This window comes from Rhinatrema bivittatum, chromosome 10 (genome assembly GCF_901001135.1).
Source record: "Rhinatrema bivittatum chromosome 10, aRhiBiv1.1, whole genome shotgun sequence".
In the NCBI taxonomy this organism is placed as follows: domain Eukaryota; kingdom Metazoa; phylum Chordata; class Amphibia; order Gymnophiona; family Rhinatrematidae; genus Rhinatrema; species Rhinatrema bivittatum.
In genome coordinates, this window is record NC_042624.1 from 1,097,160 (window position 1) to 1,169,248 (window position 72,089).

The following is a 72,089-nucleotide window of genomic DNA, read 5'->3' on the forward strand; positions in this document are numbered from 1 at the left end:
GGATAGCCTAGGGATAGGATTAGGTAAGGTTTAGGGTTACAGTTCGCCTTAGCATTAGGGTTAGGATTAGGATTATGTTTAGGTTTAGGAATGTTGCGCGGGAGGTGGACCCTTGGGCTGAGGTGGGGTTGACGTTACCCGTAAGAGGGATCCTACAGGTTCCCACCATCGGTAGGCAGAGTGGGCTGGCTGATGGAAGCTGGCTGGAGCTTCGCCAATACCAGCCCTTGTTCCCCGCGGGTTGAGCGTTTGGGTACCGGGGCCGGCTGGAGTTAGGTGGGCCTCCATGTGTCATTGAAGAGGAGATGAAGAGATTGGCCCAGAGCAGCAACTATGGAACTGAAGAGTCTGTACTGGATGAAGCGGAGTCCCAGAGATCCGGGTGCCAATGGGAACCAAAGTCTGATAGGGGCTGCCCGAGCAAGAACAGGCCAAAGCCTGAGAGGCCCAGTCCACAACAAAGACAAGGGGTGCGTCATAGAACAAGTTGAAGTCAGGGCAGGCAGCAAGCAAAGAGCAGTGGCAAGGCAAGGCTGAAGTCAAGTGAGGAGAAAGGCAATAGCGTGGTCGGACAAAGCAGAGGTCTGGACTAGGAGATGATCAGTAGTGTGGTAAAGCGAAACAGAGGTCTGGACTAGGAGATGATCAGTAGTGTGGTAAAGCGAAACAGAGGTCTGGACTAGGAGATGATCAGTAGCATGGTCAGGCAAAGCAGAGGTCTAGACTAGGAGATGATCAGTAGCATGGTCAGGTGAAGCAGAGGTCTGGACTAGGGGATGATCAGTAGCGTAGTCAAGCAAGGCAGTGGTCGGGTCCAGGAGAAGATCAATAGCGTAGTCAGGCAAAGCAGTGGTCTGGTCCAGGAGATCAGTCCGTAAGGAAAGCCAAGTAACAGGAACACAGAAAGGAAGATGACAACCCAGGAACAGGAACTGGCAGGGATCAGGAACCAGGAACATGAAGGAAACACCAGTAGGCAACAAAGTACACGACCAGTGTGTAGATCTGTGCAAAGGCAACTAACAGGAGCTGAGCCTGGCCTTATATATCAGAGCTTCAGCAACGTCATCATCCGGGGCCATGGCCAAGTTCCCGCCGTGAGCTCTTTAAAGGAAGCAGAGATGCACACGCGCGGGCCTAGGGAGGGGCATGGTGCTGGATGGAAATTTCTCTCCGTGGACCATGCGGAGAGGTCCGCTGTGGAACACTGGAGTCAGTAGCAGAACCAGGAGCACCAGGGACAGCACCGGGATGGAGCTGGAGGCCTGCAGCCGCAAGAGGAGCCAGACGCTGGATTAGGCAGCAGAGGGGTAAGAGGGCCTGGCTGCGGGCCTGCCATGGCCGGCACATGCAACAAAGGATAGGTTTAAGATTAGGATTAGCATAGGGTTATGGTTAAGAAAAAGTTTAGCCTAAGTTTTGAGAAGGACAGTTTTAGGATTACGTTAGCCAAGGGTTAGGGTTAGCCTAGTGGTAGGGTTAGGTTTAGGCTTAGCCTAGCATTATGATTAGGGTTAGAGTTAGGATTAGCCTAGGTAGAGTTACAGTGAGAATTAGGGTTAGGGTTAGCCTATGGTAGGATAAGTGTTAGTGGTAGGTTGTAGCCTAAGATTAGGTTTAGGGTTAGCTTTAGTTTCAGGTTTAGGATTATTTTAGGGTTAGGGTGAGGCTAAAGTTAGGGCTAGCCTAGGGTTAGGTTAGCCTAGCATTAGGTTAAGGCTCGGATTAGAATTAGGGTTAGGATTAAGTTTAATCTCATAAGAACATAAGGCTTGCCATACTGGGTCAGATCAAGGGTCCATGAAGGCCAATATCCTGTTTCCAACAACGGCCAAACCAGGTCACAAGTACCTGGCATGATCCCAAGGGGTAGATAGATTCCAAGCTGCTTATCCAAATAATAAGCAGTGGATTTCTGCAACTCTCCCTTAATAATTGTTAATGGACTTTTCCTCCAGGAAATTTACAAAGCTTTTTTAATTGCACCTGTATTAACAGCTTTCACCACATCCTCTGGCAGAGAATTCCAGAGCTTAATTATGCACTGAGTAAATAAAACTTTTCTTTTAGTTTTAAATGTATTACCATGTATCTTCATTGTATGTCCCCTGGTCTTTGTACTTTTCTAAAGAGTAAACAACTGATTAACATTTACTTGTTTCATACCATTCATTATTTTATAGATCTCTATCATATCTCCCCTCAGCTGCCTTTTCTCCAAGCTAGACTCCTAACCTCTTTAGCCTTTCTTCATAGGAGAATTGTTCTTCCCCTTATTATCTTGGTGGCCCTTCTTTGTACCTTTTCTAATTCTGTTATATCTTTTTTGAGATGTGGTGACCAGAACCACACCACAAGACCAAATTCATACACTTAGAAAGGAAAAGCATGAATATTTCACAAACGCCAATATTTCTCAATAACACTCCAAAAATTGACTTAACTAAGAAAATTCACAATCTCGGAGTAATTATTGACAGTGAACTAAATCTGAAACAACACATAGCACTAAAGGTAAAGGAAGGATACGCAAAACTACTGACACTCAGAAAACTTAAACCATTACTATCCCTGCCAAACTTTCGCACTGTCCTTCAATCCCTGATATTTGCCAGCACAGACTACTGCAACACTACACTAAGACCACTTCAGATTTTACAAAATGCTGCAGCCAGAATTCTCACTGGAAAAAGCAAAAGAGATCACATATTCGATACCCTACATTGGCTACCCATAGAACAAAGAATTCAATTCAAAGCACTGTGCTTAATACACAAACTTATCCACGACGATAAAGCGAATGGCTGAACACAGCACTTAGAGTACATGTCCCACACAGAAATTTAAGGTCAGCAAACAGCACTCCTACCCATTCCATCTGTAAAAACAGCAAGACCCACCTAGGTGAGGGAACGTGCATTATCTCTGGCTGGTCCCACATTACGGAACTCCATGCCCCTTGACCTCAGACTTCAGAGAAATCATAACATTTTCAAAACACAACTCAAAACCTGGCTCTTCAAACAAGCCTTCAAGAAGGAGAGCGACACAGGCAATTAAAGAGAACAATTTAAGGTTAAGCGGCTCAAAGCACCCAGCGCCTTAATTCCAGCGCTCAATGGAATTAGTTTCAACTTATTTTTAACTGTAGTCAACTAGTAAGATGAATTTCTATCAAACAACCAACCACAATCAATGTCTCTTGATATAAACTCTTATATGTTACCAAATTCTACTGGCACCACCCATGTTATTTATGAACTATATTTTACTTTGTTATAGGTGCCCATCTGTAAACCGTTATGATGGTGAATTACTTAATGACGGTATATAAAAACTCTTAAATAGAATAAATAAAATAAACCTGCACTCAATACTCCCCTGAGAAGTGTGTTGGAGGAGATAGAGGTACAATTGTCTTGACCGTCACTTCTGGCGGTGTAACTTCTTTACCTGTGGTGGTCAGTGTATTCATCTGTGCGTGCAACTGGTGAAATGCGGCAGTCAAGTTATCCAGCGAGTTCTGTTGTTTGGAGATTCGCTGGGCCAGGCCTGGAATGGCCTGCAATGTGGTGAGCTGAGCCGAATCCATGGAGTTAGCAATCTGTTATGGTTTTGAGGTGTTTGAGTGGATTCTTAGGTACTGTGGAGATGACCACGCCCATGGGCAGGAGCCCCGTGAGGAACTACAGTACTAGGTTAGACTCGAATTGCACAAACACAGAGATTCGTCTTTTATTATACAGCTGAGGTATACCACCAGAGGTGGCAGTAGTGAGGTGATCCAGAGGTAGCAGTCCAGGGACCCTCGGCAGAGGGGACCCGAATCACAGAGATAGTATAGGGAGATCCGGATGCAGGTTTCCAGTCCAGCACAGCTGTAGATGAGACAGATCGATAATGTTAGATTACTCACTAAGTTGGTAGCTGTATAGATGGAGATCCCAGCAGGCAGAAGTAGTTGAATACCGGCACCGAGCCAGGGAGAGCAGGCCCTCGAGGAGCAAGTACCTGATCTCAGATAGGCACCTGAAAGAAAGCAAAGGGCCTCCGAGGAGCGGGTACCCAGGTTAGAGAAATACCCCGAAGGCCAAAGAGAGCTTCCAGTGGCAGCAAGGAAGGGACAGAGTAGCTCAAACCGAAGGCTTTTCATTCATTCACGATCCTTGCTAACTCGATTAGCTAGCAAACAAGGGCAGGCTAAATACCTGGATGGCATGACGTCACTCGAGGGGGACGCCCCCGAGGTTCCCACTAGAGATGTGAATCATGTGCCAGATCGTCTTAACGATCTGATTCGGCTGGGGGGGGGGGGGGGGGGGAAATCTGATCGTTAAGATATGTGAATTGGAATCGTTTCCGATTCCAAATCACATCGCTAATTATTTTTTTAGGGAGGCCCGCACCGCTAAAAAAAACAACCCACCTGACCCATTAAATCGACCCTCCCTCCCGACCCCCCCCAAAACCTTTTAAAATTACCTGGTGGTCCAGGGGGGCCTCGGGGAGAGAAGAGAGATCCAGGGGTCCCCGGGGAAAGATTTCCCGTTCCCAGGCATCAGCTGTTCTAAAAGAAAAAATGGCACCGATGCCCCTTTCCCTTACCATGTGACAGGGGCCATTGGCCGGCCCCTGTCACATGGTAGCAGCACTGGATGGCCGGCGCCATCTTTATTGTGAAAGTTAGGAATTATATTGTACCACTATTTCATAATTATACCTTAGAAGAAGAAGAAAATGTAACATAACATGTACCTTGTCAAGATAAGGAGTTCCTGTAGCTGCCGCATAAAAGCAAAAATAGGAAAATATTAGAGAGGTTGGCTTTAAATGCAGGAGTTCTGCTGAGCTGCCTAACAGTAAAAGTTATCAGAGAGAGATGTCAGAAACGTGCTTCCCAGATTTGTCTATCATTTTGCTTCTATAAATGTTAACATGATGTCAGCATTGGAAAGGCTGGTAGCTTCCTTCTCCTCTTGCAGGCCTGTAAAGTATGTATCTATGGTTAAAACTCAGTCACGGGGTTTGTGCAAAGCGTAATCGGCTGTCGAGCAGAGTTATCAGGAAGGGAGTAATTGAAGCCGTCCTCTGTGTCCTAGGTCCAGTGGTTTTGTCAGCAGAGGAGAATGCAGATACCATTGCCATTTCACTGCAAGCTTGTAGGTGCCACTGGCCACATCTGAAATGTTTTAAATGTGAGGCTCTTTTATTGTTGGGTTTGTTTTGGAGATTTTCCTTTCAAAATAAAATGTCATTAAAATGCTGCCACTGAACATAAATGAACTAATCAAATGAAGTTGCCCAATTAGAGGATGACCTTTCAAGTAGCTATTTCTTTTCCAGTTTACTATACCTCTCGCTCTCTCTCGTATAGTAAAGCAGTGCTTAATTGGTCCAAAAGCAGAGTATATTATTTACATGATTTCACTAATCTAAAAACCTGACGGCAACCTCACTTGTTTAGCATCTGCACACAGTAATTTAGAATATTGCACCTAAAGATGGATGTTTGACTAAGCTGTCCATCCGTTATTTTAAGATTTCCCAGAAACGGGAATGGTTGAATTGATGGAACTGCTGGGTCTGGCTGCAGATCTGTGCTCTGTGCTCTGCTTCCTGAAGCCACAGGCTGGAGAGGAGGATACTATATTATATTTACCTTAGGGCTAATCAGCAAGTGTGAATTCTACATCCTGGTGAAGTGCAGAGAGCAAGGTCGGGTTCAGTTTATTATTTCAGTTTGATTGCCATTTTAATTTGTTTCGGTTCTCAGTTTAATACATTTGTTATGTCAGTTCATTCGTTTCCTTTAAAGTCGCTGGGGGAGGCAATGCATTCTCTTTTGGGCTCCAATATTGGGGTTTTCTCTCTACGGTTAATGAAACCTGAAGGCAGGCATCAGCACGAGAGGGAACGGCTTTCCAAATCAACATGAATGGGGAGGTGTGGCACCACCAGTGGCATGAACAGCCCAAAGAGTCATGAGAGAGAGGAAAAGAAGCATAAAGAGAGGCAACAACGCTCCAGGAGCCATGAGAGAGGCAAGGCAGGGGTGGCAGAGCCGGGGTCGGAGAGGCAAAAACATCACAAACCGAGGCGAGAGCACTTCAAGGTACCGTGAGAGGGCAAAGTAGCACAACAGAGGGCTAAGCACCCCCGACTCGCCAAAGTGGCACGAACGCCCCAGAGCACTATGGGCCTGATTTTAAGAAGCACTTACACACTTAAAATTGGGTTTTACACATGTAAATGCACTTTACGCAAGTAAGCAGGCTTTGGGAAATTGCTGCGATAGTACGTTGCATTTGTGCATGCAACTGCTTTGAACATTTCCTTCTCTGAGAAGGGCAAAGCAGCACCGAGAGTGGGAGGAAACCCCCAAAGCACTGAGAGAGAGGCAAGGATTCTCCCACGGTAACTCGAAGGCAGAGGAAACGCTGGAGAAAGTCTGATATGCAAACTGGTCCTTGGGCCCGGGTGCAGTGGTGAAAGACTAATCAAAGTCTGTAGTATCTGATAGAGATGTGAATTGTGTGCCAGATCGTCTTAACGATCAGATTCGGCTGAGGGGGGGGGGGGGAAATCTGATCGTTACGAAATGTGAATTGGAATCGTTTCCAATTCCAATTCACATCGCAAATTTTTTTTTTAGGGAGGCCCGCACCGCTAAAAAAAACAACCCACCCGGCCCTTTAAATCGACTATACTATAGGGGCTGATGAGTAAAGATGGCCGGCGCCATCTTTAAAGATGGCGCCGGCCATCCAGTGCTCCTACCATGTGACAGGGGCCGGCCAATGGCACGGATACCCTGTCACATGGTAAGGGCAAAGGGGCATCGGCGCCATTTTTTTTTTAGAACAGCTGATACCTGGGAACGGGAAATCTCTCCCTGAGACCCCCCTGGATCTCTCCTCTCCCCGAGGCCCCCCGAGGCCCCCCTGGACCACCAGGTAATTTTAAAAGGTTTTGGGTGGGGTCAGGAGGGGGGGGTCGATTTAAAGGGTCGGGTGGGTTGTTTTTTTTAGTGATGCGGGCCTCCCTAAAAAAAAGGGTTGGGAGGGTGGGGGAGGCTAAGGGGGGTCGATTTAAAGGGTCGGGTGAGTTTTGTTTTGTTTTTTTATCAGGCCATCGGCGCCATTTTAATTAGTGGCAGCCAAAATGGCGCCGATGGCCCGAGAGCGGGAGATTGCACCGGGACCCCCCCCCCCACTGGACCACCAGGTAATTTAACATTTTGGGGGGGTTCGGGAGGGTGGGGGAGGGTAAGGAATTGGTTTTAAAGGATCGGGTGGGTTTAGGGGTTGTGTTGGTGTGCCGGTTTTCCCGCCCTCCCCCAAATAATTCCCATGCCCTATTTAATGATACAATACAAATGCCCCTGATGATAAATTGGGGGCATTTGTATTGTATCGTGCACTCTAACGATTTAGGACGATTTTAAAATTATCTGACGATAATTTTAATTGTTCAAAAATGATTCACATCCCTAGTATCTGACCCCTATTTATTTAACTGATTCATGGCCCGCTGATCCACCAATCTCAGCGAGCTACAACTTACATACAAAGCCAATATAACATACAAGTTGGACAAAGTGTAAGAAAACAATAGCACATAAGAAATAAAATCAAATCTAACAGTTATGCACCAAATTAATCTAAAACCAGTCATGTTATTATGCTCTCAGAAAGGGAAAGAAAAACTTAAAAAAATGGGCTTTAAATAAAGGAAATCCTGCTCTAATCTGAGCTCCTCAGGCAGTGCATTCCAGAGTGCTGGGCCAGCGAGGCCAAATATCCATTGGCTTGAAGCAGATTGGTGTCCAATTCTAAACCTCCAGTGCCTTGGGGTCTCCTGGAGGGCAATTACAAAGGTTTATGTATTGGAGCAAATGGCTGTTTATGGGAAGGTGTCTGGGTGGAGCGGGGGCATTAATGCATTATGGTGGCAGCTCCTCCCGTGTATTCCAAATCTATTTTTTTTTTAGAAGAATATCTGTTGAAGACAATGCTGTAGCTAGCCTACGTCAATAAGGCACAAGTAGCACTATTGGAGCATGCCAGCTGCGCTGCAGGGGCTGGGGGTGCAGGAGTGTGGCCGCTGCACTCACCACTTTTATGCCTGCTGGAAGTCACCAGAGCAGTCAATGCAGACTGTAAATAGCTGGGCTGCTGCTGTATCCACCTGCAGGAATGTGTCAGCATCCTCAGCTGGGATTCCCAGCAGAGGCCTAGCAGAGACATAAGGTAGGCTCCCTAGGTGGGATGCAGCCACAGGAATCTCTGCAGACGTTTGCACTGGTCCTGACATGTAATTCAGTTGTTGCGTCTGGAAGTACAGTTACTATCCTTTGGCAGGGCAAAGCCAGAGGAAATCTTTGGGAAAGGTCTGTAGAAGTCCTGACATGCAAAACTGGTCATCAGGCCTGGGTACAGGGGCAAAACCTAACTGAACCACCTGGTAGCTGAGAGATGGCAAACTTACTATCTCTGGGCAGGATGAAGTCAGAAAAAACATCTGCCGGAGGCTCCTAGCATTCCTGATGCAGTTTTCCTATGGCATTAACTGGAGAAAAGGCATTTTTCCGTTGCAATGCTTTTACTGATGCTGATTATTGAGGGGAGGATGGGAATAGCCACTAGGGATGTGAATCGTGTCCTCGATCGTCTTAACGATCGATTTCGGCTGGGAGGGGGAGGGAATCGTATTGTTGCCGTTTGGGGGGGTAAAATATCGTGAAAAATCGTGAAAAATCGTTAAAAAATCGAAAAATCGAAAAACCGGCACATTAAAACCCCCTAAAACCCACCCCCAACCCTTTAAATTAAATCCCCCACCCCCAAATAACTTAAATAACCTGCGGGTCCAGCGGCGGTCCGGAACGGCAGCGGTCCGGAACGGGCTCCTGCTCCTGCATCTTGTCGTCTTCGGCCGGCGCCATTTTCCAAAATGGCGCCGAAAAATGGCGGCGGCCATAGACGAAAAAGATTGGACGGCAGGAGGTCCTTCCGGACCCCCGCTGGACTTTTGGCAAGTCTCGTGGGGGTCAGGAGGCCCCCCACAAGCTGGCCAAAAGTTCCTGGAGGTCCAGCGGGGGTCAGGGAGCGATTTCCCGCCGCGAATCGTTTTCGTACGGAAAATGGCGCCGGCCATACGCGTATGGCCGGCGCCATTTTCCGTACGGAAAATGGCGCCGGCAGGAGATCGACTGCAGGAGGTCGTTCAGCGAGGCGCCGGAACCCTCGCTGAACGACCTCCTGCAGTCGATCTCCTGCCGGCGCCATTTTCCGTACGGAAAATGGCGCCGGCCATACGCGTATGGCCGGCGCCATTTTCCGTACGAAAACGATTCGCGGCGGGAAATCGCTCCCTGACCCCCGCTGGACCTCCAGGAACTTTTGGCCAGCTTGTGGGGGGCCTCCTGACCCCCACGAGACTTGCCAAAAGTCCAGCGGGGGTCCGGAAGGACCTCCTGCCGTCCAATCTTTTTCGTCTATGGCCGCCGCCATTTTTCGGCGCCATTTTGGAAAATGGCGCCGGCCGAAGACGACAAGATGCAGGAGCAGGAGCCCGTTCCGGACCGCTGCCGTTCCGGACCGCCGCTGGACCCGCAGGTTATTTAAGTTATTTGGGGGGGGTTCGGGAGGGTGGGGGATTTAATTTAAAGGGTCGGGGGTGGGTTTTAGTGTGCCGGCTCACGATTCTAACGATTTATAACGATAAATCGTTAGAATCTGTATTGTATTGTGTTCCATAACGGTTTAAGACGATATTAAAATTATCGGACGATAATTTTAATCGTCCTAAAACGATTCACATCCCTAATAGCCACTGCTTATTACTGGCATCAGTAGCATGGGATCTTCTTAGTGTTTGGGTACTTGCCAGGTTCTTGTGGCCTGGTTTGGCCTCTGTTGGAAACAAGATGCTGGGCTTGATGGATCCTCAGTCTGACCCAGCATGGCGACTTTTTATGTTCTTATGTTCCAAGTATACCAGTCTCTTCTGACAGCAATGAGAGAGGAGCAGAATAATAGGAACAATGGCATCAACATGTCAATGCTCTAAGTGAGGAGAACGTTTTAAGCAGCGATTGCATTAACATTCCAAAGCACTGATTGAGAAGAGGAACAAGGGATCAGGTGCAGAGGTATAAACTGTACCCCAATACAGCAAAGGAAGAAAAAGAACAGCAGTAACTGAGGCAATGACAATCTAAGGTGCGGACAGACGGACAAAGTGGCAGGAGTAGTGGCATTTACACCCCAAGGTGCATTCATTTGGAACAAGTGAGTAATCCAAACCAAAAGACCATTTTTTGGGTTGGTTCATTTGAAACAAATCAACGGGGGTTCGAAAAATAACACAAAATTTAATTTTCATTCATTCTTTTTCCATGTTTTAAAGTCTATGGGGCAAGCAGAACTCCAGTTTTTTTTCTACTAAAGTGAGAAAGACCGGAGCTCAGATGGGAAGGGACAAAGAACGAGCAGAGGTGATCAAGGTGAAGCACTTTTCCAACCTATCAATCCCGGCTGGCAGCTGCCTAGATTGGCATTGATTGCATTTTTTTAACCTGACACTGAAAGGGAATCTACATCTTGAGCACGGTCATCATTTTGAGGACTTTCTCCCTTGGCTTTCAGAATTAGTTTCTGTAGCTCTGTTTGTTTTAGAATGAAAGAAAAAGTTCACAAAAAGTTTTAGGGGCGGATTTTCTAAGTTCGCAGCCGATTAGTGGCAGCTGACGGCCCGAGAGTGGGAGATCGCTCCCGGGACCCCCACTGGACCACCAGGTACTTTAGGAAAGTTTTGGGGGGTTGGGAGGGTGAGGGATTGTAAATATGTTCGCAGAACTTAGAAAATCTGGTGGTAATAGGGGACGGTCCTGCACTAGCCGTCAGCGATCGCACAGCCGCGGTGCAATCACTGCTGGCGATGCGCCGAATAACTACACCATAAAAGGTGTAGTTATTCGGCGCGAAATAGGCAGCGAAAAGGCTCCTTACCTTTTCACTGTCTGCGCCATCTTCGCGGAGTCGGCCCCGGTGACGTCACGACTCCTTCTCTTCTGGGGCCAACTCCGTCCCGATGTCCCCTTCGCAGGCGTGTGCTACGATTTCTAGCTATCGCTCACTTGTGCTGGTAGTGCAAGCGTGCGATAGCCTTAGAAAATAAGGCCCTTACGGGCCGATACAGTAAGAGTCGCGGGAAAGCGGGCGAGCGCCTCCCGCACCTTAGCGCGTCCCTAGTGCCTCTTTTTTGACAGGAGCGGCGGCTGTCAGCGAGTTTGACAGCCGATGCTCAATTTTGCCAGCATCGGTTCTCAAACCCGCTGACAGCCACGGGTTCGGAAACCAGACGGCGGCAAAATTGAGCATCCAGTTTTCAACCCGCGAGCCGTGGGACGATTTTAAACTTTTTATTTTTTTAATTTTTGATTATTTTTCACTTTTGGGACCTCCGACTTAATATCGCCATGATATTAAGTCGGAGGGTGTATAGAAAAGCAGTTTTTACTAGGGATGTGCAGGTCAAAAGTTTAAGTTCATAAGTCCATAAGTAGAAAGGGGGGGTCAATTTCGGTCAATATGGACATATGGAGAATTCCATAAGTTGAGTCTATGTCCATACGTGCACCGATTCCCTAAATAAAAATTTAAACCCCTCACCCTCCTTAATCCCCCCCCAAGACTTACCAAAACTCCCTGGTGGGCTAGCGGGGAGTCAGGACGCCATTTCTGAACTCCTTTGCGAGGAGCACGTTACGTCGGCGTCACGTCGGAGTGACGCCGACGTCACATCGGAGTGACGCCGACGTCACATGATTCCCCGCGGGTTCGCTCCGGGACCCTCGTTGGACCCAAAAGGAACTTTTGGCCAGCTTGGGGGGGGGCCCCAAGCTGGCCAAAAGTTCCACTTTTGGGACCTCCGACTTAATATCATGGCGATATTAAGTCGGAGGTCCCAAAAGTGAAAAATAATCAAAAATTAAAAAAATAAAAAGTTTAAAATCAGCCCACGGCTCGCGGGTTGAAAACTGGATGCTCAATTTTGCCGCCTTTGGGTAGGCGCTAATTTCTGAAAATAAAATGTGCGGCTTGGCTGCACATTTTGCTTCCTGAATCGCGCGGGAATAACTAATAGGGACATGGACACGCATTTTCGACGCGCTATTACCCCTTACTGAATAAGGGGTAAAGCTAGCGTGTCGAAAATGAACGTCCAAACGCGGGTTAACAGTGCACTCCACCGGAGCGCATTGTACTGTATTGGCCTGCCAGTTAGGAGAGAGGAAGGTAGGCTGGGGCTGGTGTGTCTCCTTAGTGTGTCAGAAGATGCACTGATCTTTTTCTCTCCTATGGTTGCAGTATATCAGCATGCATTAGAGAGCTGTGGAGGGAGGCTTTCATTGTTGCCAGCGATGGGAGGAGAAGACTGTGAATTTGCCGCTCTGACTGGAAGGTGTACAGCATTCATTGCAGCCTTTCTTTTTCCAGCGTTTGTGTATGCATCTCTCATAGCAAAAGCACACAGTACAGGGTCTGCATTTTGCTTCCCAGCAAAAACAACTGTCTGCCATGTGAGTATGTGTCCCCTACGGAATATACTGAGATACTAAATGCCTCAGCCAGTGCCGTTAGTTATCTATAAAGTTGTATCGTGCAGTTGCCAGTGACATCAAAGGGCAGATGTGCTTGTTAGAATAGCAGAGGAAGTGGTCTAAGGGGAAAACATGTTCCTGTACAGGGAATTAGTAGCAACACAAGCAGCACAGTCAGATGACACTAATGATTAGATGTGAAGACCCCTCCCCCCAACCAATATAAAGAGAAGCTATTTTAGCAGGGGGAAAGAAGTTATACAAGCAGGATCGGGTAAAAAGCTGGAAGAGCAATTGCCAGCTCCCATCTCCTTGTGCACTATGGTGCAGCAGGGCACAGAAGGCAGATTCACTTAATAGCAGGATCAGTGTGGGGGGAACGAGGGTCATTAGGAGAGTGGGGAAGTCAAAAGCAGTACAGCACTGCTGTTCACCTCTATTTCCTCCTGAGGACAGGCTGCAGAAGGCCTTTAGAGAAAGTAGTGATTCAGATTAATTATGTCTGGGATTTCCAGACTCAGAGCATATTGAACATCTAGGTAGCTAAGGAGAATTTGAGGAGTCAAGTTACTAGTACATAATCCAGTGAGAGCTGCAGGAGGCAGCAAGTCATCATGCTGGGGCAAAGAGCACCTTCCAGGATGAGTAGGTAGAAGAGGGCATGAGAGATACCGTTGGCTTTTACCCTCCTGATCTGCCCTCAGCCCCAGCCACTGTACCAGCAGCCCAGGATCCACACATTTTCAGAGGTATAGGTGTATGTTAACATTAAACACTAGGGGAAAGACCTGCCCTTGGTGCCTGCTCCTAACACACAATCATTACCAATCCTCCAGGCACAAAAATTAAATGGTTTCATGCTTCGATCCTATCCCCTATCTCCACCAAACACTCAAGGGACTTCTATGTCCCAATAACCCATTACACACACAGGGGTAGATTTTAAAAGGGTGCGCAATGGCGTACATGTGTGCGCGCTACTCGGTGCACACACATGTGCACGCAATTTTATAACTTGCGTGCGCGAGGGGGTGCACAATTCTGCACCTTGCGCATGCCGAGCCGCGCTGCCTTCCCCCTGTTCCCTTCTCTCTAGCCTGACCTCCCCACCCCTTCCCATAACCTTTCCCCCCTCTAGCCCTACCCTAACCCCCCCCGAAAAGTTTTATCATACATTTTGTGCCTGCCTCCGGGCAGGCACAATTTGCGCACGCCAGCAGCCTGCCGGCACGCGACCCTCCGACACAGCGGCAATGGCCACTATGTCGGAGGCCTCTGGCCCCATCCCTTTTGTAAAGCCCCGGCACTTACATGCTTCCTGGGGCTTTACGCGTGTCGCCGGGCCTTTTGAAAATAGGCATGGTGCGCGCAACCCTTTGAAAATCCGGCCCACAGTGTTAAAGTAGCACCATGCCCAATCACCCTCCCTGACACAATGCTGAAGGGACTGCTATGACCCAATATCACCTCCACACAATGCTGATGAGGCCACTGTGCCCCAATGTTTCCCTCCATACCCCTCCAGCAAAGTTCTCAGGGACAATCACCTCTTTCCCCATGATATAATGCTCAGACGGCTGTCATAGCACAAACTCTCCACCCTAACCTTCCTCCAAGACCAAGGAGCCACCATTCCTTGATCCTCCAGCACCCTCTCTCCCCCTACCAGGTCTCCAAAGTATCTATCCCTTCCAAAAGTAGATGGAGGCAAGGGAAAACATGACTTCCTCCTGCCACAGTCGCATTGCTCTGTGTAAATGTCAACCAAATAAAAATGAAAATGAGGATCTCATAATATTTCCAATTATGTCGAGGCCTGAAATGTTTTGTTGTCTTGCTCACAGAGACAGAATGGGGAAAAAGCCATAGAAAATCAGGACCCTTAATATATTTTTAGCACTGTTTATGTACTCATTACTTGCATGAATTAATTAAAAGATTAACTGCAAAACTGTGCTACGTTTTAAGGGTAAGGTTTATTAAATACCAATGGGGAGTGATGCAATTCAATTCAAAATAGGATTTTCACTCCAGCAGGTCTGCACACTTTTCAATTACCGTTCAAATTTAATCACAACCTCTCCAACTTGAATCTCCTTATGGTGATCATTTTATATTTACTTCAGCATTCCTGTCCTAAATTTCTGAAAATTGTTGGCATTTTGCAAAACGTAGATGCTAGGGATATTTCATAAATGCAAGGATAAACCTGGACCTTTTGGCCTAAGTCAGGGGCCCTGTTCTGAAACACTTGCTCCTGTTCTATATCTGTCAAAACTTGTTGGAAAGTAGGATTGTGCAACAGGAATTAGAGCGAGATCATCCTGTCCAAATAGGGTTTTAACATGCCTACCTTAAGATGGGATTGATAGCCAACACAGTCTTCACTGCCCTCTCTCCCCCCCAAAAAAAGGCCTACCCCAAAAAGAAAACCATTAAAAGACAACCTTCTCCCCCTGGATCTTGAAGCCTTGCTGCTGCTTCTGTCTGCCATCCAGCCGGTTCCTCGGGCTCTGGTTCCATGCCTTGCTTTGCAGTCAAGCCTCTGTTGCTGCCCAGTTTTCTCCTTCTGCCTTGCATCTCTCTTGGTTCAATGTCTTGCCGGGCTGATACCATTCCTCTTGCTGCCTCTCTCTGTATTCTGCGCCTTGGGTTCTTGATGTCAATCCCATGGATGTCTCACACCTCACTCATGTAACCCCCACCCCAGTGTACATGTCCTGCATGGGGGAGGGAGGGGGCATAAAAATATTGGTAGGTTCTTGGGGCAGGAACCCTGATCAGCTCTTTTCTTTGTTATTTTCCCCAGGGGGTGGATCCTTTCATTTGGGGGAGGGAAAGGGTTCTTTTCGGGTCCCAGTGCAGGAGTCACTGACATCCTCCTGGTTATCACTGGAGGCGGGGAATCTCTCTTCTCCGTGAGTGCTGCATGTGGGTTAGTGTCCAAACTTAAATTTACTAAATAAGAGAGTAGCAGATGGCACAATAAATATGTTTTCATAACCACAGTCTCTTTGCTTCTCAATTACAGTTTTCACCTCTATCTGTGCTGGAATGTGTAAATAGGCAAGGGATCCTACTACGCTCCTGGGTTAGATGAGATGGAGGTCCCGATGGGCAGGGAAACTTTTAAGCTGGGCAGAAAATCCCTTCCATGGATGGCCAAAAATCCTGTCCTTTCATGGAGAGTAAACGTTTCTCCCTCCCCCGGGGCTGAAAACTCTGGATTGGTGTCCTCTTTGAAGTTCTTGTACTCATGGTTAGCAGTTCTTCCACTGTTTAGTTTTGTTTCAGTCTCTAACTCTCCTCTGGATCCCTTATGGGAGGGATCCCTGGAAACAGGCTCTCCAGTGCAAGTAGGAAGGGGCAAGCAAATAAACTTCCTTCTGGATGTCTAACTCTATAGGTCTTTCCCTTAACTAAGGATAAAACTGGAGTTATCCCTTGCAGAAGGTCACCACCTCAGATGGGCAAGTCTTCCCTATACCTGCACATCCTGAACGCAGGATACCCTGTCCTGAATAGTTATAGTCTGGAATAATTATATGCCAGTCATGGTTCTTTGTGTGCCACTTCTCTGTGACTACTTAAATACAAGTTAATCTTTTCAATGACTGTCTATACTTCACAAACTATGAGGAGGGTCCCAGCTGTGGCAAGGACCACACAATCCACTTTCCCATGGAATTCCTTCTTCTCTGTGAATTTGCTGCAGGAGTTCAGGGGCTACATTTTTTCTTCTCTCTTCCCCCACCCATATGGGCTTCTTTAGACTAATACATAGCAGTGGCAATGTGGCACCTGTAGCGGCCCCTGTGGTTGGAAGTGCAACACTTAAGCCCAGGGTTGCACAGGAAGAAGAAGCAGCTTGAGGCATTGCTTTAATGCTTTGCCAATGCTATGCACTATTCTAAGGAAGCCCAGATTAGCACCTGTGAGTGCAAAAATATAGTTTTAGTGAGGGTGCTAGTGAACATGGGGTATGGGGTGAAGGGAGAGAGGGAGTGTGGCAGGGAAGGGATGCTCTGGGTACGTAGAATAAGGAAGTGGATCAGAGGGGATGTGGAATATGTGAGAGAGTGAGGAGATTACATGTCGGGCATTTGTTTGAAAATACATTGACAATGTTGTTTTCAAAATGAAACAGAAAAAAGCTCTCAAAATTGTGTGCTGTTTCTTCCATTGCTCTATGCAATATTCGGAAACAAATTGAGGAAAAACTAAACAAAATGGAAATTTACTCCAAATGACATGCAGTGACACAACTTGAAATGTTTTGGCTTGCACCCCACTTGCAGGGTGTCTGTGTGAGAGTGAGTGAGGGGTGGGGTATTTGAATTCGGAAAGGGATCATCATCCGGGAAGGTGCAAGAGTGAGAGAATCAGAAAAGATGCAGAAGAGGGAGTGTTGTGGTGTGTGAGTGAGGGAATCAGGAGGGGTGAAAGAGTAAGGGAGCTATGGAGTGTGAAAGAGGTGATTGGAGGGATGTGTGAGTGAGGGAATCAGGAGGAGTGAAAGAGGTGATTGGAGGGATGTGTGAGTGAGGGAATCAGGAGGGGTGAAAGAGTAAGGGAGCTATGGAGTGTGAATGAGGTGACTGGAGGGGTGCGTGAGTGAGGGAATCAGGAGGGGTGAAAGAGTAAGGGAGCTATGGAGTGTGAATGAGGTGACTGGAGGGGTGCGTGAGTGAGGGAATCAGGAGGGGTGAAAGAGTAAGAGAGCTATGGAGTGTGAAAGAGGTGATTGGAGGGGTGTGAGTGAGGGAATCAGGAGGGGGTGAAAGAGTACGGGAATTATGGAGTGTGAAAGAGGTGATTGGAGGGGTGTGTGAGTGAGGGAATCAGGAGGGGTGAAAGAGTAAGGGAGCTATGGAGTGTGAAAGAGGTGATTGGAGGGGTGTGAGTGAGGGAATCAGGAGGGGTGAAAGAGTAAGGGAGCTATGGAGTGTGAAAGAGGTGATTGGAGGGGGCGTGTGAGTGAGGGAATCAGGAGGGGTGAAAGAGCAAGGGAGCTATGGAGTGTGAAAGAGGTGATTGGAGGGGTGTGTGAGAGGGAATCAGGAGGGGTGAAAGAGTACGGGAATTATGGAGTGTGAAAGAGGTGATTGGAGGAGTGTGTGAGTGAGGGAATCAGGAGGGGTGAAAGAGTAAGGGGATTAAGGAGTTATGCAGTGTGAAAGAGGTGATTGGAGGGGTGTGTGAGTGAGGGAATCAGGAGGGGTGAAAGAGTAAGGGGATTAAGGAGTTATGGAGTGTGAAAGAGGTGATTGGAGGGGTGTGTGAGTGAGGGAATCAGGAGGGGTGAAAGAGTAAGGGGATTAAGGAGTTATGGAGTGTGAAAGAGGTGATTGGAGGGGTGTGTGAGTGAGGGAATCAGGAGGGGTGAAAGAGTAAGGGGATTAAGGAGTTATGCAGTGTGAATGAGGTGATTGGAGGGGTGTGTGAGTGAGGAGACTGAAGACAGTAGGGAATGTGAGTGAGAGAAAGGATTGATGTCATGGGAAGTGATGTGAGTCAATCATCCCTTCCTCTTCTGATCCCAGCTCCCCCTTTCACCTCCTCTCCCTCTATTCATTTCTAGACCTTTTCCTCTCTTCTCCTCCATCCCTTATCTCTTTGCCCATCCTGCCTGAGATTCTTTCTTAATTTTCCTCCTCTGAGATCCCGTTCCCTCTCATAAGATCCACTATCTCCCCATCTTCCTCTCCTTCCTTCCCAGCACCAATCACTGAGATCCCTTTTCTTCTAGAAAAGACCACATAAATTGACACAGAAATATCAGAAAGTGACTCTATTTTTTCCCCATTTCACTTTATTTAAAGATTTATTTTCTTGAGTACTTTTACTTCCCATAGGGCTTTAATCACCCGTCCCCAGTCTGATCTGAAAAAGAACTTATCTATATCGATGGGAATTGCCTTTTAGCTTCACATGTGCCAGGAAGGCTAAAGCAGTAATGCTGTTATCAAACATGCACTATGACATGGCTGTAGTCGGAGAGGAAAGAAAACCACTTATCGGGAACCATAACAAAAGCAAAGGTGGGGTGGTCAACCTGGATCACCTAGAATGAATTGACTGCTTTAAATGCAAAGCAAACAGGTGGCCAATGGCAAAGTTTTTCATAAAAACATAGAAATATGACAGTCTATCTAGTTTGCCCATCCACACAACTGCTCAGCCCTGCAATTTCTACTACTCCCTCAGAGATCCCCTATGTTCCTCCTATACTTTTTTGAATTCAGATACTCTCATTGTCTGCACACCCTCCCACTGGGAGGCTGTTCCATGCGTCCGCCACCCTTTCTATAAAAAAAAAACCTACTTCCTTAGATTAGGATGTATCACTTTACAAATTGATTGATGTTGGTGAAATTGCCAGCTTTGTTGTTTGGACGAGAAACCGGCCTGCCTGAACAGCTGAATTACCTCTAGAAAAATGGCAGGTGCTCCTTACTCAGCTAGGAGAGCAGGTGATTGATGGACTGATCAAACAAAATTTGACCAGACCAATCAGAACTGCATTGATTGCCCTGGACTGCAACATTTCAATATCCAACGTTGCACTGGCAGAGGAAAATGTCTGTTTCAGAGCCGCAGACCACAAATCACAAAGACATTGCAAGGACTGCAGAGGATCTGTGTGCTGAGAGCACGTAGCTACTGTAGAGCTGTGTTCTGATTTGTGTTTAGTGAACAAAAAGGTCTCTGTTGGTGCTTGAGTACCCCCAGTATTATTTCCTGCACTCCTGAGATTAGGAGCTAAGGGCTTCATGCTGCAGGGATGTGGGGACGGGTAGTAAGGAGATACTTCTGTCTCCCACGTCCCCCTGCAGTCCATTGGCTGGCTGTGCAATGTCTTAGCAATGGGCTACATGGGAGGGTAGGCGCTGCACTTCCAGATACTGTTCCCACCTTCCCCTGCAGCAGCCTGTTCTGTTTGGAAGGTCTCACCAATGGGCTGTAGTGGTGCTAGAGAGCAGCAACAGCATAGGACAGACAGCGCTTCCTGAGCTAGAGAGGAAGGGGAACGAGGAGCTGTAGGTGGAGTGGGAGGGGGGTCTGAGAGAAATGGGAGATAGTTTAAAAGGGGATCCTGGCTGGGAGAGGAGTAAATGGGAGGGTAAGAGGGACTGGGAGAGGAGCTGCGGGAGAAGTAGAAACAGGCATCGAGGCCAGAGATGCTGAGAGAGGGGGCATGGGCTGTGAGAAGGAGAAAGTAGCTGAGAGAAAATAAAAAGTGACGCAAGCTGGAAGAGAGGACATGGGCTGTGATAGGAAAAGGAGCAAAGGCCAGGGTTAGGTGAAGAAGAGATGTGAAGAAGATTGGGGAAAGGAGTTGTGTGGACAGAAGAGGGGCCTGGTAGTGGAGGTAAACCAATGGAAGGGTTGTGAATAGAGAGGGATCGTGGTGGAGTGAAGATGCAAGAAGAGGTGAGGAGAAAGATGGATGTGGCAGAAATGGGAGGAGGTGAGAGAAAATAATGAGCTGTGGAAAGAAAGAGATACACACATGGTGGGAAAATAAAAAAGAAAAAGGGAGAGAAGACCAGACAATACGCTTTAAAAGAGAAAGGAATCAAGCGGCAGAGAGGAAACTAAGAGAAGTGAAGAGCGAGCAGAGGCAGAAGAAAGATGTAAACTCTACATACAAAGCTTGGAAAATTGTGTATTCGAAGTTTGGTGAAGGTTTCTGTGCTAGCTGGGCAGGGTCAAGGGTGGGGGCAGGTGATATCTGCCCCTTTTCTTCCAGCCCTGGAGTCACTAGGGTAAAACAGGCATTTCAATGGAAGGATGGGGAAGGGGCATGCGATACCATGGTCGAAAATCTCTCTCTCTTAAAAAATTGGCAACTCTGTATAGAAAGGGGCTGTAGTCAGGGATTGAATCCAGGGGGAATTGATCACAAAAATAAAAACCCATTCCCCTGTTGTATCCCAAAAGAGAAAGCAGTTATCTCTGGGGTTTCCAAGCAGAGAGGGAGGAAGCACCAACGGCAGCCATGACCCTAGAAGTGGGAAGATGCCAACTGCTGAGCTGCCAGGGCTCAAGGCCTGCCGGTGATGGAGCATCTTATGCGGACTCTGCAGGCGTGAAAGCGGCTCTGGCCTGGAATCTGAGTGCCAGATGTGCCCCAGGGGGTGGGGGGTCAGGAGCAGGTCCAGAAGAAAAGTGCCCGGGCTCAGAGAGTGCAGAGCAGGGAAGACATCCAGGCCTCTGGAGGAAGGAAAACCACAAACGGAAAGGTGAGCTGAGCCTGCCAATGAAGGGAATCCTAACCTGCTGATGAAGGGTGGGAGATGGATGAACCAAGCCTAAAGAAGAGGGCATGTGGCTGAGTGGTGGTGAGAAGGAAGCAGCTTGGGAGTGGAAGACTGAGAAGAGGAGGAGCTGGGAGGGGAAGGGAGAAGGGCACTACCTTGCTTAACGTACACTGCTCATTAGCCCTTTATGTGTAACTCGATATCTAGGACAGCCACACAGTGCCTGAATATGGACTCCAATAACAATATATTTTTACTTTTTATAAATTTAGGGAACAATTTTTTTCTGAGGAATAAACATTGTTTCAGTAACCCTAATAGCAATTATTAGGTAATAAGATGCACACAGCCAGAGGAGCCAACTGTTGAAAATGATCGACAGTGCTTGAACTCAACACAAATTGCATGCCCCTAGCAAAACCCCGAAAAACAGAACTCAGCAGGTTGTGCGTGCGAGTGACCATCCTCTATTTAAATGTCCAGAGAGGAGCAGGTAATGTGGATGTAGGGAAGACTGGTGTTGCCAGGCCAAAAGAAAATGTAAGGAAGACTCAGTCTTACAAGTCATTCAACTCCCGAACCCCAGCTCATCCCCACCAGTCTCCCTCCTGCTCATTCCAACCCCCCTCCCCCCCCCCCACACACACAGCTCATCTGCACCACAGTCTCTCCTCTATCCCTTACCTGTCACCACCACTCTCTCTCAACACCCCCTCTTCCTCCTGTCCCTCCTCTCCCAACCTTTTCCTCTTTTCCCTTCTCCTCTTCTTACTCCCTTTGAACTCTTAATTCTCCCTTTCCTTCATGGGCATATGATGATTTTTATTTTTTTTTATTTAGAAAGGGGCTTTAATATGTCTCTTCCAGCTCCACTCCCTATATCCCCTTCCTCAAGGAATTCTCAAACATTGGCTTAAGAGAGTCCAAGAACAAGCTTGAAGGCTGGCTCCTAAATGGGAAAACACCTTTACTCCTTTTCCACAAAGGATGAAAGAGTACACAGCAGGGAGGAGAAAGCTCCGGGCTCCTTGCACGCCTGACTAAAAATCCACAACCTGTGAATTCAAGTTCCAAACTAAAAATCCACGAGGATGGCAGGTGCACTTGGATGATAAACAGCTAGGACGCACCATCTGCAAGTTCCCACAGGGGGAGAGCAAAACCCAAACCTCTCTCAATTGTTTCCTCATTGCATCTCTCCAGATTAATGGTACCCTCCTTTAGTGAGGGGAAACAAAAGGTCCCTTACACTATGTTACAACTCAACACAAGAAATTCTGTCAGACAGGGGCCTGTTTAGCAGTGTGCGCCATTCTGTGCTGCTGCGTGAATGGCACACACGTCCTTTGGAGATACAGTGTGCTAAAGAGAGGCTGCTGCAGCAGTTATTTATTTATTTAAATTCTTTTCTATACCATCGCTAAGTTATACACCATTGCAACGGTTTACATGTAGGCACATAAGTAAGTTTGGAGTAAGTGTACTATAATACATTCTAACAGGTGCCATTAAGTTTCGGTTACATTAAATCATAAAAGTACATACAAATATTTAGTGATGTAGGTTCTGGCCAGGTGTACCTAGAAGGTACTTTTACATGTCAAAAAAAAATGTATCTCTTTAACATTTATCTGCTGCCACTTTGCCAATTACTTTCCAACCTCAAACTAAAGTATTACATATTCGCTGACGACATACAGATTCTCTTACCAATCACAGAATCCCTGCAAAAAACTTGGGCACACTGGAATAGCTGTCTACAATCCATCAATAGTCTACTTACCAGCCTTAACCTTATCCTCAATTCAAACAAGACTGAGATCCTCATTATTTCACCAGACAAAAACCACGTTCTCCTCAACTCTCAAAGCGCATCCCAATTCGCCAAAACATTCATCAACTACTCCCAATCCATCAGAGACTTAGGGGTTCGGCTCGATAACCACTTCAACTTAAAATCTTTCGTCCTCAACACAACTAAAGAATGTTTCTTTAAACTACAAGTACTCAAAAATCTGAAACCTCTCCTGCATTTCAGTGACTTCCGTTTAGTAGTTCAGTCAATTATCCTCACAAAGTTAGACTACTGTAATTCTCTACTGCTAGGTCTCCCAGCGACAACTATCAAACCCTTACAGATGGTCCAGAATGCCGCAGCTAGGATACTCACCAACTCAAATAAGAGAGCCCATATAACACCCATCCTTCATTTCCTTCACTGGCTTCCCATAAAATCTAGGATCATCTTTCAAAGCTTTGATGATGATCCACAAGGACATTCACGGCATCGCCCATCTCAATCTAAGCTCTCAACTCCATCTGCATACATCAGACAGACCAATCAGAAACGCATATAAAGGTTCATTATGGGGTAGATTTTCAAACCGCGCGATTTGGCGTACTTTTGCTGGCGCATCAAGCGCCAGCAAAAGTACGCGGGATTTTAGTAGATACGTGCGTAGCAGCACGTATCCGCTAAAATCCTGGATTGGCGTGCGCAAGGCTATCAATTCCGTATAGCCGGCGCGCGCCAAGCCGCGCAGCCTACCCCCTTTCCCTCCGAGGCCGCTCCGAAATCGGAGCGGCCTCGGAGGGAACTTTCTTTTGCCCTCCCCTCACCTTCCCCTCCCTTCCCCTACCTAACCCACCCACCCGGCCCTGTCTAAACCCCCCCCTTACCTTTGTCGGGGGATTTACGCCTCCCGGAGGGAGATGTAAATCCCCGCGCGCCAGCGGGCCGCTAGCGTGCCGGGACGTGACCTGGGGGCGGGTCCGGAGGGCACGGCCATGCCCCCGGACCGCCCCGGGCCGTAGCCATGCCCCCGGGCCCACCCCCGACACGCCCCCGACACGCCGCACGGTTCGGGCCTGCCCCCGACACACCCCCAACACGCCCCCCTCAGAAAACCCCGGGACTTACGCGAGTCCCGGGGCTCTGCGCGCGCCGGTAGGCCTATGTAAAATAGGCTCACCGGCGCGCAGGGCCCTGCTCGCCTAAATCCGCCCGGATTTGGGCGGATTTAGGCGAGCAGGGCTCTTAAAATCCGCCCCTATATGCGCCACCGGTCAAAACCACACTAAGAAAGCGTACAATCTCGACAGCAGGACCCACCCTTTGGAACTCTCTGCCACCTGAGCTTCCTCAAGAACCTTGTCATCAAACATTTAAGAAACACCTCAAAACATGGCTTTTCAGACAAGCCTTCCCGGAATCCCTAGACTATTCTGACACAGGTCAAAGGAGACAACAGAACATAATTGGGATCTAAGATCTCTCCTATGTCCTTCAGGGTCCCCTTTACGCTCTATTTGAATTGTTCACTTGTTCTCATATTTATACTCTATTAGACGCTATTGTTTTAATGTAACGCCTCAGCTGCTATTGTTATGTTGTTCTATATATTCTATTAGAAACTTTGTTTTAATGTAACGCCTTAGCTGCGATTGTTCTGTTGTATTGTAAACCGATATGATTTGTTAATTATAGAAGAATGTCGGTATATAAGAATTCCAAATAAATAAATAAATAAATAAATGTAATGTATGATTCCTAATCCTGCTAGTAGATGGCATAATGGAAGCATGTATATGTTAAAAAGGGTTGCGGACAAGGCTGATCGCTGCGGTACACCTGTTTCAAGATTGAATTTGTCTGATAGTATGTTGCTGATCTGAACTTGAAAGAACCTATTTTTTAGATATGAGCAGAACCAGTTAGACCTTTTAGTTTTAGAAGCTACCTCAGCTACCCCAGTTTTGTTCTTTGTGGCACAGGAAGCCATGAAGAAGGCTGATAGATTATGTTTGTTACTAAGTTTCTCCTTTCTGTCCTTATATACAAAGGATGTAATATTTGTATCTTAGGGGTAAAGAAAAATCATTTCAAGGTGAAAAGAATCCATGAAAACATTAAGCAAAGTAAAACGGAGAGTAGTGTTAACATCAATAAAATTTTGCTGTGCTCAGTGCTTCCCCACCCACACATATGCTATATTTTGGAGAAATGCCACACGATCTTTATTGCAGTTACTTTAATCAAAAAGCACTTTTTTAAAATGCTTCTGGCTAATATTTATCCTTCAGAACTCAATTAAAAATCTTGGATGTGCCTACTTAACACAGCTTGTATAGCTGACAGATGCAGAGTGACACAAGACAGTAATGGCATAATAAATACTAAAGACTAATTCCCTTAAACATTTCTTACTCAAGTTTTCTTTGTAATAAAATTTTCTCAGCTCATTGGTTTGCTATGAATAATCAAAAGAAGGAGATAAATCGATCACAAGCTAAAAATGTTGCAAATATAGGAGACAACTTTAAATACACTGATGCAATCTAACTTCAGACGTGTACTATGTATCAAATCCATAGTGAAACGTAAAACAAACAAAATAAATGCAAAGGAAAAAAATCCTCTGATCAAAACTATCTTAGTCAATCTGCATTTGTGCTACTGTATACATATTGCATGTCTTTCTTCTATCTTATTAATCTGCAGTTTTTATATGGTGTTCCAGCCAGGTGTGTCTTACAAAGAAATATGAAAACATGAGGAAATGAAATTCTGGGCCAGACCAAGGTCCAGCGAGCTCAGCATCGTCTATCTGGCAATGGTCAGTCTGGATCACAAGTACTTGGAAGGCCCCATAAAGCAGGTCTATGTCTTTTTGCTGTGTCCCAGGGATAGCAATAACATTCTTTAGTTTACCTGACTAATAATGCTTATTAGACTTTTCAAAATCCTTTTTAATCCCCTCTATGATATTCACCTTGACCACATCCTCTGGCCACAGATTTCACTGCTTGGTTTTATGTTTAATGATAAAGTACTTTCTACAAGTTGTTTTAAATCTAATCTGATGATTGTTAAGTAGGGATGTGCGTTCGTCCGGTTTCGGGAAACCCGAAAAACAAACGGAATTTTTCCGAAATTTCAGAAAAATTCATTTTTCGGGTTAGTGTGCACTAACATTTAAATGTTAGCGTGCACTAATGGAGAGTTAGTGCGCACTAATCCAAAATTTTGTGTTCCTCCCCACAAAAAAAAGCGGAAACCACGGGAAAACAAAATTTCCCATGGTGGACCAAAACCGAACCAATGGGTTCGGGCTTCGCACATCTCTAATTGTTAGTTTCCTGGAGTGTCCCTTTGGTTTAGTATTTTTTGAAAGGGTAAATAACAAGAATGTGCAGTGGCAACATTTTTATTTTGATTCATTTATTGGTTTTCTGGGTCACCTGCATTTGTTTCATGTGCTCCTTTGTTTCATTCATTTTTTTTGTTTCCCATTAAAGTCAATGCAGCCTAGTTTGAGCTTCAAAATTGGGATTTCTAACAGTTCTAAGGAAACTTGTGAGTATACAGCATCAGAAAGGGGAAGAGATTCCGAAGGCAGCAAATTTGTGGCAAAGTGGCACAAAAGTGGCATGAATAGCCTAAAACACCATAAAGGAGCTGGAGGTTGCCAGTAGTGAAAATAATTTTCCAAGGCACTGTCAGAGGAGCAAAGCAATAGCAAGAGTGTCAAGAACACCCAAAGGTGTCAAAAGAGGGTACAAATAACAGTGGCATTAACCCCCAAAGGCAGCACAAGAGGGGGAAAGTGGCACCAAAAGTGGCATGAACATTCTAAGGCTCCATGAGGAAGGTGCAAAGCAGCACAGATGGAAAAAATAAACCAAGGCACTGATGGAGGGGTAAAGCAACACTAAGGATGGCATGAAGACTCCAAGACACCATGAGAGGTGCAAAGAAGTCACACAGTGCCAAGAACACCCCAAGGTGAAGAGTCTGGGATATGGCAGAACAGCAGAGTGGCAGAAAGACCCCCAAGGTATATAGTGCATGGAATCAAAAAAAGCACAAGTGCTTTAATACCCGTAAGGTGTACAGTGAAGGGAATAAGAAACAACACAAATGCATCAAACCCTCCATGGCATAGAGTACAGAGAATCATAATCAGCACAAAGGCATCAAAACCTGAAAGGTATACAAAGCAAGGAATCACAAACAGCACAGATGTGTCAAAACCACCAAGGTATGCAGCATGTTGAATCACAAATAGTATTGAGGTAACTAAACCCCCAAGCTGTATAGCTCAGAAAATTGCAAACACCACAGATGTGCCTATATCCACAATTTATGCAATGCAGAGTATTTAAACAGCACAGAGGTGTCAATACAATCAAGGAGTACAATGAATCACAAAGAGCTCAATGGTGTCCAAATCACCAAGGTGTGGATTGCAGTCTATTGCAAACAACACAAAAATCTCTAAATCACCAAAGCTTGGAGTGCTATCAATCACAAACAGCACCAAGATGTCTAAACTACCAAAGCATGGAGAATTGTACAATATGGGGTGAGCATGAGCCCCTAGTACTGTGGTGCAGTTGACACTGCTCCAACAGCTAGAGAATGTGCTTTGACATAAACCAGGCTAAGGCTTCACCTGAACCAACCTTCTCCCCTATGAGTTAGGCCCTTGGGTTCCAGTAATCAGCAGGACTTAGGAGATTCAAGAGGCAAGGCAAAGTCAGGGGAAGTCCAAACATTGAGACTGTTGGCATACAAGGCATGGTCCAGGTTTGAGGCTGTCAGGTCCAAGCAGCAGGAAAGGGGTAGGTCTAAGTCCAAGGCTGAGATCAGAGCCAGAGACATTGGCCAAGTCAACAAAACACAGAGAGATAGAGAGAAATGGATAGATAAGACAAGGTACTGCAAGATTCCAGAGACAAGGGTAACATAGACATATTAGACAAGGACATTGAGAAAGGGCAAGGCTAGAAGTCAGGCTACATGAGGCAAAGCTGGAAGTCAAGTTGCATGAGGCAAGGCTGCAAGACAGGCTGGATGAAGCAAAGCTGGAAGGAAGGCTGGATGAGAGAAGTCTAGAAGCAGGCTGGATGAAGCAAGGTTATAAGGCAGGCTGAATGAAACAAGCCTTTAAATCAGTCTGGATGAGGCAAGGCACACAAAACAAGGCAAGGGATCCATTGTTGAGGCAAGGCAAAGTTGTCTTCTGGGCTCCTTATAGGGCTGAACAGAATAAAGTCACCTCTGGGCACTACAGAGTTTGCCCACCATTGCCCCTTTAAATGTTGATTCATAGGGTACCTGGAACATTTTAGGGAAGGGGGAGTCTTTTACAAAATGATGGGCTCCACCTTAACCAGGGTGGAACCAGGCTACCAGTGCTAACCTTTAAAAAGGAGATAGAGCAGCTTTTAAATGAAATCAAAGGGGAAAACCTACAGTCATTCAGCTGCATATGGTTCAGAGGGAGGTATCTTCAAAGGATACTAATGAAGCATTAGAGTTAGCGCATCCCAACAGAGAGGTTCTAATAATAAGAAAAGTAGCCCATGTTCCTATAAGTAAAGAATCACCTGAGCAAAAAGATTCCAATTTATCCCTATCAACTGAAAAACAAAATATTAAGGATTACAATATAATCCTGGACCACCAGGGACCACCAGGGACTTAGGGGACCCTCCTGACACCCACAAGACTTGCCAAAAGTCCCTGGTGGTCCAGCGGGGGTCCAGGAGTGATCTCCTGCACTCGGGCCATTGGCTGCCAGTAATCAAAATGGCGCTGATAGCCTTTGCCCTTACTATGTCACAGGGGCTACCGCTGCCATTGGTCAGCCCCTGTCACATGGTAGGAGCACAAGATGGCACCGGCAGCCAATGGAGGGAGGGCAGGAGACGCTCCGGGACCCCCACTGGACCACCAGGGAATTTAGGCAAGTCTTGGAGGGGGGGGGGGTCAGGAGGGTGGGGGGTTGTAGTTAATTAAATTAAAAGGGAAACGAATAAGAATGGCACGTATCAACGGATCGGGGGACCCCTTTGAACGGATACAACGTATCTGGCCCCAACGAATACAAATGCTCTGTGAAACGTATGCGGCTCCTCTGCACATCCCTAATAGCAGTGAATGATGACAGACTTAATTGGCATCTCAGAGACATGGTGGAAAGAGGATAACCAATGGATAGTTCTATACCAGTATACAAATGATATTGTAATGATAGAGAGGAGCAACTTGGTGATGGGGTGGCACTTTATGTCTGGGATAGCACAGAGTCCAACAGGATAAAGATCCTGCAAGAGACTAAATGCATAATCGAATCTTTATGGGTAGAAATCCTTTGTGTGTTGGGGAAGACTATAGAGATAAAAGTATACTACTGTTCATCTGGCCAAGATGGTGAGACGGACAGTGAAATGTTAGGAGAAATTAGGGAAGCTAACCATATTGGTAGGGCAGTAATAATGGGAGGTTTCAATTACCCCAATATTGACTGGGTGAAACATCAGGACATGCTAGAGATATAAAGTTCCTGGATGGAATTTCAGGAACCGACAAGAGAGGGAGCAATTTTAGATCTAATTCTCAGTGGAGCACAGGACTTGGTGAGAAAGGTAACGGTGGTGGGGCCACTTGGCAATAGTGATCATAATGGGGAAGATTTTAAAAGGGCTGTGTGCATGCCCATAAACAGGCATATCTTGCTGTGCAAAATATTTGTGCTATTTTATAACCTATGTGCGTAGATTATAAAATATTCTTCTCTTGTGCATGTCTGCAGCTTTATGCACATATCTTATGCGTGCCAATTTGCTACCGCTCCTTGTTATATATGGACCATTGTAAGGGGGCACTTTGAATTGAGGTGAGCTTTCGGGAGGTGTGTTGGGGTTAAAGGGGTGGTGTTACAGACACATTTAGAGGTATCCATTATAAAATTGACATCATTAAAGAATCTCATGCCTCTCTTCAGGGGAATTTGGTCAGATAGAGTCTCATTTAGATATATAAAAATGAGAGGGGTGAAGTTATACAATAATTGTTTATATGAGATAAAAGATTGCCCACAGCTCTGCCAGTGCAAAACTTCAAATAAATAATCCCACTCAACATAATCAAAAGTCTTTCCTGCATCAAGAGAAATGGCCATTACTGGTTCCGGCAGTTCTTTGGCAGTCAAAATCATATTAAGAAAAAAAGAGGCATTGTCTGCTATATTACAGTCTTTCATGAAACTGGATTGAGCAGGAGTTTGCCAATTATCTTTTTCAATCTAAAAGAGAGCTATTTATAATAAGTCACCAGCACTGGGTCTTGGTTGGGCTTAGAAAACAGAACCTTCACTTCACTGAAGTGGCTGTTTATAGAGAATAGATGTGATTTTTGTGCATTATTAATTCCTTTTAGGTATTTGAAAATCTGTATCATAGCTTCCCTCTCTCGTCTCTCTTTCAGAGTATATATATTAAGTTCCTTCAGTCTCACCTGATATGGCTTGCCGGAAAGACCCCATACCATTTTGGGTGATTTTCTCTCTACCGCTTCCATTCTGTCCTTAGCTTACTTGAGTGTTGAAGATCTTAGTGTCATAATTATAGACTGATATCAAATCTATTGTTCCTGGCAAAAATACTTAAAAAAAACCAGATCTCAACCAATTAGAGAACCATTTAGATGATCATGAAATCCTTTACCCAAATCAATTGGTTTCATAAAAACCATTCAACAGAGACCCTGTTACTATCACTAATGTATCTGGATACTGTGAGGATTCAACTCTGGCAAATCATACTGCCTTGTACTCATCGACCTCACAGCATCATGCGACACAGTAGATCATAAACTACTATACCGACAGTTAAAAAACATCAGAATCAATGGAATGGTATTAAAATGGTTCAAATCCTTCCTAGATGAGAGAACATACCAAGTAAAATTCAATGATCAGATATCTGACACCTTTCAGTGTAATAGTGGAGACCCTCAAGGATCAGTTCTATTTGTACACTATTCCACATCTACATGCAATCTTATATAAAATACTCATAGACCTTGGTCTAAACTTCTTCCTCTATGCGAATGATCTACAATTTTATTTTCCACTACCAAACTCAACAGAAAACACAGCATCATTAATAACAAATGGGCCGATACAGTAAACATTGCGGGAGAGCGGGTGAGCGCCTGCTCTCCCAGCATGCGCACAGGACACTCTCCTGTGCGCACAATACAGTAATTTAATTTATTTAAATTAGGGCCGGCGGTAAAAAGAGGAGCTAGGGACACTAGCGCATCCCTAGCTCCTCTTTTCAGACAGGAGCGGTGGCTGTCAGCGGGTTTGACAGCCAACGCTCAATTTTGCCGTGTCGGTTCTCAAGCCCGCTGACAGCCACGGGTTCGGAAACCGGATGCCGGCAAAATTGAGCATCTGGTTTTCAACCCGCGGGCCTATTTCAAATTTGTTTGTTTCTTTTTGTTTTTTACTTTTTTTTTTAACTTTTGGGACCTCCGACTTAATATCGCTATGATATTAATTCAGAGGGTGCACAGAAAAGCAGTTTTTACTGGCTAGAAGACATGTTAGGTGTATGAAGGCAATGACACATAGGGAGATGGTGATAGGGGGTTAGGGGAAAGGTTGGAAGCGAAGCCAGACGGGGTAATACAGCTGAGTATGAGGACACAGAAGGGTTTTGGTGGTCTGTTTTCTGTTTCCAAACCCTGGAGATAGACCCTGTGGGCAGATATGTTGAAAGTTAAGGCTGTTAAAGATTGAGGGAAAGGATATTAATTATGTTAATAATGTTGTTATTGAAGTTAAGGATTTCTCTGTACAGATTATGAGTCCATGTATGGCTTTCCGATAACCAACTGTTGTATCTCATTGTCTGTAAGGCTCTGAAGGTGTGAAAATGAATAAACAGAAATTACAAAAAAAATTATTAGACATTGGCAACCTATGGAAACAGAATGACCATTTATGCATTGACCTTGTTGATTATTAAGCATCTTATCTAAAATAGTTTGTTGGTTGGGGAAAAGCCAGGAAGAGGAATGTAATCTATCTATACATATAGAAAAAGGGAATCTAACAAACACAAAGTGTTTATAGAAGATATTGAATGAAGAAGATATTGATATTTATAGAAGATATTTATAGAAGATATTGAATGAAGAAGATAAACCCGTGCATGTTCTCTCCCAGTCGTTTTATAGATCAAAAACTAATTTGAATACTATTTCTAGTATAAATGTTAAAGTACATGCTAATGATTATAGGGATCTGTAGAATGTCCTGATGTCAGGCATTTTAAGGTGGTGGTTTATTTTGGCAAATAAAGAATGATAAAAGCAGGGCGAGCATGGTTATAAACAGCACTTTAGAATGATGGGGAATTAAATCCATTCATCACTCGGTTAATAAAAGCAGAAACAACAGCTTTGCTTGATTACTACAAAGAAGAATCCAGTATCAATCAACTTCAACTGCACTGATAGTGATGGAAACTGTAGAACAGTCTAATAAGTAACGTACTAGAAGGTAGAGCCCAGAGCTCCCGATTCCCTGCAGCAGATTGTTCAAAGTTTTGTGGCAAGTGTTAGCAAATTCTGTAGCAGAATCTTCAGAAATCTGTTGCAATTATGTGAGAAATATGCCTTAATTTGCGGAAAGATTCACAATGCAAAAAAAGGTGAATTTTTTAATTGAAAAACATTCATACTGTTTGTTTTTAAATAATATTTAAACTATATACAAATAGAAGATGTATGAAATACAAAAATCAACAATTTATCAAGACATATGTTATACAATGTTTAATATGAATTGTCACTTTTCTTTTGAATTGAAATAGTGCAATGATCATTTTTTAAATATATTTTTGAGAAAGCCCTTGGCTTTCAAAGCATATGAGCTTACGTAGGTTAAAAATGCCTTCAACATCAGCAGTTTGCCATGCTGTTGATTATCCAGACAAATACATTTGCATATATTGGGCACATGATAAAAGACACAAAAAAGGGTTGAATTACCCCAGGTTTGAAACTTGTCAGCAGTAGTGCCAGTGATCAAGGCTTCTCTGCCCTCTCTGCCAGCTGTAGGACATCAACAGTTGCAGAATTCTAACAACATATTCAAATCTTTGTATGGTTGACCAAATATGCAGGTCCAAGAACATTTATGTAAAGACTTCTAAAGGGACATCACTATATCCGAGAATTATATGAAAACCATCTTTAGTTTGATTTAAATGATCTTTGAGGGATCAAACATTCTGACTGTTTATCTGTCTGCTCCAATTTTGCACCTCCCCTCCAGAGTTGCTTGCAGGCTGTTTAGAAGGGGAGTGACTGGAGCCTTAGCAGAGAGATAACTGAGATTGAAGACAGGCACCCTGCAGCTTTCTTCAAATGATTGAATTAAGAGATAGGAAAACTTCAGGAAAGTTGATTGTATGGCAGGTTGTAAATTATGTGGGAACAGGCTAAAGATGCAGTTTCTCCCATGTCCACAGAAATGCAGGAGCCTAGAGGCACTGGTGCAGCCTGATTTTTGCTATAGGTGAAATATATCCTTTAGGGTTGTTCATTTGTTTGCAACGAAATAGGAAATAAAGATAATATTTCCTATTTTGTTGCATTTCGGGGGGACAAAACAAAAGGAAAACTCATGAAATTTTGTGTGGTTTTCCTATCATTTTTTTAGGGGGGGGGGAGAAGACCTCTGGACCGCCTCAGTTTCTCCCATACTGCTGCCTGCCTCGACTCTGACTGTTCTTTGGATTCTTCATGCCAGGAGACCTTCGCCTAAGTCCTGCCAGCCCCGGCACCCAAGGGCTCAACCTGCGGGGAACGAGGGCTGGTATAGGTGAAGGTCCTGCCCGGTCTCCTGGTCCTGTACCGCCTGCCGGCTACGAGTCTAACAGTAGTCCTTCCTCCAGCGGATCCATCCAGCACTCTAGCCAGTCCAAGGATCCATGTCCATATCAGTTTGCCAAGGACCCGGCGGACATGTCTGGTCTCCAAGCTATCCCCGGCATGGCTCAATGCTTGCAACAGCAACAATACTGCCTGGACATCTTGGAGGCTACCGTGGAGAGGTTAGCTAATCGCCTGGATGCTACCCCTCCTGTGGATACTCTGCCTCCAGCTACGGCTTCTGTTCCTGGACCTGCCGCATCGCTACATCTACCCATGCCACCATGTTACACAGGAGATCCAAAACAGTGTCGTAAGTTTTTAAACCACTGCTTTATGTGATTTGCCCTACAGCCAGTGCAGTTCCCATCGGACTAGATCAAGTCAACATACATAATGTCTCTCCTAGATGGTCTAGCCCTAGCTTGGGCTTTGTCACTATGGGATCGAGGCAAACCCTTGCTTGGGGAGATGCAGCAGTTTGTATAAGCCATCAAGATGGTCTTCAATGAACCAGCCCGGCAATTCACTGCCGCCACGGAACTTCTGCATCTTCGTCAGGGGTCCCGTCCCCTAGTCAACTATGCGGTCGAGTTCCGCACCTTGGCATCAGAGCTGGGTTGGCGGGAGTACAGCCTGAGGAGCATCTACCTCGAGGGGTTGTCTCCCCGAATAAAGGACCTGCTTGGGACCTTTTGGAGGACCTTGAGGCCTTAATAGACCTCACAGGGCGGATTGACTGCCGTCTTCAGCAACGAGCTTGAGAAGTCAAGCCTGCTAGGAGACTGATCCCACTGGCTCCTTCCTTCTCTCGACTGCTTGTTACCTTTTCAGAATCCCCGGTCAATCGAGGGGAGGAACCTATGCAGCTGTGACACAGCCCACTTACCCCAGAGGAGAGAAAACATCACCGTTCTTTAGGCCTCTGCCTATGCTGTGGAGCCAAGGGCCACCTGCTGGCCCAATGCAGTGAGAGGCCGGAAAACTCCAGGGCCTAGGTGTCATTGGGGAGCTGATCCTAGGCTATGCAAACCCTGCTCCTCAATGTACTGTTCCAGATACTCTAGAATATCCTGGGAGAATGTTCTCCACCCTGGCCTTTGTGGACTCTGGGGCAGGAGGAAACTTTATCCTTACGGATCTTGTACAACAGTTACAACTCCCGGTACGGCCTCGTAAACCGCCATTACAGATCTCTTCCATCCATGGTACACCACTTCCCAACTGTGTCTCTGCCACCAAGGGTCTGTTGACCTTTTGCACAGGAGTGCTTCACACCGAGGAGATTTCCTTTTTTGTCCTAGAGAAGGCCATCCACCCCATTGTCTTGGGCTTACCGTGGCTCCAGAAGTATTCACCAATTATCCAGTGGACACTTTTCATATTGCTGCCTGGTGTCCATAAGAACATAAGAAATTGCCATGCTGGGTCAGACCAAGGGTCCATCAAGCCCAGCATCCTGTTTCCAAAAGAGGCCAAACCAGGCCACAAGAACCTGGCAATTACCCAAACACTAAGATGATCCCATGCTACTGATGCAATTAATGGCTTGACATAAAAATTCCATATTCTTGTGATATGTATATACTACTATTTGATGCTGGGCCCCCTCCAGCCACTGATGCCACTCTTCAAATGCTAACTTTATGGCCAAGAGTTCTTTATCACCTATGCCGTAATTCTTCTCGGCAGCTGAGAACTTCCGGGAGAAGTATGAGCAAGGAAGTAACTTGCCTTTGCCAGATAATTGGCTGAGGGCAGCCCACATGGCTTGGTCTGATGCATCCACTTCCACAACAAAAGGGCATTGAGGGTCCCGGTGATGTAGGCAGGTGTCTAAGAGGAAAGCTTTCTTTAGATCTTCGAAAGCTTGAAGTGCCACTGGTGGCCAATCTTTGGTGTTCGCTTACTTCTTAGTAAGGGCAGTGAGAGGGGCCACCCTTTGCGAGTAGTGAGGTATGAATTGCCGGTATAAGTTTGTGAATCCAAGGAAGCGCTGTAGAGTCTTGATCCCCCCTGGTCAGGGCCAATCTTTGACAGCGGATACATTCTCGGGGTCCTATGAAAACCTGTAGAGGATACTATGTATTAGAGATGTGCATTTGTTTATCACGAATTAGGCAATTTCAATGAAATTGCCTAATTCGTCGTGGGTCAGGGGCCCCGAATCCCGAAACAGATTTTCCACGAACTTCGGGGAAAATGCATTTTTCGGGTTTGTACAGGGGGAGGGGCACATTTTACTTTTTTAAATAAAAAATCACTCAAATATTAAAATTTACTATAATACAACCCCCCCCAACCATCCTGATCCCTCCCCAAGACTTACTAACATCCCTGGTGGTCCAGCGGGGTCCCACGAGCGATTTCTCCCTCCGTGCCATCGGGCTGTCTGGCCTGCCTTCTAGCAATATCATGAAAATCTTGGAATTTGTCCACATTAATTTTAAAATATTTTTGAAGCACCAGATTTTTATCCTGTTCTAAGTTGAAAGAAAGCAAAAGAGTGGCCCTGGTAGGTATATCATCTATGGAAGCCTCTAAAAAGAGGTCAGATTGGGACTATCACCTTGCAGAACCTCCATTACCTCCTCCTTCTAAAGTGAGGAACATAGGATATTTTAGAGAACAACATTTCCTTATCAACAGGGATACATAATATTTCTCTAATATGCTTTTTAAATAATTGAAAAGTAGATAGTAACCTAGAAATTGGAAAATGTAAGAAATGTGGATTTTTAACTGTCATATAATTTTCCAAATTTTCAAGCTATTTGTATATTTTAAAGTAAAGTTATCCTTTAGAAAAAGAGCCACACTAGCTTGTACAGAGGTGACCTGAGTATTTAAAGATGAAACAGTTGACTCTAAATGGGTTTTTGGGTACTTGCCAGGTTCTTATGGCCTGGTTTGGCCACTGTTGGAAACAAGATGCTGGGCTTGATGGACCCTTGGTCTGACCCAATATGGCAATTTCTTATTTTCTTATGTTCTTATGAGTTAATCTCATTTCATAATCTCCCAACATTTTTTCAGTTTCACCAGAAAAATTTCCAAATTGGGCTATTGACTGGTTCAATGACTTCTCCATTTTGTTGACAACTCTCCAAATTTCGGCACGGGTCACATTTTCTGGTTCAACTGACTCTGAACCTAAGCCTCCCAACTGTGAAGGAGCAGTTAATGAGAAGCATAAAACGTTACTCACAGTTGGTACAGCCTGAGAACTCCTTGGATCCATCCTGCTGTCTAAGGAAGAAATCAAACCTGGACCTATTTGATTAACTGCAGCCTGTATACTGGCTTCAGAAGATCTGGAAGTAGAGAGAGGAAGCTGATCATGGCCTGGACTGACTGGACCAGATGAAAAAGAAATATCAGAAATTGAACTTCTTGTAGTCTGACTCACCCTTCGAACCAAGTAAGAATCCATTGGCCTTTCCTTCAAGGTTGAACCCATAGTGAAAGTTATGACTTTGGCCTTCCTTCTTCTTCCCATGGGCCTTCAAAGGGATGCCTTCCAAATTTCCACTAAGGGGCGCACCCCTTTGGTGTGAGGTTTCAGCAGCGCGCTGGTGGCTGTGCGCCACTGCCTCGAGATTTATATGGGCTCACCACATGCTGGCTGATGATATCACGGGGTACAAGGAGAAACAGCAATAGTCCCGGCCCTTCAAGCACGCCTTTCTCCAGCCGCTCCCCCACACAATACAGGCGGTAGGGACTCTCCGCAAAACACTCACCTCATTCATTGTTTTTTAGTACTGCGTTTTTATTTTATTTTTTTGTTTTAAGTTTAAAAGATGATTATTTCTGAGCAGGTCTCATTCTGCAACATTTTTTTTATTTGCTTTTAGAGTGCTGTTTTTAGCTTACCAATGTGCTATATTTTGTTTTTGTAAATTATTTTTATTTCATGTAGTACACCTTTATAGTCACCTTAAAAATGCTTGGAAGGCAGCATACAACAGCAAAATAAATAAATAAATAGATACAGAAATGTTTCATGCTAGTAAATTAAGGGGACAATTTTCAAAACTGTGAGAGCAGGTGAAAAGTCCATGAGTTTTTACCAGTGGATTTTGCACCAATTTTCATAGGAAAAGTATGAGTATTCTTTCCTTATAAAAACTGGGGGTGTATTTTCCTTGAGGAATTTTCAAAGGTAAAGTATGCACAGGCCTTACTGTTTGAAAACTGGCGGAAAATCTTGGTGGTAAAGTGCATAACGAGTTTGCAACTGGTACAATATTTATTAAACTTGTCTTACTATTCCACCCAAGGGAGCTCATGCTGATACCTTAAGGGACAGAATTTTAATCCTTTTGTCCAATCCTAAATTAGGTATTTCCTCTGAAGAGAGAGAGAAACTTCCTGGAAAGGAAGTGTGAAAGAGCTACAAAGAGATAACTCTCATTGAAATATCTACCTACAGAATATCTTTGCAAAACCTCATCAGGAACCTGCCGGCGAACCTCTGCCATGTTTCCCAAAACTTTCTTGGTTTCATGGCAGCGCAATTAGAATTGCAAATCCTATGTAAAAAGAAGCCAAAAATGGTCTGAAATCTATTCAGGGCAGACATTTCCCACAGAAGTATATCCAGCCATGCAGAAGAAATGCAAGATGGCAGGCCTCAGAAATCAACTCCCAGCACAGATGTTCTGCAAGTAGGAGACAGACTTCACGATTCTTTTCATTTTTACAACTTTACTCCTTGGGCAGGAATTTAAAATACACAAAATTGCTTGGTTCTGTGGCAGTTACTACTCAATTCAACCCAATATTCCCCACCATTCTCCTGTTGGAACCCATCATTTTGGGTGAATTAAGCTCTATTCATCTCACTGTCCAGGGGCCTAATTCACTAAAGGCCAGATTTTATAACATGCGCGTGGGCGTAGATTTGTGCGCGCACATTTTATAAAATCCGGGGTCGGCGCATGCAAGGGGGTGCACACTTATGCACGCCAAGCCCTAGGGGAGCCCCGATGGCTTTCCCCGTTCCCTCCGAGGCCTTCTCCAGAGCGGCCTCGGAGGGAACTTTCCTTCCACCACCCCCCCCCACTTCCCCTCCCTTCCCCTATCTATCCTGCCCCCAGCCCTATCTAAATCCCCCCCAATCTTTATTGCAGTATTTACGCGTGCCTGAGGCAGGCGTAACTTGTGTGCGCCAGCTGGCTGCCAGTGCGTGAACCTCCGGCATGGCCGCTGTGCCTGAGGCCTCGGTCCCGCCCCAGGACCGCCCCCAGACCACCCCCATACCAGCACCATGCCCACGACCATACCCCCTTCCCGTTCCTTTTTCAACGTCCCAAGACATATGCGCGTCCCGGGGCTTGCGCACGTCGCTGAGCCTATGCAAAATAGGCTCGGCGCACGCAGGGGCAGGTTTTCAGGGTGATGTGCGTAAGTTACGCGTGTAAACCTTTGAAAATCTAGCCCTTAGCATTTTCCTAAACACATGGAATAGGGAAAAAAGCCTTGGGGGTGAATTTTAAAAGCCTAGCCCAGGCCAAAACCGGGAGATACACGAATATGTCCGGCCTTCATGTGCCAAACGGATTTTAATAGCCACCCATGTATGTGCATATCTCCTGGTATGCACACAGATAATTTGCAAGAAAGAGGCAGGGTGTGGGTGTGGACAGGACATGGGTGTTCCAGGACTTTAACATGAAACGTGAGCGTATTTACGTGCATAAGTGCGTGCTGGGGTCCCCTGCTGCTTAACTTTACAACTGCTATAGCTAGTAGGGATGTGAATCGTTTTAGGACGATTAAAATTATCGTCCGATAATTTTAATATCGTCTTAAACCGTTATGGAACACAATACAATACAGATTCTAACGATTTATCGTTATAAATCGTTAGAATCGTGAGCCGGCACACTAAAACCCCCTAAAACCCACCCCCGACCCTTTAAATTAAATCCCCCACCCTCCCGAACCCCCCCCCAAATAACTTAAATAACCTGCGGGTCCAGCGGCGGTCCGGAACGGCAGCGGTCCGGAACGGGCTCCTGCTCCTGCATCTTGTCGTCTTCAGCCGGCGCCATTTTCCAAAATGGCGCCGAAAAATGGCGGCGGCCATAGACGAAAAAGATTGGACGGCAGGAGGTCCTTCCGGACCCCCGCTGGACTTTTGGCAAGTCTCGTGGGGGTCAGGAGGCCCCCCACAAGCTGGCCAAAAGTTCCTGGAGGTCCAGCGGGGGTCAGGGAGCGATTTCCCGCCGCAAATCGTTTTCGTACGGAAAATGGCGCCGGCAGGAGATCGACTGCAGGAGGTCGTTCAGCGAGGCGCCGGAACCCTCGCTGAACGACCTCCTGCAGTCGATCTCCTGCCGGCGCCATTTTCCGTACGAAAACGATTCGCGGCGGGAAATCGCTCCCTGACCCCCGCTGGACCTCCAGGAACTTTTGGCCAGCTTGTGGGGGCCTCCTGACCCCCACGAGACTTGCCAAAAGTCCAGCGGGGGTCCGGAAGGACCTCCTGCCGTCCAATCTTTTTCGTCTATGGCTGCCGCCATTTTTCGGCGCCATTTTGGAAAATGGCGCCGGCTGAAGACGACAAGATGCAGGAGCAGGAGCCCGTTCCGGACCGCTGCCGTTCCGGACCGCCGCTGGACCCGCAGGTTATTTAAGTTATTTGGGGGGGGGTTCGGGAGGGTGGGGGATTTAATTTAAAGGGTCGGGGGTGGGTTTTAGGGGGTTTTAATGTGCCGGTTTTTCGATTTTTCGATTTTTCGATTTTTCACGATTTTTCACGATTTTTCACGATTTTTTACTCCCCCAAATGGCAACAATACGATTCCCTCCCCCTCCCAGCCGAAATCGATCGTTAAGACGATCGAGGACACGATTCACATCCCTAATAGCTAGTGCGTAAGTAATAAAATAAAAACATCTTGGCTACTCAGCAGGGTGTTAAGGGTTGGTGATAACAGGGTAAAAGGGAGGCTATTTATCTAGGGGTTTAGGAAGTCCTATCCCTTACCTGAGCGAACTGGGAATGAACTGGGGAAACTGGTAATTGTGACAGCGCGTGTCCATTTAAAATTGTGTGCACATGTATGCACATACAGCCTTTTTTATACCATGCCATGCATATAAGCTTTGGTGCAAGCCGGCATACACAGGTACGTCTGCATGTGCATGCCGGTATCCATGTTACCGTCAGTCCATATATATATGTATATAATGATATAACTCAGGTTTTAGGTGATCATGCATCTGGATGCTTTTGACCTACTTTGCTTAGGAATTTACAGACCATGGTTGACCGTTCTCCCCCAAGTTCCAGTTTCCTAAAATGGAACGATCTTATTTAATCTGAGGGAAGTTTTTGTTATAATAAACTAGAGTAATAAAAGTTATTCAATATAATGCTGCTTAATTTACATAAACAATAAAGGCTTGCACTATTTTTGATCCACCACATAGCGGTTGCATGGCTCTCAGCAATTAAAGCTTTAATCATATTAATATTTAATGAAATATAATTATCATTAGCTCTTTAAATGTTTCAGTGCAACAGATTGCTTCGTAATGTTTCATTAAGAAGAGTGAGCTTGCAATACTATAACTGGCATGTAGCTGCCTAATTCCTATTTAAGGAATATAATGAGATTATTAAATACCATCATCTAATTTAAAAATATTTCTGGTCACCCATTTCTTAATTAATTCAAATGCATTTGCTGATGCCTGCTTTTAGCACTCATAAGTTTAGTTATTATCATGCTAGAGCATTACACACAAGTCTTTTTAAAATAAAACTTCTATGCTTCCTAACTTTGATTATCTAAATTACATGTAGCTCTGCTGAGACCCACACTCTGTCTGAAGTTGTTGCTCAGATAAGTCTTTGGAGTTAATTTTTGTTTCTTTACTGTTGAGGATCTTGCCAGGTACTTGTGATCTGGATTGACCACTGTTGGAAACTGGATACTGGGCTTGATGCACCCTCACCAGGGCAATTTCTATTGTTAAGTACATAAATGCCTCTTCTACATCAAAATGGTGCCCTCTGAGGGGGAGGAAGCACCGGGGTTCATTAATTCTGGCACCTCTTGAGCGGAGGGCATCATTTCACGGAAGATAAAGAAAGCAGACCTCTGGGGCGCGGGCCCAGGCCTGACACCACAACCTGCTCCAGAGGGCAGCTCCTGACCCCGGGGCCTCAGCCCAGGGTCAGGCCCAGGCCCAGTGACCAGGCCTCAGAGGTCTTCTGTTTTTGTCTTCTCCACTTAGGAGGTGCCAGAGTTAATTAACCTCAGGATGGGAGTGGAACCTGGTGCCAATTTGGGGCTCGTGTAAAAGACTGGGCAGAAGGTACTGTGGCTGCTGGTAATGATGTGGTCTGGGATAACCCTAATGCAGGGGAGTGTGTGTGACCCTGGAAACCCAACCCCCAAGCCTAGTTAACAGGAGACCAGTTGAAGGGGAGTGGGGTTGGGTGGTACTTCCTTAAATGGGATCCAGGGGGTGAGTAATAATGCTCAAACTGACATGTCCAAGCTGAGGGGGAGAGAATGTGAGAAAGTGACCCTGTTCCCCCTTCTTAACCTGTGCAGGAGAAAGCCATGAGGGTGGGACCCTGCTGGGAGGGGAATATGTATGTGAACCCAGCTGGGATTGGGGGGGGGGGGACCCTGTCTCCAGAGATAGGAGCTCCTGTCCCTCTCTGGTGAAGATTTGTGAGTACACTGTCCTGAGGTAAGGCTGTCTCTTATTGTTTGTAAATGGGAAAAGGCTGGAGTCAGTGTCTGTGTCTCCAGCCTGGGAAGATTGCTCGGAATCCAACAAATCCCTGTAGGGTTCATGTCTGAAAGGAAGTGGTCTGAAGGAAGGAAGAGAGCTGCCTTACGTAGTGGGCAGACCCAAGGGAGGATGGGTTCCTGCCCTCAAGAGTTTATTTGCTGACGAGTGTAGCAGATTGCGGTGAAAGAGACTGAGAATTATTTTTGGACTTGGTTATGCTGGGTGGTGTATCATTGGGTTTTGATCTTTGTTTTACCTGCTCCTCAGTGCCAGTCAACAACTTTATTTTTTAACAAAAATGTTGATCTCAGTGTGAAGATTTCTTGCTTTGATGACTGGGCTGATGAGTAGAAGAGGCTCAGTGAGGAGAAACCGTGAAGGCCTTAGAAGAAAGACTATTTTCCACCCTCTGTGGGAACAGATCAAGACAGGTTATATGAAGGTAATAAAGCCACGTGACGAGGCAGTGATTTGGGTCAGAAAGATTCTAGGCCGCATAGAAAGAGGAATAAGCAGCAGGAAAACGGCGGTGATAATGTCCCTGTACAAGTCACTGGAAAGGCCTCACTTGTTGATTTCTGGAGGCTGAATGTTTAACAAGAGGTAAAATAGAAGTGGTTGAGAGAAAGGCGATGAAAATGGTGAGGGATCTGCCCCAAAATACTAATGATATGAGACTTGAGGCTCTATATATGTATATTCTAGAGGAGAGGAGAGAAAGAGATATGCCTCAGACTTTTAAATACTTGAAAAGTATAACAATGCACATGAAACAAATCTTTTTCAATGGAAAAGAAGCTGTAGAACTAGGGTTCATCATATGAAGCTCCAGCAGGGTAGAAACAGTGTCAGGAGTTATTTTTCACAGAAAGCATGGTGAACGCCTGGAACGCCCTCGTGGAGGTGAAGACAAAACCCGTGACGGAATTCAATAGGGTGTGGCAAGTGGTCAGAAATGAAGCACTGAGGTAACCTGTGGTAACGAATCTGCGTGATGGTATCCTGAATGGATCGGCTCTGCAGGTACAACCCTAAGCTGCAGTTTCAACACTAAACACCTTGCCGAGCAGACCGGATGAGCCATTTTGCTCTTTATCTACCATTATTTATGAAGTTGTTTTAGAAGGTGTTTCATTTATCCTCAGAGATGAAATGTGCAGTTTATGGGTTTTAATGGACTCCAATATTACACTTGATATGCAGATGAATGCTGTTAAAAACTTGTAAGGTCAATATTCAGCAGCACCGGAAGCAGGACGTTACCCGGGTAAGTCTAACCATGAACAGATTCACATAAAGTTACCAAGGTACCTTCAAAACACCTCTTACTTTTCACAGGACTTTACTCAGGTGAGTTTAGCTGAGATAGTGCTTAGTACTGGTTATCCCTGGCTAAACTGAAGCCCTGCCCCAGAATACCCACCACCCTCCCTTTTTTTACCCAGCTACATTTTATCTGAGTAAAAAGATACCTGGGGAAAATTTAGCTGGTGAGATGGTGCAAATCTACAATTACTCAGTTTTGTCCAAGTAACTGAATAGTTATCTAGACAAACCCCTTTGAATACGCCCTTGTTTCTATCTGTAATGGATCGGGCATAATAAGCCTTTTCGCTCTACCATTGACCTGAAAACAGCAGCACATGCACTTTCAAGGCAGGATTATTGCAAATATTCATGGCTTACAACTCATTCAAAATACCACCACAGAGGCACAGAGGCAAAATGACTCTTGTTATTGGAAGCATTACGGCGTTGCTCTCTACTTCAATGGCAGGGGGAAATGTGGAAAACAGGATTTACATTCAGACAACATCCAACAAGGCATTGATCTGTGCAGTCGGGGTTACTTGCTTGAAGCGGCGGTTACTACCCTTAACCATTAAGCCTTATGCTCACCTTTGATGCAGCTCCAACATTACTCTCTGCATGAATGACAGGGGAAGGCAGGAAATTTGAATCAAACAGTTACCAACAAGGGCCCTGAACTTGGTGGTTGATGAAACAGATAAGTATGGGAAATAAGTGTGGGAGCTTGCTGGGCAGACTGGATGGGCCGATTGGTCTTTTTCTGCCGTCATTTCTATGTTTCTATATTACACTGGTTCCCCATATTTTGGAGAATTTAATTTAAGGCCATGGTGACCACATGCAATGTGTTCTATAACCTTATACCAGTTTATATTCAAGTTACATTTTTTAAATATCAACTAGGTCTCTGTGCTGCTTGCAGAAGGCCCTTCTTTAGGTCCCTATGGATGTAAGCTTGGTTTCAATTAGAAAAAGATCTCTGTCTGGCCTATTGAAATTTATGGGATGCTATTAAGGTTATTTTTTTTTTAATTTTTTTGCCTTTGTTTTCTTTTGATTTTAGTTGTAAATCTATTTACAGAGACCACTAACAAGCATTCAGAACATTTCAGCCTCCAATCCTCCCCAGCAATCCAACCCCCTCCGAAAGGTGCAGCACACTAAAGAATGGATTTAATCAAGGTCACAGTTTATTGCAACAACGAACAGACTTGAGCAGGGCAACATGCACACTAGCACCAACCATGTTCAAACAGAAGCAACGTGTACCAACCTTGATGACCTTGGAGTGAACTGGCCACGTTCCAGCTGTCTGCCAATAGCCAACCCAGGCTTCTGAAGCTGCCTCAGAGAATCTCCACCATGGCCAATGACCTAGCAGGTGAGGCCAGTGATCCAACTGTACACCGCACACAGCCTCCACAATTCCAGATCTACCTTATCCCCAATACCTCAACACAGCTCATGCACAACATACGAGCAGCAAATTTATAAATCTAGGTTCGGGTCAACCGCAACTGTGACAATACATTGAATAACCATAACAAAGAATAAACAAGGGAGGGAGGTTGGGAAAAAATGCAGCCTGTAGAGAATCAAACTAAAGTCAGGGTTTATAAAGGGGGAAGGAGTACTTCAACCCAATGAATCCTCATGAGACTAAACCAATCAGGGGTCTCTCAAACCCCTGAATGGCTTAAAAATTCCCTTGAAGATGAACACCTTGGTGACCAGGAATAAAGAGCAGGTGGTGGGGATGGGAAGGACAAACTAGCTCCACAGCCATGTGAATTGTAGAAAATTGGAACTCACTACCTTACAAATTTATTTTATGTCTTAGGATTGTTTTTAAATTTTGATTTGGTAGTGCCTATTTGTATTTATTAAAGGTATAATTTGCCTATTTGTATTTATTAAAGGTATAATTTTGTTATCGATTGGGCTTTGGATTTTTAACATGATTTTTATTTTATTTACAGAATTAGTTTTATTATTGAAAAGCATGTTACTGAATTGTCATTTATTTACTATTTATGTTATACAGTTGTAATATTTGCTTTGTGTTACATTTTGATATTATATAATTTATATTTTTTTTATTATTATGTTGATATTGTGTTACATTGTTGTAACCCACTGTCAGGTAATATTGTAATTGTCTAATATAAATTTAATTACAAATAAAGACGAACTGCTTTTGGCACTGACTGACTCAGAAGAATGATATAGCACCTCCCTTGCCCCTGACTTGGTACCTGGGACAGCTTCCTTTCTTTGCAGTGGCCCGAGGTAAGTTTCTATAAACACGGTCACTACTTACTTTAAAAAAAAATCTCTTCCCCAAAGTCACATTTCAAATTGTGTTGTATTTCTGCTTCACAAACAGCAGTATGTTGACTTCATGGGGTTTTCATGTGGCTGAACAAATTCATGTTCTTGATTACTTAAATTGCTAATGTGGGAATAGCTTTTCTCCAGAATGAAACCAAAAATAAGAGCAAAAAACAGGGCACGGGTTTTTTTTTTTCTGTTGAAACTGCTGTGTTATCAAAAAGAAAAATTGGTAGTTCTGCTTCCTTGAAGGAAAAAATGGTATTTCCTCAGACTATGATTAAAAGTGTGTTATATACTAGCCATCTGCCACCAATAATTTAAAGATCTTTGTTCATATTGGGAAGTTACTGTATGGTATATTATTCTAGCAAGACCCATTAGATGGAAGGCCTGGTTAATTCTATTCACATTCAAAGTCTGAAAGAACTGCTGAAAGCCCCTGTGCTTCTCTGCAGCCCTGAATACATCTCCTTGACAGGGGATTCTGGACGTGGCCCTGCTCGCCTGCACGTAATGCATTATTGCTTTACACTGAAGTATGTATGAAACACCCGCTTCCTTATCAAACATGCAAAGTCACACTGCTCATATTAACAATCACCTGCAATGAGGTGGATAACATTCACAGAACCTTTTTAGGTTATCTCAATGCAGGCAAAAATCAAGGAGTCCAAAATGGCTGCAAACCAAATCACTGCTTGGCTTCATTTACATTTCTGCTTGTTGGTTTGCAGTAGCCACAAATTCTGGCGAAATGGCCCACTACATCTCTAGGGTGCTAGGAATGCTTTAGTCCAAGTTTACCTGACTAGAGTGGAGCTCCAGTTTCAGCAGGTTGTCATGGTCATGGCCTTCACCGGCCCAGACTCAGAGCCGCAGTCAAGCTCCACCGGTCATCCTCCCTGAGTGGTGTCTTCCACGTTTGAATGCTTCCCCACTCAGGATGTTGCCAAATCCTTACTGGTACGTTGTGCTAGCTTTGAAGGCTGATGGAAGAAGAATATTAATGGATTGTCTATGGGGGCTCTGTTTTCTGTATACTCTAAACATCTTTACGGCCATGCCAAATATTTTTGAACTATTCCTTACATCTCCCAAATAGCCCATTTTATGAGAGTTGACATTTTTCAATACCTGAATATCCAGAGGCATTCACTCTCTGGAGCCCAGATGAAAATTAAAGAACAGAACTCCAAAATGTTGAGTAAAATTTAAAATTAGGATCCTAAATCAGCTGCAGGCTGAAAATTCAAACATACTCTGTAAAAGTAATTTCATTTTCTGTGACAATCTTTCAGCATTTCATTTAGATGAATATTTATCTACTTGAAATATTTAAAGGCATATTTGTGAGGGAGTGTATAGAAAAGTCCCTCAGACTACCTTAAATGATCAAGCTCTTGCCTGATCCTCCTTAAGCCTGAGACCAGGGAATCCTGGGTGAAGGGAGGAGCCTAGAGGAGAGGCCCCGGGAAGCTGGTGGAATCCCTGCTACATCGAAGGTTGGTTAACACTCCCTGCTTAAAGAACTCTCTGTTTAAAGATTGTGCGTGGCCTAAGGTAAAGGTGAACTGTAGGGATGTGCAGAGCAAAAGTTTATGTTCATAAGTCCATAAGTCGAAAGGGGGTCCCATTTGCGGTCAATATGGACATATGGAGAATTCCATAAGTTGAGTCTATGTCCATACGTGCAAATAAAAATGTAAACCCTTCACCCTCCTTAATCCCCCCCCCAAGACTTACCAAAACTCCCTGGTGGTACAGCAGGGAGTCAGGACGCCATTTCTGAACTCCTTTGCGAGGAGCACGTGACGTCGGCGTCACGTCGGAGTGACGCGGCGTCACGTGATTCCCCACGCGATCACTCCGGGGGACCCTCGTTGCACCCAAAAGGAACATTTGGGCAGCTTGGGGGGGTCAGGAGGCCCCCCCAAGCTGGCCAAAAGTTCCTTTTGGGTCCAACGAGGGTCCTGGAGCGAACCCGCGGGGAATCACGTGACATCCGCGTCACTCCGACGTGACGCCGACGTCACGTGCTCCTCGCAAAGGAGTTCAGAAATGGCGTCCTGACTCCCTGCTGTACCACCAGGGAGTTTTGGTAAGTCTTGGGGGGGATTAAGGAGGGTGAGGGGTTTAAATTTTTATTTAGGATCAACAATCTCGATTTCCAACGTATTCAACATAGCTATGTTGAATAAGTTGGAAATCCGATCGTTTTCGCCTCATCACTTTTTTAAGTTAAAAAAAAAATAAGTTGCGTTTTACATTTAAGTTCAAAACGAATGCACACCCCTAGTGAACTGCCTGAAATGTTTGTTTTCCATTTGTACTGGCAGCTTGAAATAACTGAAGTGAAGGTCTTCTGCCATTTTGTTTTTCCACTGTAAATAAAAATGCGCTTAAGCCACAGCCAGAGTCTACTTGTTGTTTCCTCTGGCTGTTACCAAGCTACGCATCTCTCCAACTACTATAATATTGTAGTAAATCCACAGTCCGGTCATATCAAAATAAAATATTAAAGATAAACTTAAAAGCTTGAATATCTGCAGTCTGTCCATATTTTAAATCAGTCAAACTAAAGATTATAAAAGATGAAAGGAAATAATTTTATTTGAAGTTGCTCTAAAAACTGTGTAATTACTAAATCAAATTTGAATATTTGTATTATAATGCATGCTTTATATATTATGCATTTATTCTATTTCCCAATGTCAGTTTAACAAAATGGCATAACTGCCCAAATTCTTGGTATTATTCATATATGCCAAATACAACTTCTTTATCATGCCCCAATTAATTGTCTGGGGTAGGACCAAATATCCCATTTGAAGCACAGAGCAATAACTCGTGGGAAAATTAAATCATCTTTGAGAAATCTTTCAGTTCTTAGAGCTAATAATTCAATGCAAATGGATTTTTCCAAGAACAACCTGAGCACATTATATAATTTTCTTGGGGCTCTCCAGCTCATACATTAAAATTTAATACTGCATTTTCAGTCCGTTTTTGCAGCTAAATAATTTACATGCCAAGTTTTGATAGGTAGGGTTATGCAGGGCTCTATTATGATTTGTTATTAACCCTGAATATTTTACAGTAGTGATGACAGAGCATCTTAGGTAGACAAAACTTAATAGACATTGTGGAACAAAGGAAAATAGAGAAATGTATCAAAGTTACCATAGCTGTGTTTTTACAGTTTAAGTTGCAGTTCACTGGTATTTACAATATAAGGCAACAAAGAAGACTAATGAACATTAGTGGCTACCATTCTCATTAGTCTTTGGAATTCCCAGTCATAACATCAGAAAATATCATTTTTTTAATCTCTTATGCTAGATTGCCCCAAAGAAAACACAAAAGTTGAAAGGTTTCATGGCCAATTATCTTCATGCATGTGAATAGTTTTGTATGGCCTGTGTCTGAATTTACTATGATTATTATTTATTATTGTTATTTTATTTGATGTACCACACTTTGACAAATCTATCAGAGCGGTTATTTGCTCAATTATGAATGAAAATATGCTCTAAAATATATTCAAAATAAATAAGCAAACAGGTACATTTTATAAATAAACTGAAATAAAAATAGAACTACACTAAGGGGGTTTTTTGTAAGGTTTATTACAATAGCAAGTGGGGGGGGGGGGGGGAGTCGGGGCGGCGAGGAGGCAGACTCGATGCTGTCTTCGCTGGTGGCGATAAGGTAAACCACGTTATCACCGCCAGTAGCGCGCCCAATGGCACCACCTTTCCAGGTAGCGCGATTGGGTGGAAAGCCGGCAGTGATAACACTGCGGTGGTGTGATGGCTGCCGTCTTTCGCAGGCCCACCCCTTTCACCCCCCGCCCCCGGATACACTGGATTCACCATTCTATGCAAGAATGGTGAATCTAAGCCTAAGTATGGTACAGAAATGATGTAAATATTTGTCGCAATTTGAAAGTCTACTTCAACCAGCTGCTGGAAAGCCTTCGGTGCTGTACAACTTAAACGTACATGTCTCTAGTAAATGTACTACCTATAAGAGGTAGGGATGTGAATTGTTTTTCAACGATTAAAATTATCGTCCGATAATGTTAATATCGTCTTAAATCGTTATAGAACACAATACAATAGAAATTCTAACGATTTATCGTTAAAAATCGTTAAATCGTGTTAGTGCGCACTAACAGAAAATGATACAAATTGACACTTTCCAGGTCAGTGAAGGTCAGTTAGGAATGAATATGTGTTCCTATTGGCTGGCTGCCCTCTTATCTATTGATGTTACCAAGGTTCCCACTGAGGTGATGGTTGGGGGGATGGGAAATGGAACTGGAAACTCACGAACACCAACAGAAAATGAAACAAAGTGTTGACACTTCCCAGGTCAGTAAAGGTCACTTAGGAATGAATATGTATTCCTATTGGCTGGCTGTGCTCTTATCTATTGATGCTACCAAGTTTCCCACTGAGGTAATGGTTGGGGGGATGTGAAATGGAAACAGTTGGAAGCTTGACAAAAAAAGTAATGTGATGATCATCACTCATGTGACTAGAACTTGTTTATTATTTTTGATAGCAGGCACGTGAAATGCTAGTGCATGTTGAATTTGCCAATCACTGTGCATTTTAGAAAGGTGGTCCTGGCTGGAACTACACAGTTCAAATATATGTGGTAATTGATTGTTGGTAAGTGTATTTTTTTTTTTTTTTAATTTGTAGTTTATTAATTTTTTAAACATTTTACAATGATAAAAAACAAAGAATATTTATGGATCACAAAGGCAATTTCAACCAACATTCAAAGAAAACAATTCTATTTGTAATTCCAATTTTCATAGTCCACATTATAGGGGAGCTTACAAAAAAAGAAAAAAGAAATTATAACTGAAATCACAATATTGTGTTTTTGGAGGAATAACTTTTTTTCACCAGTTAATTCACCCCAACTGGAGCCGTCAATATGTACTCATCCCCCCTTATCTACTAGAAATACTTCTAGGTGTGCAGGTTCCAAAAAAATAAATTTATTTTTAAGAAAAGTGACTATGCACTTACATGGGAATTTAAGAAAGAAAGTGGCCCCAAGGCCAATTACTCTCTGTTTTAGTGCTAGAAACTGCTTACGCCTCAACTGAGTACTTCTGGAGACATCCGGAAATATCTGGACCTTTTGGCCACAGAAAGAGAAATCCTTGCTTTTAAAATAACTCTGAAGGACTAGATTTTTATCTTGCTCTAAAACAAAGGCCACTAAAAGAGTGGCCCTCGTTGAAATATCATCCACAGATGCCTCCAGAAAAGCTGTTAAGTTGGGACTATCTGTGGTGATAATATCTAGTCCCCCCTCCCGTGGATCCTCCTCTCTTTTCATACTAGGCAGGTAATAACATTTAGATAACAAAATATCTTTTGGAATACTCAAAACTTCTTTAACATATTTTTTAAACATTTCTTGACCTGAAATCAGTCTAGTATTAGGAAAATTCAATACTCTCAAATTTTTATTTCTCATAAGATTTTCAATCCCTTCTAGTTGCTTGTAGATCATTAGGGAGTCCTTCATAAAGGTGGTCCCTGATGTTTGTAATGACACTATTTGTGTTGAGGTAGTTGCACTTGCTGTTTCCAGCTGTTCGATCCTTTTACTGTGGGCATCCAATATACTTCTAGTCTCCTTGGTAAAATTGGTTGATTGTACCATGGACAAAGATAGCATCTTTTCCATTTTATTGACGGCTTTCCAAACATCCATCAAAGTTATTTTATCAGGATCTGGTATCTCTGTCTCTAATTCAATAGGCAGAGATAGTTCTTCCTGTCTAGATGGCGTACTCCCTCTAATGGCTGGAGATATTAACACCAGTTCTGGGTTAGCAATATTACTAGCCCCATTTTCTATAGAGGGAGTGTTGGAGTCCTGGTTTTGGGCAGGGCTATTAGAGGCTCCGGAAGAGAAGGAAATATCAGGTATTACCTCTCTTGAGGTCTGACTCACCCGTCTGAGTATATGTTGGTCCATCGGTCCTCTGATCGTGTTTCCAACGGGAGTCGACGCCATAGGTCTTATTTTCCTCTTTTTTCCCATTGGTGGCCGAATTCAAGCGGATTCCTTCCAGGAAACAAAAATTCCCCAAGGGCGCGCCCCTTTGGCGCGCGGCTTCGGCAGCGCGCCACTGCACACCGATTTAAATATGTGCAGGAGGCAGGGGAAGATGACGTCACCGGAATCAGCTGTGTTCTCAATCGGGGCTGGTCCCTCTCGCCCGAGCGCTTTTCAGCGCGGCTCCTCCGTCGGTAGGGCTCCCATCCTCTGCCGCTGCACACCGATTTAAATATGTGCAGGAGGCAGGGGAAGATGACGTCACCGGAATCAGCTGTGTTCTCAATCGGGGCTGGTCCCTCTCGCCCGAGCGCTTTTCAGCGCGGCTCCTCCGTCGGTAGGGCTCCCGTCCTCTGCCGCTGCACACCGATTTAAATATGTGCAGGAGGCAGGGGAAGATGACGTCACCGGAATCAGCTGTGTTCTCAATCGGGGCTGGTCCCTCTCGCCCGAGCGCTTTTCAGCGCGGCTCCTCCGTCGGTAGGGCTCCCCGGTAAGTGTATTTTTTAAGTAGCCACCAGTATGTTTACTTTTCCTCCTACTTAACTCACTAGCTCAGCTTTATAAGAAGGGCTTCTCTGCTTGTGTGTTGCTTTTGTTTGGTGTGAGGAGAACAGAAACAACAGATCTTTATTCAATCTACTACAGTCATCTATTATATTAACCTACTCAATTTTTTTTAAATTATTTATTATATCACTGAATTAATAATTAATTATTATTAGGTGGTGGTGAATGTCTGACTAGGCTACTAGCCTAGTGTAACTGGTGAGGCTAGTGGCATTTTAGCAGAATTATAATTTATTTTTATTAGTACTGCAGCATTAATATATTCAAGCCTAGGTAGGCAGGCAGTGCACCACTCCAGCAGTCACATCATTGCTTCCTGTGCATTGCATTATGTGTGCACAGGTCTCCTTTACTGCACACACTGACTCCAGCTGTGGAAAAGGCAGGTCTCCTTTACTGCACACACTGACTCCAGCTGTGGAAAAGGCAGGTCTCCTTTACTGCACACATTGATTCCAGCTTGGGGACAAGGTAGATCTCCTTTACTGCACACACTGACTCCAGCTTGGGGACAAGGCAGGTCTCCTTTACTGCACACACTGACTCCAGCTGTGGAAAAGGCAGGTCTTCTTTACTGCACACACTGACTCCAGCTGTGGAAAAGGCAGGTCTACTTTACTGCACACATTGACTCCAGCTAGGGCACTGTGTGCAGGAAGATCACAACACTCCTGGTATTAATAGGGATAGGGCACTGTGTGCAGGAAGATCACAACACTCCTGGTATTAATAGGGATAGGGCACTGTGTGCAGGAAGATCACAACACTCCTGGTATTAATAGGGATAGGTCACTGTGTGCAGGAAGATCACAACACTCCTGGTATTAATAGGGATAGGGCACTGTGTGCAAGAAGATCACAACACCCCTGGTATCAGGGTTAGGGCACTGTGTGCAGGAAGATCACAACACTCCTGGTATTAATAGGGATAGGGCACTGTGTGCAGGAAGATCACAACACCCCTGGTATCAGGGTTAGGGCACTGTGCGCAGGAAGATCACAACACTCCTGGTATTAATAGGGATAGGGCACTGTGTACATGAAGATCACAACACCCCTGGTGCCAGGGTTAGGGCACTGTGTGCAGGAAGATCACAACACCCCTGGTATCAGGGTTAGGGCACAAGTTCTAGTCACATTGACTGATCACATTACTTGTTTAGTCAAGCTACCAACTGTTTCCATTTCCCATCCCCCATATACTGTCAGTGGGAACCTTGGTAACATGAATAAATAAGAGGGCAGCCAATAGGAATACATATTCATTCCTAAACTGACCTTAACTGACCTGAAAAGTGTCAAATTGTATCATTTTCAGTTAGTGCGCACTAACTGGGAGTTAGTGCGCACTAATCGGAAAAAACGATTTTTAACGATTTTTTAACTAAAAAATCATGCCAAACACGATTTTCTTCACCTGCCAGACGATTTCAATCGTTAAGACGATAGGGCACACGATTCACATCCCTAATAAGAGGTGCCAGTCTGGCAGAACTGAAAAGCATTGTCTTCCATTTATTCAAAAAAGAGATCCCGCCTTTTCAATAAATATTGAATTTTGCGAACATTTAGAACTAAGGTACATAATCTTTTCCTGATCATCTCAACTTTACTCTGAGTGGGCTGTGGGCCCGTCTTCTAGACCAGATCTTGACTGTGCAAAGTACCAGCTTGGCCTCACTCAATCTGAGACTTAGAAATATTTCCAGTTACAAATATATTTGTTAACATTAGTGAATAAAAATTATTCAAATTCTATGTTGAAATAAAACAGCTCAGAGATGCGCATGGGGAAACTAAAATAAACTCCCTTTATGCAGGATTTTAGACTAGCATCTGCTCTGAATATGCAACACATTATCAGCTTCATTACAATATTCCTGAATCTCATTATCAATATCCCATTATCCGGTTGCTTGCCTGATATCAACAGCTTCTGGAATTGATTAGAAGAAGTGGAATAAGTCTGCTTTATCCATCATCTCAATTTAAACTAAGGGTAAGAAGTTAAAAATGCTTGTTCATAACTCAGTCACCATTTTGTTTACTTTAAATATAAATAACCGCCAGACTTCAAATCCATAGGACTCAATGGGGATACGGAGATATACAAACTTATGTTGTTTCTGTATGTAAACCGGAGTGAAGGCAACTCTGCTATACCTCGGTATATAAAAAATGCTAAATAAAATAAATAAATAAACTGAAAAATACAAATCTGTCATTTATGTGCAAAAATCAATTTAAATATTTTTGGGGAAAGAATTTTCACCGAAGTTAGGGAAGTGCCCCATGTATGATGACCGTGTCATCCAGCAACAGATTTCACAGCTTGATTATGCACCACCAAGTGAATTTTCAAACGTTGCACACAGGGATGGTCATTTTCAAACCAGCGTGCGGGCAATCTTTGGGGCACGTGTGTCAGCACTCTGAAATATGTGGCCATTTTATAACTTGCATGTGTATATGTGCGCATGTTATAAAACAGCCTGACCGCGTGCACATGTGCATTCTATTTTAAGTGGGTGCGCGCCTATGTGCATAAAACCTGCTTCTGCCACGTAAGTCAGGGAATTTAAAAAGGGCCACGCATCCGCGCCATTGCCAGTTTCACCAGTTCATCCATCAGTTCGCTTAGATAACAGCGAAGTCCACCAAACCTGCCTGATTTGATGATCTGCACTCCCTTCAGTTACCCCCAGACCCTTTAAATGGCTCTGTTTATTTTTTTAACTTACACCTCATCCCTAGCAGAAGTAAATGTTTATGCCACCGGACCTGGGCAGGCACCCAGGCGCATAAGTATTTACGTGAACATCACTTGGCCACACCTCAAAATGCCCATGCCCCGCCCAGACCATGCCCCACCCCCTTTTTGAACAGTTTTGAGATGTGCGTGCAGCGGGAGATACTGGCGTATCTGGGAGGCTTTTAACATTTGGTCGGTGCGAGCCAGCCCGACATGTGCATGCAGGGCCCCAATTGATTTACTTGCTGGTCTTTTAAAATTCCCCTCTAAGGGCCTGATTTTAAAAAGCACGTACGTGATTAAAATTGGGTTTTACACATGTAAAGGCCCTTGACCCATATAAGTGGGCTTTTGAAAATTGCTACAATATATATCATTGAATGGTCCATAGGATTTACCCGCATAAGTGTACTTAACAAGGTAAATGGCTTTGAAAATTACCCGCATAAAAATGAGCAGTAATGCATGTAAAGTAGCACGTCCTCATGTAAATGGTATTTTAAAAACCCAAAGATACATGTATACATAAGCATGCATAAGCAAACTTGCACATGTAAAAAGAGGGGCATTCCAGGGGCATTTCCAGGAGGGGCCAACATTTACGCATATGGGGTAGATTTTCAAACGTACGCACATGTACGTAACATGTGCGCGCAATCACGTGCATGTTATAAAATCAGGGGTCGGCGCGCGCAAGGGGGTGCACACTAGTACATCTTGTGAGCGCTGATGCCCGCGGCCTTCCCCCTTTCCCTCCCAGGCCGCTCCGAAAATGGAGCAGCCTGCGAGGGAACTTCTCTTCCCCCTAAGCTAACCTTCCCACCCATTCCCCTAACCTATCCCCCCCTAGCCCTATCATAAATCTCCCCCAAATTTTAATTTACCTTCTGCACCTGCCGGCATGCGATCCCCCAGAACAGCGGATTTACGTGTGTAGGGCTTTTAAAATCCGGCCCATAAGTTACTATTTTAGAACCGGCAAAAGTGTCACGCATAAATAATTATCTGGTTTAAGTGAGACTAGAAGCCTTTATTGTCAAATACGGACTGAGTTAGAGTGTGGGTAAACTGGGATCTGTTGGGAATGAAGAACCAGGAGAGTTGATGATCTAGAGAGAGAATGGGCAAACTGATAGACTAATTGATAAAACTGATTATTTCCTTGATGCGTGGATGTTACAAAATCTCCCGATTTACATGCATAAAACCCAACTTGGGTGGCGGGGAGGGGATAGTTAAATGCATTTAAGTACTACAGGTAAAATATCTACGCATACAGTTTTAAAGTTAAAGTTAAAGTTAGACACCAAAATACGTGAGTAAAGCAGTTGCATGCTACTTATTTGTTAAAAATATGTGATTTATCCAGCTCAACCTTGAAATCAGCACTTATCCGGACAAGTTCAGACTTATCTGGGTAAGCAGTGGCACTTATCCGGACAAGTTCCAATTTATCTAAGTAGCAACAAAGCCATTACAATCCTCTTTTGTTTTAACAACTCGGAATAATTTTGTACCATCTGCAAATGGGTTCACCTCACTCGTTCCATTTTTTCAGATCATTTCTGAATATTGTTGAACGGTGCAGGTCCCGCCCAGTACAGATCCCTCTGGTATTCCAGTAACGATCTTTCTCCATTTGGAAAACAGGTCTTTTAGTCCTATCTTCTGTTTCCTGTTTTTTAACCCATTACCAGTCCACAACAGGACGCTGCCTCCTCTCTCATGGCTCTTTGAGGTCGCTCATTGGGGCGCTTGATCAGCGAGCATTATTTTGGATGTGATGCAGAAGACCAGTCCGTGTCTGGGAGCAGCATGAAATAAGGCTCTTGATTTCATGGGAAGGACAATTTTTAAAGAGATTTTGCCAGGTAACTCATTGGGTTAGACTGCCCTGCTTCAAAATCGCTCCCCCTCAGTAAAGCTAAAAGTATGCCTGGTCTTTCACAAACTGCACACCTTTCGCCAGATTTCAGACACATTAGAACATAAAAACTTAAGAGAAATAAAATAAGGAATGCTATGCTGGGTCAGACTAAGGCCCCAGAGGCGTGTTTAGTAGGGATGTGCAGAGCAAAATTTTATGTTCATATTTTTTATGTCCGAAAGGGGGTCCCACTTGCGGCCAATATGGACATAAAAAAAATCCAATGAGTTGGGTATATGTACATATGTGCAAAAAAAAAAATTAAACCCCCTCACCCTCCTTAATCCCCCCCCCAGACTTACCACAACTCCCTGGTGATCGAGCGAGGAGTGAGGACGTCATTTCTGCAATCCTTGGCGAGAAGCATGTGACGTCGGTGGCACGTCGAGTGACGCGGCGTCACGTGATTCCCGGCTCGTTCGCGCCGGACGGCTCGTTCGGCCCAAAAAGAACTTTTGGCCAGCTTGGGGGGGCCTCCTGACCCCCCCAAGCTGGCCAAAAGTTCTTTTTGGGCCGAACGAGCCGTCCGGCGCGAACGAGCCGGGAATCACGTGGCGCCGCGTCACTCAGACGCGACGTCACGTGATTCCCGGCAAGTTCGCGCCGGATGGCTCGTTCGGCCCAAAAAGAACTTTTGGCCAGCTTGGGGGGGCCTCCTGACCCCCTCAAGCTGGCCAAAAGTTCTTTTTGGGCCGAACGAGCCGTCCGGCGCGAACTTGCCGGGAATCACGTGACGTCGGCGTCACGTGATTCCCGGCTTGTTCGCGCCGAACGAGTCGTCCGGCGCGAACTTGCCGGGAATCACGTGACGTCGCGTCTGAGTGACGCGGCGCCACGTGATTCCCGGCTCGTTCGCGCCGGACGGCTCGTTCGGCCCAAAAATAACTTTTGGCCAGCTTGGGGGGGTCAGGAGGCCCCCCCAAGCTGGCCAAAAGTTCTTTTTGGGCCGAACGAGCCGTCCGGCGCGAACGAGCCGGGAATCACGTGACGCCGGCGTCACTCGACGTGCCGCCGACGTCACATGCTTCTCGCCAAGGATTGCAGAAATGGCGTCCTCACTCCTCGCTCCATCACCAGGGAGTTGTGGTAAGTCGGGGGGGGGGGGGATTAAGGAGGGTGAGGGGGTTTATATTTTTATTTTGGCTCAACAATCGCGATTTCCCACATATCGAACATATCTATGTTCGATATGTGGGAAATCCGATCGTTTATGTCGAATCAATTTTTTAAGTAAAAAAAAAATATGAGTTGCGTTTTACTAATGCGGTCAATCCGAATGCACACCCCTAGTGTTTAGGTCAGGGGCGTAAAGTGCATGACTATATTTGCTTTTTCTAATAATCAAGTGATGCTTTGCCCCTGTTCTGACACCAAATGAAGGAATAGGTACATAGTATGCAAGCACTTTATTCCCACACACCTTGTGGGCAGTTTTCAAAGGGGTTGCAGCCCTTAAAGTATTCGCTGCAAGGTCCTTGGGTACAAATGCACTCGTAAACATTGCAGCAATGAGAGTTTATGAAGATTGCCCCTGAAATGCACTTGTGCTGCATTGCCCAGCTGAATTCAAAACAAGGGTGAAAGAATTACAGGAACAAACCTTGATTTTAAATTGATGCTATTCCCATGTCCTCTTAATATTTCTTGATGGCCTCTGGGATAATAATTCCCACCAAGCATTTGCTACTCACTGGTACTCTGATTCTTCGGTCTTGATGTAAGATTTGAAGAAAAGAGTAATATCGTCTCTAAAGCTCATGCACTACAATTTTTTGCTTGTCCAACGAAAGGTACCACAGCCTTTGAAAATGTCAGCTTTCTCCTGGACCTTACGTTACAATCATTTGTACAATAAAGGATGAATCACAAAGTGTATGAATCTTTCCTGAATATTATTATCCAAGAAATAATTTAACACATATGTTGCATATAAGTGATTCATTAATTATTGCTTAGTCTTAATGAATATGCAAATTTGCAGAGCCTGAGTGGCTTCTTTAACCCCGCTGTGCTTTCCAGGCCCTCATCAATTTCTGAATAGATATCTGCAGGAGACTGCTGGACCTACCCCGGTGAAAGTCCCATATGCAAAATCAGGCTTTCAGTTCACAGTTGCACTCAAAGCTTAAAATGATTCCATTTTCCTTCAGCATTATGGGATAGTTGTTTTTTTTCCCACTTCCAACTGTGAAATTAAAAATAAAAATCAACTTAATCTTGTATATCCACCCAAGGAAAAAATAAGTAAAAGCAAATTACAACCATGGGAATTGCCTAGATTGTATTTAGAAGTAAGAACTGTATCTTCAAATTAAAAAGGCAGATTAAACCTCACTGACTTCTCAGTTTAATGCTGTGGGAAAGATCAGATAAATGTTGAGAGAGTATGTAATGAAAACATTCAGAACTGCCAAGGACATATTTTTTCTTTTACTGCATTAAAAATGTGAAATCACATCAAAAGGGCCCATTGCCTTTCAGTGGTCCATGCAGGCTGAAAAAACAGCTACCAGAAGAAGGCACTCATCTGAGGGACAACAGAAATTACTTTGGAATTCTCAACTGGGAGAGGGATCATTTGGTGTCACCACAGGAGAGTGGACCGAATTAATTTCCATTATTTCTCCTACCAAAATCTGAAGCAATGCTCAGTAGGGAAATGCAGTCCGATGCCAGTACTTAAAATGGCGCTGATCGCCTTTGCCCTCACTATGTCACAGGTACCGACAGTCGGCCCCTGTGACATAATGAGGGCAAAGTAGATCTGCTGCCAGTATTCAAAATGGACTGCTGGCGTGCAGGAGGTTGCTCCTGGACCCCCGCTGGACTTTTGGCAAGTCTTGTGGGGGGCAGGAGGCTCCCCCAAGCTGGCCAAAAGTCCCTGAGGGTCCAACGGGGGACCCGGAGCGACCTCCTGCATTCCGGCCGTCCGATGCCAGTACTCAAAATGGCGCCAATAGCCTTTGCCCATACAATGTCACAGGGGTTACCAGTGCCATTGGACAGCCCCTGTCACATGGTAGGAGCACAAGATGGCACCGATGGCCATGTGACAGGGACTGACCAATGGCACTGGTAGCCCCTGTGACAAAGGCTATCGGCACCATGATGAAATCGGCACCAAGGGTGTGAGTGCAGGGCATGGCTCCTGGACCCCCCGCTGGACCACCAGGGAGTTTTGGTAAGTCTTGGGGGGGGTTCAGGAGGGTGGGGGGTTTGTTTAAATTTTTATTTAGGTGGCCGTATAATTCGGCGAAGATTCGTGTATTCGTGGGGAATCGCGATGCGTTTCACTTCCCCACGAATACTACGAATAGTGCAATATACGTTGCGGATCGCCAATATGGTGAAAACGAATGCACACCCCTACTGCCAAGTATTGTGTGGCAAAAATCTATCCTGGATTGCTTGGCGGGTGACTGATGTTTACTCTGATTGCCGAAAATACTTGGCCTGGAACACAACCACGCTAATAGGTTTATCTCACCTGTTCAGAGGCTTTTGTGAATCATAAGAGCTTGTATTACGTGGAGATTCCTCTTGCATTTCGACCAGGTTGTGTGCTTGCTGGCTCTTTGAATTAAGGCTCCATCTCTAGAGTGAGGGAAAGAGGAGAAGAAGTGCATTTTTTTTCAGCTGGTTGTTTGCAAGTATAACCTATTTGTCTGGATCTAATCTTGTGTAAGAACAACACCTTCAGAAACTGATGAGGCCAAACAAATTCTCTAGACTCCCAGAAGCTTTTCTAGATAGTAGGGAAGCATCTGATTCTAGCTCTAAAAGGATCAGTATCATAGTCACTCAAATAAAAGGTCTTTCAAAGCTATTCTAGTAAATCATGATTTTACTGAAGAAGTAGAAAAATGGATAAGATAACACAAATCTTCAGTCAGCTTAGGGATCCAGTCTGGAAAAACACAAATAATATCAGTAGTGAACATTCCAGCTGTCTCTTTGGCCTTCCTTTTCTCCAAGACTTTTCCAGAACCCAAGTGGGTCCCTCTGTCGTTATTCCTGATAGGGACATGTAGTCATTGTAAATGAATGATGAAAATAGTAGGAATGAGACCATTTTTAGTTTGTTCCAAATGGAGCAAATTGAAAATAGCCTCAAACAAAAAATACTGAAAAACGTTTGGAAGTTTTAATTTTTTTTGAGTGCAGGAAGTCAAAAGAAACCTCCTGAGCCAAAAGAAGTCTCAGGGCTCAGGTCAGGCCCAGCTAAATCCTCACCAGGCCCCTCTGACCCTCCTCTTGCCAAAAAATAGCTCTGGCAAATTTACAGCAATGCAAAATAGTGCTGGGTGCATGTGAGACAGGTGCTAAAGTGACATCAGAATGATTATTTCTACAGAGACTGTGGCAGGAGTGAGTGAGCATTGCCCTTTATGACCACCAGCAGCTGAACCCCAATGGAAGGTGGAAATAGGACTAGAGGAGGTCCCCGGCCCTTGGCCACTTTTGGGAGAAGAGTCTAAGGGGCTTAGACAGGCCTCAGATGGGCCCGGCTCAGCTCAGTTGTGTAGGCCTAGGCCCAGAGATATTTTGTGCACGAAGAGGGTTGGAGGAGCCGCCCTGCGAGGAACCACAGTACTAGACTAGACTATACATGCAGACACAGATTAATTTTTATTGGCGAGGGACTCAATTCCATATGGAATCTTTAAGCTTGGCAATAATAGCAATACAGTCAGGGGAATTCTTACATCTCTGGATCTGTCAGAAGCGTGTCTGTATATTCCGATTTAGCTGGAGCATCAATGGTTTTCTGCAGTTTTCCGTTTTGGGGTAGCATTGTCAGCTTTAAACACTACCTTTTGGTCTAGACTTCGACAAAATCAGGGTGGTGATAGCAGCAGGATAGAGAAAAGATAGCATTCTGGTTCTCTGTACCAAGGTTGGTTAATTCAGGCCAAGAGCCTGGAAGAGAGTCTTCAGGTCTCATGTAAGGTGATCCTCTGGCCAAGAGCAGTCTACAGCTGTCTCAGATGTGTAACTATCTCGGGATTCATTTTGACACAAAGCTATTGATAGAAATATTCCTCTCGACAGTGTGGTTACCTACAGCTGCTTGTTTTGATGGCAGATACCCTCGAGGTGGTTCCATGGGCAAGGATGCATATGTGTCCTCTTCAGTGCATACTGTTTTCACGAAATCTCAGGACTACTCAATGTGACTTCAGTTACTGGTGGAGAGCAGCATCCCACTGCAGTAGTAGTTGAAAGCAGATGATCTAAGGAAAGGCTGTGGCATGCAGAGGAGAATCTCTGGGACATCACTTGTCTGGAAGTAGGTGCCATTCAACTGGAATGCTTGTACTTCGCTGACCACTTGCAGGGTCAAGTGGACCAAGTAATGTCAGGCAATTGACAACGGTAGTTTATATCAATTGCCAAGGAGGCACCAAAGGCTAGCAAGTATCGTAGGTCATAGCTCAGCTCAATGATTGGGTGGAAGTATATCTTCAGGAGATCTCTACCTTCCACATTGCGGGAAAGAGCAATGTAAGAGCCAATTTTATCAGGCAGAGTCTGGATCAAGAGACTAGGAGTTGTCAGACGAGGTGTACCAACTCATAGTGGCTCTCGAGGGCCTACTGTTTTTAGAATTACTGGCAATGTCACCAGTGCAAAGTTTCTTCACTTTTTCCATTGCAGGAGAAATCAGAAGTCTTTGGGTATCCATGATCTTGTGAGGAGTAGCCAGAAGATATGCTTCTGTATGCTTTTCCTCATGGCCCACCTTGGCCCACGTTGGCAGAGTGATTCGAAGGATCAAGCGACACATGAATTTGGTGCTTCTGGTGGCTCCAGATTGGCTCGGGAGGCCATGGTAAATACATTGCAGAGGTTCCTGGTGAACTCTCCTTCTGGTTTAATATCCACAGGAACCTGTTCTTCACAAGATCCGGCTTGATTTTGTCTTACAGTATAGCCCTTGAAAGGGCTTGGTTGCTGAAGTGTGGATTTCCCACCACTGTGTTTTTCACCTTGCTTCAAGCACTGTAGTATCTTAGCTTGCATTCGAGTTTGGAGAATGTTTGAGGCTTGGTGTGAGGAACAAGGTGTGCTTCCTCATTCGATAAATATCCCGCTCATTTTGCAATTTTTACAGGATGGGTTACTTAAGGGCTTGGCTGTTAACTCCTTGAAGGCACAGGTGGCAGATCTTGCTGGTTTTAAGTTAAGGTGAATAGTAGAACCTTGCCAGCCCATTCATATGTGGCCCGTTTTTTGAAGGGGGGGGGGAGCATCTTTGTTCTCCCTTATGGTTGCTGGTGCTTAATCTGGTTTTAGAATTTCTGGGCAAGTTTCACTTTTTGACCATCATTTAGCCTCTCTTTGAAGTTACTGAGTTTGAGGACAGTGTTCTCATGGCAATTATGTTGTGCGTGGATTTTTGTGCTGCAGGCCCTTTGGTCAGGGACCGTTCCTGTGGGTGTCTCCAGGGGCGGTCCACCTTCAGTTGGTTCTGTCTTTTTTTTTTTTTTTTTACCAAAAGTGGTCTTGGAATTTAATTAGATTATTCAATTCTCTGCCAATGCTGGACAGTGAGAGAAAGAGATATGAATGAATATTGTCTGTTGTGGACCTTGGATGTCAAGAGGCATCTGATGAAGTAGTTGGATGTTACTAAACCTTTCAAGAACACTGACTGCCTGTTTGTTCTCCATGGTGGCAGTAAACTGGGTGAGTTGGTGTTGCGGGCTACCATAGCCCGCAACACCAACTCCATAGCCTGCTGGATTAAGGATGTTATTTCAGTTTCATATGTGAATACTGAGCAGCCGTTACCTAGATGGATTAGGGCTCGAGCAGTGTCTTGGGCAGAACTTCAATTGCTACCTGGATATGCAGACCCAGGAAGACTTGGCCTTTGTATGTGATGTGTGGGTTGGACCAAGGGCAGCCTTCTGACCTCTTTGGAAGTAGCTTTGGTACATCCCATTTGTGTGGAGTAACTGTTTGAATGCTAAGAAATAAGAATTTACTACTTACCTGATAATTTCCTTTTCTTTAGTGAAGATAGGTTAATCCACCTTCCCGTCCTTAGCTACTTGTCTGTGGTTCTTTTGTTCTGAGTGGCTGCATTTCCAGGGATGACTGGTGTCAGTTTCAGTCCCTAAATTAGTGATGTTAACCTCTTTGTTGAGCTCAGTGTTTCCTGTTACCTGAGTGCTTGAGGTGTTGTCTGTTGATCGTTATAATCAAATATTGTTAGTATGTCCACAGTTGGCTTTTGCAGAGAATACTGATGGACTAATGTCAGTGCAGGGGTATATATACTGTGACATGAACTTTGTTCCATCTCCATCTGCTGGTAGAGGTGTATAACCCACTAGTGTGGATTAACCTGTTTTCACTAAAGAAAATTAAATGATCAGGTAAGTAGTAATTTCTCATTGCCCAAAAAGCACCATTGCTCCTGGCATAGGCTATAGCTAAAGCAGCTGGCAAGAGAGACCCCAGCAAAGGATACCCCAGCATAAATGTCTGTGACATACTATCTTGCAAAGCCCATCGAGAACATGGACACAGATGCGCTGACATATTGAGCATAGATATCCACAATCAGTCCAGACCTTGCCAAGGTGGCTCAGAAATATCTTTCTTACTCACCAACCAGCATGCCCAGTGAACATGTTTTCTCAATGGCAGGGCCTCACCCTCAATGCTGCTGCCAGAGTTGATGGAAAAGCTAGTCTTTTTGAAAACAAATCTGACTTTACTTTGGTTTCCAGAATTTCCATGTGAGCAGCAAAATGACTACAAGGACTTCAAAGGCCTTGCTGCCACACTTCCTATCTGCCATGCTCCATATATATCACCTTAGGAGTCTTAATGCCACTTTTCTGCCTACCTAACATCACTTGGGGGGGGGGGGGGGGGAGCTCTTGCTGTTACTGATTTTCCTACTTGCAATGCCCCATATACCAACTTAGAGGTCTTAATTCTACTGTTCTGCCTACCTGCAATGCCCCTTATATCACCTTGGGGGGGGGGGTCTTGCTGCTACTGATCTGCCTACCTTCCATGCCCCAGATGAATCACCTTAGGTGTCTTATTGCTATTGCTCTGCCTGCCTACCTGCCTTGCCACTTATACCACCTTAAAGATCTTGCTGCCACATGCTTGACTGCTATGTCCCCTGATAACACCTTAGGACTCTTACTGCTGCTGTGCTGCCTACCTGCCTTCCCCCCTGACATCTTGGGGATCAACCTGTTAATATGCCTACCTGCCATAACTGATATGTAGCAGCATGGGAGTTTTTGTGCCTCTGTGTTGTTTGAGGTTTATATTTTATTGGTTATACTGGGGTGTTTGTTTTGTCTTCAGATATAAGAATGTAAAATAAGTATTCTGGTTCTTCATTTTGGTCTATCCCTCTAAAATCCCAGCCTGGTTCTCCCAACTTGTTTGTTGGTTATAATGGGGTGTTTTGTCACCAGGAGTAAAAGTGATAAAAAGAATAAAAATATGTTTCTCCTCCCATTGTCCCTGTTTCATGTTTGTTTTCTTCTACCTCTATACAATCCCAACCTGGCTCTCCTACCCTTTGTTGGTGATACTATGGTGTTTTGTCCAGAAAAATCCCTCAGGCACTAGAGAAAACATACACAGAGAAACCTTTTGCATGTTCTGAATATGGTAAAAGCCTTTTCTCATCCTGTGGCTGGGGGGAAGGGTGAGATAGGTTTGGAGAAGAAGGGTGGGGCTTTGTGTGATGTGTTAGGTTTTTAGATGCAGGGAACAGAAGGAACCAATGTTCTTTGTGGACATTTTTTCCATTTTGGGTTTAGCTGAGGGATTACTTTTGTTAAGTGGAGGGAAAAACATTATGCAAAACAGGTTGTAATTATTGTTTATGTGCTTGTAGTTTTTATTGGCATAAATGTTACATCTAGTACAAATGTTTTGTTCTGTTTCATTGATGCTTAATAATAAAAAAAAGTTGAACATAAAAAAAGTTTCAAAAGTTAGAGAAAACTAACATCAAAAAATCAAGAATGGGAATAAACTATGTTCAGCTACATAATATGAGAAAAGCTTTTTTAATATATAGCAAACTTCACAAATTACCCTGAAATTACTCATTACCCTAACTCACATTGGACAGACATATGCTGTTTCCCATTGGGTCAATTTATTTAACCTCCCTCCCCTTGCAGGCCACTATGTACCGTCTCAGCCCCCTCCTACACAAGCTATCACACTCTTCTCTTACCTCCACCACTGGGCCACCATATAGTCACCCTGCTTTCTCCACTACTGCAGCTGCTGGTTCGCCAAGTACTTTCTGACTTGTGCATCCGTCACACCACCGATATTCCCTCGACTTTTTGAAAGACTGTGTGCAAAGTTTTCCTTTTTATTTATTTATTTATTTAACACTTTTCTATACCGACCTTCATGGTAGAGACCATATCAGATCGGTTTACATCGAATTGGGGAACTGAACCAAGAACAGTAACCAAAAACAATAGGTTGAACATGAAAAAACAAAGTTACATTTAACAGGGAAATTAAACTTGGAAGCATAGACTGCTGGAAGGAAGGAAAGGCTTGAGATAGCGGAGAAATTATTAGTATAAACAAAGCAGAGTCCGGGCTCTTATTCTGGACTTAGGGGTAATATGGAGATCCATTGCTCCTGAAGGAAGTGCAACTTTTTATAAATCAAGTTCAAACTTGTGCACTACAAGCCAGTATGCCACAATGAGGAGACACCATTGTCCATTTCAGTTGGAAAGCAAATATCATAAGAAACGCAAAATTCCACCTGGCGCAAGATCAAGTAGGGAATGAAAGAAAAGCTTATGTCACAAAAATGATATTGATGATAGATAATTCTCTTGTAATAAATCTGACATGTGGCAAGCACTTCCATAGGAAGACAAACATTTCGAATGCCAGGCTTTTTGCTATACGCTTTAAACTTCACCTTAGAAGTCTTTCTTCCACTTAGCCTTGCTGGCATGCCCAGTATTTTGCACCTTGAGGATCTTGCTGTCACTCTGCCTTTCTGTCATATGCCTTGGTTTGTTCTTGCCTCTGGGAGCCTGGTTTGCACTTCTCACGGAGTTTCGGTGTGTTGATGCTACTCTTTGTGCTTCTTTGTCCCTTTATCAGTATCTTGTGGATTTTCCTGCCACCTTGTCAGTTTTGTTCCCCCTTCATGGTGCCTTTGGATGTTGACGTCACTTTTGGTGATATTTTGCCCCTCATGCTGCCTTAGAGGGTTTGTGCCACTGTGTTGGTGCCCTCTTGTGAAGCCTTGGGTTGTTCTTTCTCTTCTCGCTGATGATGGCTTGGAGAACTCCTGCCACTGCTGGTAACCCTTTGCCCGTTGATGGTGCCTGAGGTTATTCATTCTACTTGTTGTGCTACTTTAGCACAGTCCTTGGAGCTCTCTTCCCTTTCTTACAATACCTTACCATAAGTTTCATTAGAATTGATGAGAAAACCCCAATTCCAGAGCCCAAATTAGGGCTGCGGTGCTTCCCCCACTGGCAAACTAATGAACAAAGAAAACAAATAAATGAATATTTTCTTTTTCATTTTGAAAATAGTGAAGCTATTTTAGGTGCCCACAAAACAAATTAGAAAACCAGACCAAGTATTTTTCCTCTGCACATCTCTAATTTCAGGTGAAAGTAAACTTTCAGTTCATATGTACTGTATAGATAAACACTGCCTGGTGCTGTAGATATTAAATAAAGTGAAATCTTTGAGTCACTAATTATAAATACTGGTACAACTCTGTAGTCCTCTGTGGAAGCTTCTCAGTAAACAATTGTAAATCAGCCTTGGTTTACAAATGGTAAAGTCAAGCCAATGTATTTTAGTGCGTTGGCTCTTTTTTGTCTTGAATTCCATTCATACTAATGATCGGTAGCATCAGAATTAAACTAATAAAATGTGCTCTTCATTATTTTTAAAAGATTTAAGCTGAATATGCAAATTCAATTATTTTGTTAACAAAATCCATATGATAAGACAAAGGATCACTGCATATTTTACACTCTTATTTTAAGAAACATGCAATATGTTTTGTAACTGATAGAGAAAAGCAATTGTTCATATAATTTGATTTACTGTAATTATACATTTATATTCTCTAGATTCCTTAACCTGAGAGAAAATTACCATAGCACTAGCTATTAATTAACTGGGTATCTCCCTGCGAGGTTATTACTATTTATATTACTACTGCTCTAATAACAGCAGCAGTGCAAGCTGGATGCTCTTAAATATATTATACATTGATTTAGGTACAAAAGAGAGAACTATAATGGCTTGATGTTCTGCATAGGAATGTGCAAATTATTAGAGGTCAAACTCAAACCAGGTGGATTTCAGACTAGATCGTTTGGAAAAAATCTGCAGATCAGGGTGAAGTCTTCTCTGATTTTTCTCCCAAGACCTCTGGAATCCACAGAAGCCTGAGGTGGATCCATTAACCTAAAGGAATCTGTAATGGATTTCCTCTAAATTAACTTGGGATTTTGTGAAGATCCTCCACATATTTTGCTGCAAATGTGCCTTTCACTTTGAAAGAGAGTAATTTTATACAATTGTGGATATAAAAGTAAGGAAGTGAATGGAGGGAAGCAGAATATTATAAAATCGTAGTGCTGCTGTTGAAGTAAAAAGGGGCATCTCCACAACAGCTGGGTTCTCAGTAGTAGGTGATTGAAAAAATAGGTTGTCACTGTGCATGGAAAAGTGGTTTCCTAAAATATGGCATATACTAGCAGTGAAAAAATTGATCTAGGATAGCAAAAAACAAAAACAAAAAAACAAAGAGATCTTTATTATAAGATATTGGAAAGGCATGGAAGTGGAGGCAGAAAGAGTTCACAGGCTAAATAATTTTCTTGAAGGACAGTTGAGAAAAAGATAGCGACTTTGGTCAGTTTTTCTCATTTCTTTCAACAAGTCCCAGAAGCTTCTAATAGCTAAAGGATGGCGGGGAAACATTGTATCGCTAAAGCTGTCACTTCTACTTCTGTCCAGATAGATGTCCTGATCTAAGCTCAGGAACTGGTTCGGTGTAAATGATGTCTACTTGTCGACTTCCTCAGGAAACAGGTGGTGGAACTCAGAAAGGAGGTGGCAAAACTGAGAAAAATCCAGGAGAATGAAGACTACATTGATGAAATGCTTATTGAGGCAACAAAGATGAGTAGGGAGAGGGAAAGATAACTGAACACAAAATGATAACTGGACCCAGACTACTACAGCCTCTAGATCTTATGCCCAACTCCAATTTCCCTTGAGGTGCAGAACTGGTATGAAGCCAGTGCATTAACTGCTATTAATCAAGTTTACTTAGGGAATAACCACTGCTATTAATTGCATTAGTAGCATGGGATCTTCTTAGTGTTTGGGTAATTGCCAGGTTCTAGTGGCCTGCTTTGGCCTCTGTTGGAAAACAGGATGCTGGGCTTGATGGACCCTTGGTCTGACCAAGCATGGCAATTTCTTATGTTCATGGAAACAGAAGAGGAGAAACCATCCCAGGATGAGGAGGAAATGAAACTTGTAAACCCAATACTACAGGCTCAAGAACTACTGCACCTAGAAGGTAGAGAGTAGAGATGGTTCGTGACTCACTGCTGAGGTGCATGTTGTCCTGGGAAGTGGGCTGTCTACCAGGTGCTAAAATGCAAGACATAGTGGAGAGATTCCAAAAATCATCATGCCTATTGACTATTATCTAATGCTGCTCATCCATTTTGGCATGAATGATACTGTTAGGTAGCACACAGATCATATCAAAAGCAACTTCATGGCATTGGGAGAGAAGGTAAAGCAGATAGGTGCATAGGTGGTGTTCTCCTCAGTCCTTCCTAGTCAAGGATAAAGGCCCAGGCAGGGATGCTCGTATTCTGGAGAGGAATGAATAGCTGCATGTATGGTATTGATGAGTGTTCCAGCTTCTTGGTCCATGAGATGACATTTCAAAGAATGATGAGATGGGGATCCATCTATTGAAGAAAGGGTGCAGCTGCTTGCAGAACAGACTGGCAAAACTTCTGAAGAGGGCCTTAAACTTGGATCATTGGGGAATGGGGATGGGTGAATAAAGACCTCAGGTAAGTAAAATATTAAACTGTTGTATAGAAAGGGGAAAAAAACATCTGGAAAGTTATGTTTTGGGGCTATTTGGAAAATGGCTTGATAGTGTAGTACAGTATAATTTGTAAGGGAGTGCACACTTTTTTGATTTGATTTGTTTTTTGATTTGTTGTTTTTGATTAGTTTTATTATATTTTTTAATGAAAATAAATAATAAACAAAATAAAGTATCAAAAACAAAATAAAACAGAACAATTGGTCAGTCCCTGCTTCCTAAAAATATCAAAACAAAACTTCTCAGCCCTTCCCTGATGCTCTCAGCCTCCCGCAGACCCTCTAATCCCATTAAGTCTTTAAAATCTATTTAAATCTTCATAGAGAGGGAGCAATTCCCTGTCACTCCTGCCCTGTTACGATTTCAAATGGCTCTGGCAGAGCCCCAAGGCTGGTGCCACTACTATTACTTTCCTTTGTACAAAATGGCACCAACCAGTTATGAATTGGGAATGATCCCTTCACTGAAGGGAGCTATCAGTGGAGTGGTTAGTAAAGTGAATAAACAATACATGTTGGTATAACTGAGAGCTGTACCGGCATGCAATATTGGACGATACAGACTCCAGCAAAGACAACATTGTTGAAGAGGAAGATTTTATGTCTTTTTTAATTCTCCTCTGCTTTCCTTCTTTGAATATTTCTCAGATGTAGTGCAGAGGTGGCACAGGGAGCCTCTTCAGTATAAGAATGGGTGTTTTCCTCTGTTCTGATTTATGCTCATCCATAAACCTGACATGGTGTCAAAACACATTCGGGAGAGTCCATGGGACAGGTGCTTATCCAACAGCTAAAATAATTAAACACTCCCCATTTAGCCATAGGATTAGGGGGTTAATCAACGTTTGTGGTGAACATTTAATATAGTTTGAAAAGAGAGAGTAAAGATATCTTAGTTCATTTTAATTAAAAGTGCTTTTGAAAAGAACTCTGATGCTGGATCCTTCCTGTGAAGTGCAAACGTTTTCCCATGTTACCTTTATTTTTAAACTGCAATCAGTATTATTCAAAGGAGACATGCAGCTTTCGGACAGTATTGCATGCTGTAATTATAAAGATATATTTGTTCCCTTTTCCTTATTACCTTGAGAACGGAGTCCTTTTATATTGATTGGTTTCTGCTCTGCTATATCCAGTCTAGCCAACAGGGGAACGATCTGATTTCAGTTTATTTTTATTATTTTGTCCCTACAGGGGGAATAGTTGCTTAAAAATGCAATTACAGCTTATTAGCATTTCTACCAGCTCAGACCTACAAATGTAATGCCTTTTAGTTGTGAATGTCGGCCTAGGATTGTAAGATGCTTATAATGGGGGAGGTAAATTAGCTGTGTAAGTGAACACGAGTGAGCACAATGACCTTGTGGTGTTCTGGGATTCGTGTACTGCTGATCTTTTTTGGCCTGAATCCTTTAGTATAGAAACCGTATATCAGATACTGGAGAGGAAGGCATCTACTGTAGGATCCATCTAATATGAAGGAATGGGAGCCCCCTATGGGTGTGGCCCCCAAAAGAAGAATGAATCAAGTGAAGGTCCCTCCCTATTTGGTGTCATCCTTGCTAGTAGGTAGAACAGCAGGATAATGTGGTCTA